Source organism: Eucyclogobius newberryi, unplaced genomic scaffold, assembly GCF_026437365.1.
Source record: "Eucyclogobius newberryi isolate DKJ021-1_F unplaced genomic scaffold, fEucNew1.0.hap1 SCAF_12, whole genome shotgun sequence".
In the NCBI taxonomy this organism is placed as follows: domain Eukaryota; kingdom Metazoa; phylum Chordata; class Actinopteri; order Gobiiformes; family Gobiidae; genus Eucyclogobius; species Eucyclogobius newberryi.
In genome coordinates this window covers 3,993,604-4,054,308 of record NW_027315746.1, presented here as the reverse complement: position 1 = coordinate 4,054,308, position 60,705 = coordinate 3,993,604, and the positions used below count along the sequence as shown (strand labels likewise).

Genomic DNA, 60,705 nt, shown 5'->3' with positions numbered 1-60,705 from the left:
AAGTCACAAATGATTTGTTATTAGCCGCTGACGATGGACTGGTCTCAGTCCTGGTTCTGTTGGACCTCAGCGCAGCGTTTGACACCATCGACCACAACATTCTACTGCAGAGGTTAGAATGTGATGTAGGTGTTGGAGGAACAGCCCTCAGCTGGTTTAAATCCTATCTATCTGATAGGTTCCAATTTGTTAATGTAAACCAGAGCTCCTCACCAAGCTCTAAAGTAATTTACGGTGTGCCACAGGGTTCGGTACTCGGTCCAATTCTGTTTACTCTTTATATGCTACCATTAGGCAACATTATCAGGTCACATGGCATTAACTTCCACTGCTATGCAGATGACACTCAGCTGTATTTATCAATGAAACCTGATCAGAGCGATCAAGTAGACAGACTTAGTACTTGTGTGAAGGAGATAAAAACCTGGATGACACTAAACTACCTGCTTCTTAACCCTGAAAAAACCGAGGTCATTGTGCTTGGCCCTAAGCATCTACGAGACGCTCTATCTGAGCAGATAGTCACACTGGACAATGTCAGTGTAGCCTCCAGTTCTACTGTAAGAAACCTTGGAGTCTTATTTGACCAGGAGCTCTCATTTAAAGCTCATATAAATCAAGCTTGTAAAACAGCCTATTTCCATTTGCGCAACATCGCCAAAATCAGAAGAATCCTGCCTAAAAGTGATGCCGAAAAACTTATCCATGCATTTGTAACGACTAGATTAGACTACTGTAACTCCCTGCTTGCAGCGTGTCCTAAAAGCTCCATAAAAAGCTTTCTGGTTCAAAATGCAGCAGCAAGATTACTAACAGGAACTAAAAGAAGAGAGCACATTACGCCGGTGCTGAAGTCTCTTCACTGGCTCCCCGTCGAGTCTAGAATCAAATTCAAAATTCTACTCTTGACCTACAAAGCCATAAATGACATGGCCCCATCCTACCTCAAAGATGCTATAGAACCATATCATCCAAACAGAGCTCTTCGCTCTCAGAATGCTGGCCTTCTGGTGGTGCCAAGAGTCTCTAAAAGTACTGTAGGAGGTAGAGCGTTTAGCTACCAAGCTCCTGTGTTATGGAATCAGCTCCCGACCCATGTTAAATCTGCTGACACAGTCTCTTCATTTAAGTCCAGGCTTAAAACGTTCCTCTTCGAAATCGCTTATGGTCAGACTAGTTAGGAACATAAAGATAAACCCACAGCTTCAGCTACGCTGCCCTAGGAGTAACTATGCTGGGGGAAGTATGACAGCTTGAGCACTATCCTCCTCTTCTTCTGACTACTTATGCTATCAAACAATATTTATTTTTTGATTCCACTTGCAAACTGTTCACCGCCTTCTTTTCTTTCTCTCACTTCTGAGGACCTGTGGACCCAGATGCCCCTCCCCTGGTGAAGTGGTCCCTGCCCTGTGTGGACGGTCCCTCATCTGCCTGAAGAGTGGCTCCAGTTCGCCTCAGTCGGTCCCTCATCTGCCTGAAGAGTGGGTCCAGCTCGCCTCCGACGGTCCCTCGTCTGCCTGAAGAGTGGGTCCAGCTCGCCTCCGACGGTCCCTCTTCTGCCTGAAGAGTGGGTCCAGCTCGACTCAGACGGTCCCTCTTCTGCCTGAAGAGTGGGTCCAGCTCGACTCAGACGGTCCCTCTTCTGCCTGAAGAGTGGGTCCAGCTCGACTCAGACAGTCCCTCATCTGCCTGAAGAGTGGGTCCAGCTCGACTCAGTCGGTCCCTCTTCTGCCTGAAGAGTGGGTCCAGCTCCAGTCTCCTCGTGTCCGTCTGTCCGTCTGTGAGAGTCGGATCTCTCCTTCACTGGAACTCCTCCAGGTTTCTACGCTTTTTTCCCAAAGAGGTTTTTTCTGTAGTTTTTCCTGGCCGAGAAGGAGAGTCTAAGGACAGAGGACCCTGGGACATCGTCCCTCGCCACCACAGACATTGTCTGACTTCATCGCCACCACAGACATTGTTGATTCACTTCTCCCTGTGGCCCTCAGAGGCAACTGTTGTTGTGATTTTGGGCCTTACAAAAATAAATTGATTTGATTTGATTTGATTTGATCTGAGGCCCAGTTTTGCTCCTTGAGTTTAAGGTTTTGATAATTGGGCAAAACTTTAGATTTTAGAGTTTATTCAATCGTAAAAAACTGTATCATCACCAAAAGTGGAAATAAAGTGAGTTTATTGAATTAATTCAGTTGTAAATGTGGATTTAAAATATGTATTTAAAGAAGTCAATGTTAAATATTCATTTTTGGACATTTAAGAAAACCAAAACACGCTCATGTCAAATAGCGCCCCCTATATTTAGCAGCACCAGCCGCCACTGCTGAAGTCTCATCAATGTGAGTAACAGACGTTCTGTTTCAGCCGCCATTTTGTAACTGTCAAATTCGACTGAAGAATTCAGACAAACTCAAACTTTTAACACAATTTTATCTGAAATACTTTGATAATTGGACGAGCGTGGGAGAACCTGGCGCTCCAGGTTGTATATGTGGCATTTAACGACATTTAATGAAACATCATCAAAACCATAACGCCACCAAAGAAATCAGATCCTCTGATGGAAGTTGTCCAAGACTTGGAGGAAATCAAGGCAGCGCTAAACGGCTTGTCTAAAGATATCGCCACCGTGAGGCAGCAGCAAGTGAAGCTAGTGGCACTGGTGGATGAAGTTAAAGAGCTACGGCAACGTCTAGAGGAAAAAGATCGGGTCATAAATGGATTGGAAAGACGTATCGATGACCTTGAACAATACACACGAATGGAGGACGTGATTATTAATGGGCTAGAAACAAAACATGGCAATTACGCAGGAGCAGCTGCTGGCGCCGGTGCCATGGTGGGACCGGACGCACCGGTGGAGGAGTTGCTAACACTGGAGCAACAAGTAGTTACATTTCTCTCAACTAAAGACATCAAAGTGCCACCTGCTTCCCCGGAAGTGTAGCCATGCCAAACCTGCGATAGTGGTTCACTTTGTGAACAGAAAACACAAAGTGGATCTGCTGCTCCAGGCACACAAGCTAAAGGGGAGCATGGTGTACATTCATGAACACCTCAGCAGCAAGAACGCAGATATCACAAGACATGCACGAATTCTGTGGAAACAAAAGAAAATACAAGCGACATGGACCAGGAATGCTGGTGTTTTTATTGGTCTAAATGGAACTGAACAAGCACGAGTGATCACAGGGACATCAAAGACTTGGACCAGTACAAATGAGGCAAATACTATTCAAATATGACTTTTCTTTGACTGAAATGACTTATGAACTTCATGAAGATGATGGTTTGTTTTGGATTATAGGGATGAGACTTTCTTATTTAATGGACTATGAACTCTATGAAGATGAACCTTTCGTTTGGATTATGGAACAACTTGTGTTTGGACCAGTGGACTTTTCCAGACATTTTGCCATTATTTTTGTTATTGATACTATTATTATTTATATATATATATATATATTTTCTTACAACATGCCAGAACTTGGATCCACGGTAGAACAAAATACACACTTAAATGATGAGACCATCAATGATATCGATGATCCAACTGATTTCTACAATAACTTAAATGATTTAAATGTTAAACATGGTAAATATGATGTTGAAAAGGAAATAAATCCTGATACTTATTGTAGTCAGACAAATTGTCAATATTACACAGAAGAACAGTTTAAGAGTGAACATGGAACATGCTTTCTCTGTGATACATTTTAATAGTAGAAGTCCCATTTATTAAAGATTATTTAAGCTTATTCCCAAAGTTTAGTGTAGTTGCTATTTCTGAAACATGGTTCGATGAGGATAAAGTCTCAGCTGTTGAACTGGAAGGACATGAACTGTTTGTAATGAATAGAAAAGACAAGAGGAGGTGGAGTTCTCTCTCTGTAGATTCTAACCTGCATTGTAATGCTATAGAAAGCATGTCTACTACAGTTGATCATATGTTAGAGTGTGTCACGCTTGAGATTCACATGGAGAAACAAACACAAATAACTGTTGCATTTATAGAACACCTGGTTCTTCTCTGGATCATTTGAATGACTTTATATCTAATATGTTTCACTCAATTGGAAATAAGTCTTACATTGTCTGTGGTGATTTGAATGTTGAGCTGCTTAACCAGGTGGACACAAGAAAACCACAGACTTTATCAATACTTTTTATAACAGGACATTATTTCCAGTCATAGTAAAACCAACTAGAATAACAACAGAATCAGCAACATTCATTGATAACATATTTACAAATGAAACTGGTCAAATTGATGGAGGTCTTTTAATGACTGATATTAGTGACCATCTTCCTGTTTTTGCAATTCTTCAAAATGTATTTAAAACACGGTGTAATGAGACGAGCGACATAAGAACAGTGAGACATAGAACACCTGAAGACATTCAGACTTTGAAAATGGAATGAAATAAACAAAATTGGGATGAAATTTATAGGTATGAAAATCCTAATGAAGCATATGAAGTCTTTTTAGCAAAATTACTTGATATTTATAATAATTGTTGTCCACTTAAGACAATAATTTGTAAAAAACAGATGCTGAAACCCTGGTTCACTAAAGGAATAATTAAGGCAGAAAGAAAAATCAACTATAGGAAATTCCTAAAATCCAGAACGCAGGTTTGTGAAAATAAATATAAAGCATACAAGAATAAATGAGTTAATATAATCAGAAATTGTAAGAAAGAATATTATACACAATTATTAATGCAACATAGACAGAAAATCCAGGGAACATGGAAAATAATGAATGATTTAATACACAAGAGACATAATAATAATAATAATAACAAATGAAAATGAAATATTGAAAATTGTGAAGAGCTGTAAAAACAAACAATCAACAGATAATAATGGGTTCGATATGTTTTTAGTCCAAAAAATCATGGAACATATTGTCAATCCATTTACTCACATCTGTAACTGATCTTTTCAAACAGGAATTGTTCCTAATCAAATGAAAATAGCAGGTTATTCCCTTGTACAAAGGCCGTGACTAACATTTGACTTGTAATTATCGACCCATTTCTTTACTTTCACAATTTTCAAAAAGATGAGAAATAGTTTGTTAAAGATGAGATAACTATGTTGAAGTGAAGCATATATTAAATGAGCATCAGTTTGGTTTTAGAGCGCACAGGTCCACAACGATGGCAGTTGTTCATCTGGTTGAACATATTTCCCAATCATTAGATCAAAAACTCCATACAATAGGTTTATTTTTGGATTTACAGAAAGCATTTGATACAATTGACCACACAATTTTATTACAAACATTGGAAAAATGTGGCTTTAGGGGAAAAGCAAATTCTTGGTTAAATAATGACTTATCGGATCGATTCTGATAAGTTCATCTGAAGGGAGCAGAGTCTAGTTGTCAGAGAATTAGTTGTGGGTGTGCCACAAGGCTCTGTTTTAGGCCCAAAATTATTTGTATTATATATTAATGATATCCAAAAAGTGTCTGATGTTCTTAATTTGATGTTGTTTGCAGACGATGCCACAGTTTACTGCTCGGGTCATAATCTTAGTGAGTTGGTGAAGGTGATGGAGAGAGAAGTGCATCAACTAAACAACTGGTTTGCATTCAATCAATTATCATTGAACTGAAATAAAACAAAATTGATGGTATTCAGTAACACACATATAGATAATGATATCAAAATTAAAATAAATAGTTATGAAATTGAAAGAGTCAATTATATTAAGTTTCTTGGAGTGATCATAGATAAATTACATGGAAAACACATATTCAAAAACTATTGCAATTTTATACAAATTGCAGTATATTTTGAACAAAAATGCTTTATATTTACTTTACTGTTCTCTCATTACTCCATATTTAATATATGGTATTGAGATCTGGGGAAACACAAACAAAACTAGAACTAAACCAATTTTCATTCTACAAAAAAGGCCATTAGACTGATCAATCCTGCATCTTATAACTCGCCGAGTCCCTTTGTTCATTCAATCTAAGCTTTTAAAATGTTATGATTTGGTAAGACCTGTTTACTGCTATATTTATGTATTTAGTTCAATATAATCAAGTCCCTACATCATTGAGGATAAAGTTTACCCAGAGGGAAAGTAAATATAGTTTAAGGGGAACGTGTATATTTGACAGAGCTTATGTGAGAACCACGCCGAGGGTCATTGTTTGTCAAGTAAAGCAGTTCAATTATGGAACAATTGTTGCGATGAATTAAAAAATGCCACTTCTTTATTTCTGTTTAAAAGGATCTTTAAGAAAACAATCATTGATAAATATTTAGCAGAATGAAACTGCAGCTTTGTTCTAAAACCTTGAATGTTTGTGGAGGAAACTGTGAGCAGACTGTCCAGTTTTATGTGGTGTTGTTTGTGTTGATGAACTGTGGCTTGTGAACTATAAAATGTCCACCAATGTTGAGCGTTTGAGAGAAGGGTCGGCACAATAAGCCTTGGCTTCTGCTACACCTGGTCCAAAAACATGAATGTATCTCGAATTTAGTTTTGTGCTTGAATGTTGAGCACCTTTTGTTTTGTTTTTGACCAAACCACAATAAATAAATAAAAAAAATGCAGTTAAGATGAATATATTTGAAGTTTTGCTCAACATTATAACGTTTTATCCCAGAATTGCAATTTGTCGGTTGAAAGTCAGGTTTTCTGGTGTCAAAAGCCTGGTAAAGACCTAAAAACAGGATCAAGTCTTGGGAGTCAGCGTTGCATCATCAGGTCCATCTAACACAGTCTGGTATTGGAACTAATGTGAGGGTTTTTCATGAAGCCAGTTTGTGCCTCGTTTATGTCCGAAAGGCCAGATTTAAGACGTTTGGCATAAACTGAGGCCAGTATTTTACACTCTGTATTGAAGCGTGTGATTGGACGCCAGTTTTCAATCATCAGCGGATCCTTTTGGGGTTCAGGGATCAGGCAGATCACGCCTTGTTTCACTGAAGCTGACATTTCTCCCAAGGTGACACATTGATTAAGCGCTTTAAACAATGGCTTTTCAATCATGTCCCAGAATGGAGCATTAAAACCCCCTGGAGACCCATCACACCGGGCAATTGGCCTTTTTTTAGGGCTTTTTTCCACTTCCTGTCATTCCACGATCGTTATCGTGAAACATCTGGTTGAGAATCTGACTGATTTGACTTTTTTGACAAAAGGATTCAACATATTTCAGAATATCTAGAGACTTAGATAATAACACTTTGTCAGTTACTTTTAGGTCATTCACACCATTTCTTTTTTGGTTCCTTTTTTCTGTAGAAGAAGCTTGAGTTTTCCCCATATTCTCTCCATTTACACGTCGATGTCACAAAAGCACCTTCAGCCGTCTCGTCTTTTAAGCCTTTCATTTCTACTTCCTCCTCTTCACCGCAACTTTTACACTGGGAATATTCTGGAATAATCTTCAACCATTTGACAAAACACATCATGGTTCAATAGATTCACATTCAACTTCCAGAAGCCTCTAATATCTGGTTCTCTTCTGCACCAGCCTGAGGTCAGCTGACGGTCAGAGAATGGGGCATAATTATGACACACTTTGATCGATTGGAATTATGTCCAGAATATTCCTTGATATCAGATTTAGAAAGTGCCAAATGTCCGTCACATTTAGTCGCTCGTTCGTTCTGTGCTTTTAAATGTGGAGGTCAAAACTCTTCTGGGAGGTATTTGATCCACTAAATCATTTGGTGCATGTTTGAAATCACCTGCTACGATTAGACACGCCCCCTGGGATTCCTTTCTCAATTCTGATCATTTATTCACACGTTATAGATGTTGCAAATAATGAAAGTACATTTCTCCTCCTCAATATTTAGAATGATCCATCTCTTTGGGATGAATATGATTTTGAACAGTTCCTTCTGTTCAGTGCGATAGCGGCGGTTGAGGCGTGCTCCGCCCTATTGAACCTCAGCAAATGAACAATCAGTAACTTCATCTTTTCAAAGATCTAAAGTCCGTCATTTATTCACCAAAACAGTTAAAATGACCAAATGTTTAATAAAGAAACACACATAAAAGAGCTGATTTCCACACGAGCCGTCTCATGGTTTTTATTTGGGGTCTTATCGCTCTTCTGTCCAACTCTGTGTCAAACGTCCTGAAGTGTATTAAAACTAGGTCCATGCAAAGTTAGGCCTCATTCTGAGACTGGCTTTTGGGAATATGTGTGTTTCTACCAAAATGTCTATTCCACGGAATGTAAGGGGCCCACATCTGATTAACTACCGAATGAGAGATGTCTCCATCGGCTGCGAGGCCTTGAGATGCCTCGTATACATCTGTGTTTTCTCATGATCTCATTTCTGTAACTTCTCCCCTGGTGCTACCCAAATAAGGATACTTTTACATCTTGTTCTCTCACTGGCTAATCCGTTGGTACATGGATAGGGTCATACCTGTCAGATATTGTTTATCGGTCTTTGTGCGGTTTCAGTATATAAGGCGAGGTGCGCCCAGAGACGGGGTTCGTCTTCCTGATCACCAGCGGACCCAGGGCGCTGTTTTCTGCTGTCCTGTATTTGACACTGCTTTCTCTGTAAATAAACTAACTTGAAAAGCTGCAGAGCTTTGTCAGCGTGAATCCTTTGTCTACACCCTACGCCCCAAACGAGCATTGATCCAGCCACCACAGTCCCCCAGTAAGTGGAGACACTGCTGGTCTCTGGATCCACAGACTCACACGTGTCCACAATCATCTTCTTCAGGCTTTTTGTGAGCTCAGAACCTCCTTTTGCACCTTTGGAATTCTTTAAGAAGAGACTCTGACGTTTGCTCCACCATCTCATTTATGTTCAGAGAGATTAAGTCTTTAAGTCTTGTGATGGCAAAAGAGGTATAAAAGAGATATAAAAGAGATATAAAAGTGGATTAAAGTCACTCACGTTGTGTCACTTCTCAGTCCGAGGAGGTTTTTCTGCTCCTTAAAACTCCATAAACGTCTCTAAAATGTGAAATCAAAGCTGAGCAGAATCTGTGTCACACCCATAGACCATGAAAACGAGTGGACTGTTGGACTGTGAGGTCAGAGGCCACGCCCCCAAATACTCACACAGGTATATAAATACACACGTGGTACATTCTGTCAGTCAAAGTCTGAAACAGTAACTCTTCTGCTCATGTCCCAACACTGCCACCTTCTGGAAATGTCGTGTCAGGTTCATTCATAAATCTAACGCCCAAACTTGACTTTTCCATTTCGAGACGAGCTCTTTGCTTTTTTACAACAATCTGAACAAACGTTACATTATAAACCTTCTGGTCATTCTGGAAAAATGTCATATTCACAAATCCAGACTCAGAAATAAAGAAAAGAACTAAAAAGAAATGGACCTGGAGCGACTAAAGTCCAGTGTGCTCTCTCTGCTACTATATTCACAGTTTAATATTGAAAAAGTTGTGTGGTCTTGACTTCCTCTTGAGACGTGAGTGGGACATTTTCATCTGCAGGTCCTTCTTGATGAAAAACTCCTCTTCAAACACAAGTTCAAGCGCACAACTCTCCCACGTGGAATAACAGATATGTACTTGTGAACAGGAGATGGACCTTTCTCCACCAGAGCTTTTCTAACGCTGTTCGTGGAGAAAGAAGAACATTGTGTGTGAATTCTGTGCCAAATATCAGATCTGCTGTAGCCAAAGAAGATCTAAACAGAGTGTCCAGTCTCTCCCAGGATCTCTGACCAACACGGTTAAACAGGATCTAATACAGTCTAAGGTGACCCCTGTAATGAGGGCTCTTTGTGTGGACGCTGCTGAGTTATCGGCCACTTTATTAGGTACACCTGTCCAACTGCTCGTTAACGCAAATGTCTCATCAGCCAATCACACGGCAGCAGCTCAATGCATTTAGGCTGTAGACTTGGTCAAGAGGATCTGCTGCAGTTCAAAGCAGCATCAGGACGGGGAAGAAAGGTGATTGAAGTGACTTTGAAGGTGGCGTGGTTGTTGGTGCCAGACGGGCTGGTCTGAGTATTTCACAAACTGTTGATCTACTGGGATTTTCACACATCTCTAGGGTTCACAGAGAATGGTCGGAAAAAGAGACAATATCCAGTGATTATTATGAAACCCTCTTTTATTATAAATCACATCATCAGCAAAATGTCAACCATCATCAGTCAATTCATCCTGAAAATCAAAGAAATATTAAATACATTTATTAAACATGAAGCAAAACATTTCATCACAAATGTTCAGGGAGTAAATACCATTTTGTCCTGGGACTTTTGAAAACATAAAACTATAATAATGATGATAATGATAAAATGTTTGAGAATGAGTGACAGTTTCTGACTCCATGAGAGTTTAGTCAGATTTGACAAATTCCTTTTTGAAGCGTTCCAATGTAAAACAGAAATAATTGTTTGATTCGTCGAACACTAAAATAATCTCGACAAAATAATATGAATAATAAAATGCTCATTGAAGTTAAATGTTTTTTCTAAATGTGTTTGTGTTTGGGGTGAGACCAGACTAACAGGACCTGAAGTGTCAGTCCTCCAGGGGGCGCTGTGTGCTCAGCTCCACCAGAGACACTGAACTGTTTAACCTCAGTCTAAACCCAGGAAACAGAGGCTCAGTGAAGGAGGAGCTGAAGGTGTGGAGGTGGGACAGTTCTCCACCAGAGAGGACCTGATAGAAGGACAGAGCTCCAGCCTCAGAGTCCAGGAACACGCCCACTCTGGAGGTGTTTGGAGAAAACTGAGATGACAGCTTATATCTTCTCAAACTTGACATAAACTCAGGTCTTTCTTTCTCATTGTGCAGAAAATAATATTTTCCTCCCCAGATCCTCAGATTCCAGGACTGATCATTGAATCCAAACTCACTCTCCTCACTCTCTCCTCTCCGTCTGATTCCTCTGTAACTCACTGCTACATCAACGTTCCCCCAGCACTGCACCTCCCAGTAACAGCGCCCCCTCAGGCCGGAGGAGGCCAGGACCTGACACCAGTGTGTGAATCTGTCCTCATGATCTGGAACTTGTTTTGACTCAGAGTCTCTCACAGTCCGTTTGTCCTCAGACAGATGGAGTCTTCTGTGTGCCGTGTTTGGATCCAGAGTGAGCTCACAGTGATCTGAAACACAAAGACACATTTAAAATGTGATGATTTAAACAGGTTAGTGAGAGTAAATATGAAGTGTGAAAGTGCTGTTTCTTCTCAAAGGTAAATCAATGATAATGAGGTGGTTGGAGGCTCAGCTCATGTGTGATCAGCTTCAACATGTTTAGTTTGGCTCAAAACCTCATCAGTGTTTTGAACTGGGACGTTCAGTTTGTGCGGCTCCAGATCCAATACTGATCTTTAATGTTTGTTCTTTACGATACTGATCCGATACCGATCTGATACCGATCTGATCTTCTTATGTTTCATGTTTTTGACCCTTAGTTTAGTCTGATCTTGAGCCTTTATAAAACATGAAGAACACAAAGCTGAATTTGGCTCCAGTTTAATTCCATGACGACAGTTTCAATATGAATATTGCAGAATAGTGTTTTAAAGTGGTCCACAGCTTCAGAGCATCACACTCACTGTGACAGACACATTGATGGATTGATGCAGGTCAAATGAGATGTGCATTTATATATTTGTGAATAAATCATTGGTGGACGACCTAAACTGTGCTTTCTTCACCTGTGAATGTGGATGTTTTTCAGACGTTCCACATTCTGCTTTGGAGCCTCTCAAAATCCACATTTATTCAAAGACAGATTTGTTCTCATCAATTCTCATTTATAAACATGAACGTTGAGATGACATGATTGACAGTTTAAAAGTGGGCGTGGTGTTCAGGGGAGATGTCCGTGGACACAGTGTGGATATTTGCTCCAACTAAAAGACTCTTTAGGCTCTTTTTACTTTAGTTTTTAGACTTGTTTTAGACCGGAGCGCCAAGGCACACGCATTTCCCGAGTCCTCACGGAGCGAGACGAGCCGGTCGTGACACACGGCTGTAAAAACACAAGATTCTATCAAGTCAAAGTACAGCACATTTACTATGTTGTGGAGACACCAGATTGTTGAACTTTAGCCTTCTTCTTTCACCAATAAGTGACTTTTGACTCCTTTGACTCGTCTACTGCCTCTTAAGTCTCTCACACACATGGATTGTAGAAGAACAAGCAACATTTTTAACTGGAACAAGAAAATATGAGCACATTTCTCCTATTTTAGCTTCACTCCACTGGCTGCCCGTCCATTTTAGGATTCATTTTAAAACTCTTTTATTTACTTTTAAAGCCTTAAATGGTCCTGCCCCTCCTGACCTCTCCGAGCTGCTACACCCCTACACTCCCAGCCGTTCCCTCAGGTCAGCTGACCAGCTCCTGGCAGTGCCACGGGCTAAAGGTCAGAGGTGAACGAGCCTTTGCAGTGGCAGCTCCAGTGGAACAAAGTGCCACTCCCCATAAGAAAAGCCTCTTTTGAAATCGCTTCTAAAAACATCTGTTTTCTCTGGCTTTTAACTCCATGTAATGTGTTGATTGTATGTTTTATATGTGTTGGGAGGGCAGCACCTTTATATTTATTTTATTTTGTTTATTTTTATTGCATTGATTTTAGTGTGTTTGTTTGATTTAATTTTCTATTTGATTTAGTTTTTATATCTTATTTTATTACTTTTATCCTATTTATGCCTCTGTAGTCTTTTACCTGCTGTGAAGCACTTTGGAACACTCTGGTTGTGTAAATCGTGCTGTATAAATAAAGTGGATTGGGTTGGATTGGAAAATACACAACTTTATTGATTTAGGATCAGATTTTGCTCCAACTAAAAGACTCTTTAGGCCCTTTTTACTTTAGTTTTTAAGACTTGTTTTAGACTGAAGCGCCAAGGCACACGCATTTCCCGAGTCCTCACGGAGCGCTTTAATTCATATTAAATGATATATTAATATATCTTGAGTAACAGTTAATATGTAAAACGCAGCCTAATTGTGTCTCAGACATAAACATATCAGTGTTTATTTGTGTCTGATACAATATGTCTTTGTGTCTTACATTCAATTAAAAAAGTCAAAGGTCCAAACGTGACTGTGTCATATTAAATAATGATTGAGACACGTCAATATCTCTTTGTGATATGAATCCATTATTATTTGTAGAAAGGATGAACAAAAACAAGTCAAAGACATTTCTTACATTAATACATGACATGTCCTCTGAGTGCGCCATCTAGTGGTGAAATCAGCCTTATTCAAAAGTGACTCCTACTTATTTATTTCTTCTTTATTTTCAGCTTTAATTGGCATAAAAACACAATAAACAGTAATAAACGTGTAGTTTGGAAGAGAAAAAGAGCATAGATCATGTGACGTCTGCAGAGCTGAGCCGATGGTGCCCAGGCACATTGTACTCACAGCTCCTCAGTGTTTCTGCTGCTCTGGACTTCAGCCTTAACATGAGCAGTGACCGCTGCGTGTGGACCACGTGAGGACCATATGCACTTGTATGGAGCCCATCTAGTCACAGGTTCTGATCCCATACTCAAACATACATGTGTCTGTGTGACGGGGGAAAGGGTGGAGTCTGTGGGAGCTGTGGTGGAGGAGGACCAGGGCATCAGGAGTAACTCAACAATGTGGGCTCAGGAGTAACCGCAGCAACAGCCTCCTCTCACTGCCACCAAGAACACGACCTTTTAAGACATCGTTTGTCCCGTCTGCCGTGTCCAGGGCCCAAGCCTTCAGGGGCTTTTTCATCTTATATATGTTGTTTTATCATTGTTCATCGTTTGATGTTGCACCGAATCACCAAAGCAAGTTCCTATTTTGTGAATTATGTTCAGTGACAATAAACCTTTTCTGATTCTAATTCTGATTCTGACTTCTTCTTTTGCATTTACCCCTTGACTACAGATGCCACAAACTGCAGCACAAACAGACGGGCAAAGTGTGAGCGGCGGCCGAGGCGTCGGAGCAGGACAATATGTTTCCAAGTCCAATTCATGACGACAGACGAGTACGAGAGCGAAAGCTCAGGATAAAGAAGACGCTGTCATAAATCTGTCTTATAATAATAAGGTATTATCATATTTACCTGTAAGATTAGGAGAATAAAGATGAATGTAAAGATCACCCTAGTTCAAATGTAAAGTTGGACAGTTCCTCCAGTGAAACAGTTTCAGTCTGATGTTTGTGGAAGTTGCTGCTTGTCAAACCTCTAAATGTGTCGATAAGTTCAAATAAAAACATCAGATCTACAGCTGTGAGTCTTCTACATGTGAAGTTGTACCAAATAAAATACTACTCACATTTTCTAAGACCTGGAACCATCCAGCGCTTTCCAGAAGGATCCAACCTGGAAAACACAAGTCTAGTTTAGACCAGAACCTGGACCAACCCTGAACCAGGACCCACACCTGACAGACTGCAGGGGGCAGTGTGGTCTCACCTGACAGACTGTAGGGGGCAGTGTGGTCTCACCTGACAGACTGTAGGGGGCAGTGTGGTCTCACCTGATAGACTGCAGGGGGCAGTGTGGTCTCACCTGACAGACTGCAGGGGGCAGTGTGGTCTCACCTGACAGACTGTAGGGGGCAGTGTGGTCTCACCTGACAGACTGTAGGGGGCAGTGTGGTCTCACCTGACAGACGGCAGGGGGCAGTGTGGTCTCACCTGACAGACTGCAGGGGGCAGTGTGGATCGTCCCGTAGAGCGGTCAGTCTCTCTGCTGAGGGTCCTGGATGGTTGTAGCTCAGGTCTAACTCTCTTAGATGGCAGTGGGTGGAGCTTAGAGCTGAGGCCAGATAGGCCCCGCCCCTTTCTGAGACCAGACATCCAGACAGCCTAAAGACACACAGCATTACACTCATGTGGAAACAAGGGGCAGAGTGCATGATGGGAGTGTCTCACCTGAGAGTCTCCAGTCTGCAGGGGGCGCTCTTCAGTCCATCACACAGCAGCTCCACTCCTGAGTCCTGGAGGTCATTTTGACTCAGGTCGAAGTGTGTGAGACTGGAGGAGCTGAGGACTGAGGCCAGAGGACCACAGCTGAGAGAGGACAGGCCACAAGTACTCAATCTGGGGACAATACATTGTTATTTATTATGCCCCGAAATAGTAAAAAATAGTATTGCAGTAGTACACAAACTTTGTAACAAAAAATAACTTTAAATGCAAGTTATTCAGACGAATAGAATAGAAATGTAAATGGACTAATAAAAAACAAACACTGAAAGAGCAAAGTGTAGTTGATCTAACCTGAGAGTCTCCAGTCTGCAGGGGGCGCTCTTCAGTCCATCACACAGCAGCTCCACTCCTGAGTCCTGGAGGTCATTTTGACTCAGGTCGAAGTGTGTGAGACTGGAAGAGCTGAGGACTGAGGCCAGAGGACCACAGATGCTGTTTGTCAGGTTACAGCCGGACAGACTGAGGACGGAGAGGGAGATTAGAGCGCACTCACACCTGATCGTAAACAAAGTGTCGACTATGAGGTCCGTTTGGCCGATGTCAGTCTGATTTGTGCTTCAGTGATGCTGCTGGAGGAAGAGGACCTTATGAAAGTCTGTGTGTAGTTGAACTTTAGGATTATATGGCCTCGAGGACATGTTTATGTACCAGTGTTTTCACATTTTAGCTGCTTTTGTTGGTCACATTACCCTGGAATGTTCTGCCATTTGGATTTAGGGTAGACTTCGAGTTGAGAGTGTTAACCACTCTGCCACAGTGTAGTTTGTACTCACATGGCTTTGGTGGAGGCCTTGATAACCGGCAGCAGATTCAGCAGAGCCTTCTCTGAGGGACAGTATTTCCTCAGGTCAAACTCCTCCAGGTCTGAGTCTGTGGATAGTAAGAGAAAGGCCAAGGCTGACCACTGAGCAGGAGAAAGTTCATCTGCCTTCAGGCGTCCTTCTCTCAGGGTGTTTTGGATATCCTGCACCAGACTGTGGTCGTTCAGCTCGTTCAGACAGTGGAACAGGTTCAGGCTTTTCTCTGTAGACAGACACTCATCATTGAGCTTCTGTTTAAGGTATTTTACTGTCTCTTGATTGGTCTGAGAGCCACTTCCTGTGTGAGTCAGCAGACCCTGCAGCAGCCTCTGATTGGTCGGCAGAGACAGGCCCAGGAGGAAGCGCAGGAACAAGTCCAGGTGTCCGTTTGGACTCTTTAAGGCCTGGTCCACAGCAGAGCTGTAGAAGGCTTTTTCAGAGGAGTTTGATGGGGACAGCAGGTTCTCTCCAGAGCTGAAGAAGGTCTGATGGACGTGAAGAGCAGCCAGAAACTCCTGCACACTCAGATGGATGAAGCAGTAGACCTTATCCTGGTACAGCCCTGGCTCCTCTCTAAAGACCTGTGTGAACACTCCGGAGTACACTGAGGCCGCTGCAGCGTCCAGCCCACACTCGCTCAGGTCACACTCGTAGAAGATCAGGTTTCCTTTCTGCAGCTGCTCAAAGGCCACTTTTCCCAGAGACTGCACCATCTCCCTGGTCTCTGGAGTCCAGTGAAGGTCTGTCCCTGATCCCTGGTGATACTTGATGTTCTTTACTTTGGCCTGCACCACCAGGAAGTGGACGTACATCTGTGTGAGAGTCCGGGGCAGCTCTGGTTCCTCTGTTTGTTCCAGAAGCTTCTGTATAACTGTGGAGAGGATCCAGCAGAAGACCGGGATGTGACACATGATGTGGAGGCTGCGGATGCTCTTGATGTGGGAGAGAACAAGTTTGACCTGCCGCTCGTCTCTGAACCTCTTCCTGAAGTACTCCTCCTTCTGCGGGTCGGCGAACCCTCGCACCTCTGTCACCATGGAGATGCACTCAGCAGGGATCTGATTGGACGCTGTGGGGCGCGTGGTTATCCAAAGGCGAGCGGAGGGAAGCAGGCTCCCCCTGATCAGGTTTACCAGCAGCACGTCCACTGAGACGGACTCTGTGGGGTCGCTCAGGACCCGGGTTTGGCTGAAGTCCAGAGGAAGTCTGCACTCGTCCAGACCGTCAAAGATGAAGAGCACCTGGAGCTGTTGGAAGCTGCAGAGAGCGTTGGATGGACTGAAGAAGTGGTGCAGCAGCTCCACCAGGCTGACCTGTGTGTCTCTGAGCACATTGAGCTCTCTGAAAGTGAACGGGAACAGCAGCTGGAGCTCCTGGTTGGTCCTACCTTCAGCCCAGTCCAGACTGAACTTCTGAGTCAGCACTGTTTTCCCCACGCCGGCCACGCCCTTCGTCAGCACGACTCTGATTGGTCCCTTTGTCTGTGCTCTCATTGGTTCTTCTCTGATTGGGAGTTTAAACATATCTTCACACTTGATGGCGGTCTCTGCAGAGGCCGGTTTCCTGGTCTCGATGTGTCTGACCTCATGTTGCTCTGTGGCCTCTCCCTCTGTGATGTACAGCTCTGTGAAGATCTGCTTCAGTTCAGAGGAGTTTCCTTCTTTAGCGATGCCCTCACACACACGGCTGAACTTCTGTACCAGACAAGTCTTCACTTCTCCCTGAACCTTAGAACACAGACCTGTAAAAAGAGAAATCTGCATCAGACGTGTAACTGGACACACTGGATATAGTCAGAGCAGAGAAAGCTCTGGAGATTTTCTGAAATTAAACCCACTGTTACGGCCCCCGTCCTCCCTGTTGTGTGTTTGACTGTAAATGTTCCCTTCCCAACACGGCTGTAACAAGGGACAAGTTGGTTTCCTTTTTCTACTTCCTGATTCCTCTGGTTGATGGGCCAATCCACAGTCTTCACCTGCAGCGACTCCCAGTATTTAAAGACACGTGTTGCAGCTGCACAAGGCCATTTGTCTTCTCGTTCATCAGGGCTGTGGTGGTAGTGCCTGACTTTGTGTTTTGAGACATTTGTAGTTTGTTTGTTTGTTATGTGTCTCCTTTTAAGTTGTCACTTTGATTCTGTTCATGGGCCTTTGTTTTGTTTGTCCTGTGACTCGTACCTTTTAGAGACACTTAACTTGTTTTCTTAGTCATGTCTGTGTTTGTTCATTTACCTTTGTGTTCCTGTTTATTGAACAAACTTTATCTCACCATTGAACATCTTGGTTTTATTACTTCTTTTACACTCGCAGTTGTAACACGCACACTTTGAAACAGCAGAAACATTTGAATCCAGATAAGAGAGCTCTGATCAGTCCTTTTCAGCCAATAACAGCTGTAGCTCATCACCTGACATTTAATGCTGATATGCAAGTATAATTTAGGTAATAAAATAGACTTACAATAGACTAGTTCAGTCAGTAAAAAGCAATGTTCTCGCTGGGCTGAGGTTGAAGGATGTCGGTGGGACAAACCGTACTAGCGCCGTAGGCAGCGCGAGCAAAAAGTACTACGGCGCTTGTGATCTTAATATCCTATTAAGATCACTCTTTTCATACCTGAATATTGCCTATAGGTTCTCGGTCAATTGAAATTTACGTTCGTGAATTGTCACTATCCCGTTTTTGTGTGTCTGTGTGTGAGAAAACAGGTCCATCACTTTCACCCACGACTACCACAGACGCTCTCGCAGAACAGGAGCCAAATAAACATTTGGGACCAGAATGGAAGTCGTCTGTTATCGAGTGTAACTTTCTTAACTATATGATCGCGTTATATAAAAAACTCGCAGTATCTTTTTGGCATGGCGCCCCGCCATGATAAAACCCCTCAGCGAGAACACTGAAAAAGGTGTGTAGATTTGTGCTTTAGCATCAAATCTTCTTCCTTGTGCCTATGTAACATAGTTGATATGAGCGCGTTAAATCCCAGCATATTAAGGCGCACTGCCATCTTCTGGTACCTGTTTGTACCTACACTTGTACCTGTACTGATATCGCGAGAACTCTCTAGAGCTCTCCTCACTGTAATGGAGGACTCAAGACGAGATAACATGTCCATGAATTGGAGTGGATAAAATGTGTAATTCATTCATGTGTAGTCATTGTGCAGCTAAACTAGTAATTGTATGAGTGTTGTATTTATCTTATTTTTACCGTCTTCTGCTGACGTAAACTCGCAGTATATATGATTTGACCGTGTTTTTCTAACGAGCTAGTTAGCGGCTAACAAACCGCTGTCTCCGCAGACGACAGAGAACATGGTGAATGTCCACTGAAAAGCCAATTCACTCTTGTTTTATCTTGTGCAGGTATGTAAATGTGTGGGAAATGTTTTATGTTGAAATGTTGTTTTTGATGTCGATGATGTTGATTTGAGGGTGTTTCACTCACACACAAAAGAAAAGAAAAAAATGACAGACAAATTGCATTAAGATATTTTCAATTGATTAGAAATAAAATTATTGCACTATACGATCACGAAAGCTACATTAACAATGGGTCATATTACATATTGTAATGTAGGACTCACTGTAATGGAGGACTCGAGACAAGATGACAGAGCACATGGTGAATGTCCACTGAAAAGCCAATGCACGACTCTTGTTTTATCTTGTGCAGATAATAAACTGCTGTCAGACCAAACCAGCCGCCTCCGTGAGTCATTGAAATAAATGAGAAGGCAAAATACACTGGTCACACCTGTACCTAAAAACCTGGAGCATCTGAACTGAATGATTTTCACCCAATAACACTTACCTTCATTTGATGTAAGAGTGTGGAGCAAACTGTGAGTAAAAACATCATGTCGTCTATATCCAACTGTTTGGACATCTAACAGTTTGCATATGAAAGTCAGAAGTACAGAAGATGCAGCTATCACTCTATATAACACCTTAGCAAAGCACCTTCAGGCCCCTGACCATTATGCTACAATCCTCTTTGTGGACTTTACATCAGCTTTCAGTTCTCTGCGTGTACATATTTGACTGAACAGGCTCATGGACCTCGGTGTTAATGGAGGCATTATCAAATGGGTCAGAGACGTTATGTCCAATCGTTCCAAAGAGATATTTATCCTACTCTGGGTAGGCCCTGCCCACTGGGCGGGACCTCCCAATGAAAAGGTGTTATTGGTTTCAACAGAAACTAAACCTCTTTGTTTTCTATCAAACTAGCCTCTTTGTTTACAATCAGTCCTTTAATGGACTATCAGTAGTGATGCAGACCTAAACCCACGTTCAGGTTCAAGTCCGGATTCAAATCCAGAGGTTTAGGTTTAGGTCCGGACTCATTAGGTCCGGACCTAAACCATGCCATATTTGCATAATGTTATAACAGCATAACACAAGCTACTTGGCTAAATTATGCTGAAGACACTTGAACAAGGACGACTATCAAACACAAGGCTTAACTGCAGATTGAAATAAACTCAACTTGTCTGGTTTATTCACAGTTTTTAACAGAAGTTACAACTTACAAATCACAAGCTACTAGCTACGAGCTAGCTGCTAAACTATAGCTTAACTAACAGTTAACACACATTCATGTGTTTTACTTGAGGAACAAGAGCATGTTGAGTATTGTTGACAGGGTCAGTCTGGGTCAAGGGTCAAAGCAGCTGTTTCATCTGATACAATGTTTTGCCTTTAGACACATTTCCATCTTTAATGTTACAGATCCATTGGCATCAAAAGTCAGGTAAAAACCTTCAAACAGACAAAACACCAGTGTAAATAATTAAATAACAGTGTAAAATAACAGAGTTATAAAAACTAGCATAAAAGTCAACTTGAATCACTATAAAGCATCAACTTAGCAGTATCAAAAGTAGAATATGAAAATATTTTACACAACACATCAAAATAATACATCATATTAGCAGCATTAAACACCAGACCAGATTTAACAACTGTAGAATACAAATACAAAATATAAACTCCAATTAATGAATGCAGCAATTAAGCAATATTACTTTGACTTTCCTTTGTATTTACTTAATGCCAAATATATCACACCACAACATAACACTTAAGTTATTTCATTCATATTTACACAAAGCCCAAAGCACAACCCAGACAAGACCAAGCTGACCCCGCCCCTTTAACCATCACAACATGGCACGCGGCGGCCACAGCTTAAACAGTTCAGATAAAGCCAGCGATCTCACCGGCTTCACTTCAATGTTCACATGTGGACACACGGTTCTGCAGCTCGACACGTACCAGGCGCTCCCGTCTCTCGCATCTTTAAACTTATTTCACCGGCTTTAACTTCTGCCCGGAAGACGCGTGCGTCACTAATTAGGGTCCGTGTGCGCTATTGACGGCGGCGCATGGCAGTGTTTACGTCCAGCGCAAATTTCGCGATCAATGGAAGGTTTAAGATGGTTTAGATTCTAGAATGAAAAGGATATAGTATGTGAGTGCTATATTTTTTTATGAGTCCAGAACCAAATCACCGGGGTTTTTACAAGTCCAGATCCGGTCCGTCGTAGCGGTACACATCCCTAGATACATTATGAAATGTTGAGTGTGACATGTAGATCATGTTTATTTCTAATTGTTTTGATGAAACCAAAGGTAAATAGTTTTCATATTCGTATTATAACAGAAGAATGGTGCATTTGGAGCTCCGCCCCTCTGGTCACCTGACTGTCCATCACACAGAGGGTCCTGATGCCTCTGGTGGACTGTTCGGCTGCTCCGCCGTGACAAAACCTAATATCTAAAGCTAGTTTGTCTCACGACACGTGCTGCTTTCAGGTGAGTAAAGTCCCCGCTCTGAGGGATTATAGACACTTCAAACACCACAGGGACTAGAACAGTGTTTGATTTAGGTTAGCTCCACTTTAAAGGAGCTTTAACTGTGAGGGGCTGCCACACTCTGTTGTAGCTGGACCCAAGACCCTCACACCTTCACAGAGTTCTTAAGCCACGTTTGGACTGGCCCCGGCCCCTCAGACCGGTTTAGAGTTCTTTGGAACGGTTTGCTCCATGCTCAGGGCGCTGAGCAGCAGACGTTACACAAATATAACAAATACAAAATCTAATATAAAAACTGAATTATACCTTTGACAAGATGTTTAAAGGGCTCGAAATAACAAATGAGCTGAAAACCAAGTGCAAAAGCCACTCTCAGTACTTGGGTACTCAGCCCCCAAAATGTTTGACTTCAGTGCAAAGCCTCTACGCAGAGTGACGTGCTGCGACAAACAGAAAACAGCTGTTGCTAACGTGCTTTGCCTGCTTTGTGTGGCTAACGTGCTTTGCTAGCTTTGTGTTGCTAATGTGCTTTGCTAGCTTTGTGTTGCTAAGGCTCCACATATAAGTTAGCATCAGTGTAAACGTGGCTTTACTGTTCTGCAGACGCTGGCGCAGCTGCTCCTGGTCCATCCTCCTCAGGAAGTCCAGGGTGATGGTCAGAACCGCCTCTCTGCTCGACTCCTCCTCCTCACTCCCAGAGCATTCTGGGTAATCTGAGGCCAGGAGCCTGTGGAGCCTCTGCAGCTGCTGTTTGACATAATCCAGGACCTGCTCCTCCAGACGCTGAAACACAGAGAACACAGAGGAGCAGGTCAGGCCCTGGGATCCACTCTGCAGGTGGAATCTCCTCTAAATGTTTCTGACCATGTGACGCTTTTGGTACAAACCTTGAAAACAGAGTCCAGGTCACAGTCTCCTCTGGGGCCCTCTGCGCTCTCCTCTCTGTGGGACAAACAAACCAATGATACAACATTACACTCTGTCCACTGCAGAACATCAGAGCCAACAAACCCCCGACAGGAGCAACAGGAGCGACAGGTGTTGAGAAAAACGTCTTTAAAGAAACAGGATTTAGAGAAGGTTCTTCTGGGACTTACTCTGAATCTGGTCCTGGTTCTTTAAACGCTGGAGGTTGACGTCTGGAGCGGTCACTCTTTAAGGACAGGTGGCTCTGTCTGGACCTGGAAACATCAGCTCAGTCACAGAATAAACTGCAGAAGGTTCTAACCATCCAGTCCATACACCAGAGCTTCTCAAACTGTTTCTGCTGCGATCCCTTTAGGGGATTGTTAGTGAGAGCCCGGGACTGTGTGTCTGACACTCGGACCTGCAGTGTGGGGGCGCCCCAGGGCACTGTCCTCGCGCCCTTTCTCTTCACCTTCTACACTGCAGACTTCAGACACGAACTTATTTTCATAAAAATATGTTTTGGTTTTTAGAAAACCCATGAAAGAATGTTATAAATGACACGTCTTTAACTTTCCATAAAACAATAATGTCTGTGATTAAATATACAAATGTAAATGTTACACATGTAGTTCAGAGTAACTAATGCCACTTAGAAGCTGTTTTATGAAACACCAACAATTGTTTGTTTTTTATATTCTCGTCCTGTAGTAATTGTTACTCTGCAGTAGAAGTGACAGTATCACTGATGTTTGATTTGATCTTTACAATCTGATATTTTATAAAGTGTAAAATGTCATTTTATGTCAAATGTATTTTCTCACAAATGGAATTTGCCTCTAAGTCATTGTATCATCATACATCATCCAAAAGTGGAAATAAAGTGAGTTTATTTAATTAATTCAGTTGTAAATGTGGATTTAAAATATGTATTTAAACAGTCAATGTTAAATATTAAATTTTAGACATTTAAAAAAACCAAAACACGCTCATGTCAAATAGCTGAACTGTTTAACCCCCACAGTCTAAACCCAGGAAACAGAGGCTCAGTGAAGGAGGAGCTGAAGGTGTGGAGGTGGGACAGTTCTCCACCAGAGAGGACCTTATAGAAGGACAGAGCTCCAGCCTCAGAGTCCAGGAACACGCCCACTCTGGAGGTGTTTGGAGATAACTGAGATGACAGCTTATATCTTCTCAAACTTGACATAAACTCAGGTCTTTCTTTCTCATTGTGCAGAAAATAATATTTTCCTCCCCAGATCCTCAGATTCCAGGACTGATCATTGAGTCCAAACACACACTTCTCACTCTTTCCTCTCCGTCTGATTCCTCTGTAACTCACTGCTACATCAACGTTCCCCCTGCACTTCACCTCCCAGTAACAGCGCCCCCTCAGGCCGGAGGAGGCCAGGACCTGACACCAGTCTGTGAATCTGTCCTCATGATCTGGAACTTGTTCTGACAAAGAGAGTTCCACAGTCCGTTTGTCCTCAGACAGATGGAGTCTTCCGTGTGCCGTGTTTGGATCCAGAGTGAGCTCACAGTGATCTGAAACACAAAGACACATTTAAAATGTGATGATTTAAACAGGTTAGTGAGAGTAAATATGAAGTGTGAAAGTCCTGTTTCTTCTCAAAGGTAAATCAATGATAATGAGGTGGTTGGAGGCTCAGCTCATGTGTGATCAGCTTCAACATGTTTAGTTTGGCTCAAAACCTCATCAGTGTTTTGAACTGGGACGTTCAGTTTGTGCGGCTCCAGATCCAATACTGATCTTTAATGTTTGTTCTTTACGATACTGATCCGATACTGATCTGATACCGATCTGATCTTCCTATATTTCATGTTTTGACCCTTAGTTTAGTCTGATCTTGAGCCTTTATAAAACATGAAGAACACAAAGCTGAATTTGGCTCCAGTTTAATTCCATGACGACAGTTTCAATATGAATATTGCAGAATAGTGTTTTAAAGTGGTCCACAGCTTCAGAGCATCACACTCACTGTGACAGACACATTGATGGATTGATGCAGGTCAAATGAGATGTGCATTTATATATTTGTGAATAAATCATTGGTGGACGACCTAAACTGTGCTTTCTTCACCTGTGAATGTGGATGTTTTTCAGACGTTCCACATTCTGCTTTGGAGCCTCTCAAAATCCACATTTATTCAAAGACAGATTTGTTCTCATCAATTCTCATTTATAAACATGAACGTTGAGATGACATGATTGACAGTTTAAAAGTGGGCGTGGTGTTCAGGGGAGATGTCCGTGGACACAGTGTGGATATTTGCTCCAACTAAAAGACTCTTTAGGCCCTTTTTACTTTAGTTTTTAGACTTGTTTTAGACCGGAGCGCCAAGGCACACGCATTTCCCGAGTCCTCACGGAGCGAGACGAGCCGGTCGTGACACACGGCTGTAAAAACACAAGATTCTATCAAGTCAAAGTACAGCACATTTACTATGTTGTGGAGACACCAGATTGTTGAACTTTAGCCTTCTTCTTTCACCAATAAGTGACTTTTGACTCCTTTGACTCGTCTACTGCCTCTTAAGTCTCTCACACACATGGATTGTAGAAGAACAAGCAACATTTTTAACTGGAACAAGAAAATATGAGCACATTTCTCCTATTTTAGCTTCACTCCACTGGCTGCCCGTCCATTTTAGGATTCATTTTAAAACTTTTTTATTTACTTTTAAAGCCTTAAATGGTCCTGCCCCTCCTGACCTCTCCGAGCTGCTACACCCCTACACTCCCAGCCGTTCCCTCAGGTCAGCTGACCAGCTCCTGGCAGTGCCACGGGCTAAAGGTCAGAGGTGAACGAGCCTTTGCAGTGGCAGCTCCAGTGGAACAAAGTGCCACTCCCCATAAGAAAAGCCTCTTTTGAAATCGCTTCTAAAAACATCTGTTTTCTCTGGCTTTTAACTCCATGTAGTGTGTTGATTGTATGTTTTATATGTGTTGGGAGGGCAGCACCTTTTTATTTATTTTATTTTGTTTATTTTTATTGCATTGATTTTAGTGTGTTTGTTTGATTTAATTTTCTATTTGATTTTGTTTTTATATCTTATTTTATTACTTTTATCCTATTTATGCCTCTGTAGTCTTTTACCTGCTGTGAAGCACTTTGGAACACTCTGGTTGTGTAAATCGTGCTGTATAAATAAAGTGGATTGGGTTGGATTGGAAAATACACAACTTTATTGATTTAGGATCAGATTTTGCTCCAACTAAAAGACTCTTTAGGCCCTTTTTACTTTAGTTTTTAAGACTTGTTTTAGACTGAAGCGCCAAGGCACACGCATTTCCCGAGTCCTCACGGAGCGCTTTAATTCATATTAAATGATATATTAATATATCTTGAGTAACAGTTAATATGTAAAACGCAGCCTAATTGTGTCTCAGACATAAACATATCAGTGTTATTTGTGTCTGATACAATATGTCTTTGTGTCTTACATTCAATTAAAAAAGTCAAAGGTCCAAACGTGACTGTGTCATATTAAATAATGATTGAGACACGTCAATATCTCTTTGTGATATGAATCCATTATTATTTGTAGAAAGGATGAACAAAAACAAGTCAAAGACATTTCTTACATTAATACATGACATGTCCTCTGAGTGCGCCATCTAGTGGTGAAATCAGCCTTATTCAAAAGTGACTCCTACTTATTTATTTCTTCTTTATTTTCAGCTTTAATTGGCATGAAAACACAATAAACAGTAATAAACGTGTAGTTTTGAAGAGAAAAAGAGCATAGATCATGTGACGTCTGCAGAGCTGAGCCGATGGTGCCCAGGCACATTGTACTCACAGCTCCTCAGTGTTTCTGCTGCTCTGGACTTCAGCCTTAACATGAGCAGTGACCGCTGCGTGTGGACCACGTGAGGACCATATGCACTTGTATGGAGCCCATCTAGTCACAGGTTCTGATCCCATACTCAAACATACATGTGTCTGTGTGACGGGGGAAAGGGTGGAGTCTGTGGGAGCTGTGGTGGAGGAGGACCAGGGCATCAGGAGTAACTCAACAATGTGGGCTCAGGAGTAACCGCAGCAACAGCCTCCTCTCACTGCCACCAAGAACACGACCTTTTAAGACATCGTTTGTCCCGTCTGCCGTGTCCAGGGCCCAAGCCTTCAGGGGCTTTTTCATCTTATATATGTTGTTTTATCATTGTTCATCGTTTGATGTTGCACCGAATCACCAAAGCAAGTTCCTATTTTGTGAATTATGTTCATTGACAATAAACCTTTTCTGATTCTAATTCTGATTCTGACTTCTTCTTTTGCATTTACCCCTTGACTACAGATGCCACAAACTGCAGCACAAACAGACGGGCAAAGTGTGAGCGGCGGCCGAGGCGTCGGAGCAGGACAATATGTTTCCAAGTCCAATTCATGACGACAGACGAGTACGAGAGCGAAAGCTCAGGATAAAGAAGACGCTGTCATAAATCTGTCTTATAATAATAAGGTATTATCATATTTACCTGTAAGATTAGGAGAATAAAGATGAATGTAAAGATCGCCCTAGTTCAAATGTAAAGTTGGACAGTTCCTCCAGTGAAACTGTTTCAGTCTGATGTTTGTGGAAGTTGCTGCTTGTCAAACCTCTAAATGTGTCGATAAGTTCAAATAAAAACATCAGATCTACAGCTGTGAGTCTTCTACATGTGAAGTTGTACCAAATAAAATACTACTCACATTTTCTAAGACCTGGAACCATCCAGCGCTTTCCAGAAGGATCCAACCTGGAAAACACAAGTCTAGTTTAGACCAGAACCTGGACCAACCCCTGAACCAGGACCCACACCTGACAGACTGTAGGGGGCAGTGTGGTCTCACCTGACAGACTGTAGGGGGCGGTGTGGTCTCACCTGACAGACTGTAGGGGGCAGTGTGGTCTCACCTGACAGACTGTAGGGGGCAGTGTGGTCTCACCTGACAGACTGTAGGGGGCAGTGTGGTCTCACCTGACAGACTGTAGGGGGCAGTGCGGTCTCACCTGACAGACTGCAGGGGGCAGTGTGGTCTCACCTGACAGACTGTAGGGGGCAGTGTGGTCTCACCTGACAGACTGTAGGGGGCAGTGTGGTCTCACCTGACAGACTGCAGGGGGCAGTGTGTTCTCACCTGACAGACTGCAGGGGGCAGTGTGGTCTCACCTGACAGACTGCAGGGGGCAGTGTGGTCTCACCATGGATCTATTATAATATCTGGATAGGGTGTGGCTCGCCGCAGCATGTCGCAGACTCCCCCAGTGGCCACTCCATTGGTACTGCAGCCAAAGAAATCGTGCGTCCAGAAAGCTTTTTTTCCCTAGAGCGCAATGTAACTAAAAACTGCTCGTGTTCGGCTGAAAGAGCACCTAGAGCTTTCAGAAAAGTCGGATATAGCGGCAATTCTTAACTATTTATGGCTCATAGACTTTTTCTACTTTTAAGATTCTTCAGTTGTCTTTAAAACACATTTTAAGATGTTAATTTCAGCTACGCTCTAGCGCGCCGCTCTAGCCCAGCTCGTGACCGTCTAGACCAATCAGAGCGCGTGTAGGTGAAGAGAACGGGCCGAGATGCCGTGGGGAGCCCAAATGCCACGAATGAGCTACAGGCGTAAAACTATGAATCTATGAGTTTAATAACTGACCTAGTGACCACTCTACGACTCAGAAGCGATGTCTTGAAATGTTTCTGCCTGAAAAACTAAATCACGTAATAAATGCTCTGGAAATGGAATGTTTTGCCAAGTATAAACTAATGGATGTTACGTTTCGTGTCCATCAGTGTCGTTATCTGTATTACACAGACAAGAAACCTAAATACGGACTTAATCATGACTTTAGCATGTTTTGCATGTAGACAAACATGTCATCTGAATACATTTGACATGTTGTAGAATGATATGATTAAAAATCCGTAATTTACTAAATCAATGTTAGATCAAACAGTCCATGTACTTAATAAGGACCAGAATTATTTCCATTGACAGTGAAAATGTTTCTTAAAACCAGTTGTTTAATATTTGGCTTTATCTCACACTGTGCTCTGCGCTGCTCTAGTAACTCTCTCTGATTGGTCAGTACAATCACATGGTACGCAAACCGGACGCAGACCTACGTCACTTCTGGGCTGCAGTGTCTGAAGAGCTAAAGGCTAACTGGCGACATGCGCTACTGAGCAGCTCTCATTGACTTGAATGGGCGGCCATCTTGGCTGCTGGGGCCTTGGGTCTCACCTGACAGACTGTAGGGGGCAGTGTGGTCTCACCTGACAGACTGTAGGGGGCAGTGTGGTCTCACCTGACAGACTGTAGGGGGCAGTGTGGTCTCACCTGACAGACGGCAGGGGGCAGTGGTGTCACCTGACAGACTGCAGGGGGCAGTGTGGTCTCACCTGACAGACGGCAGGGGGCAGTGTGGTCTCACCTGACAGACTGCAGGGGGCAGTGTGGTCTCACCTGACAGACTGCAGGGGGCAATGTTGTCTCACCTGACAGACTGCAGGGGGCAGTGTGGATCGTCCCGTAGAGCGGTCAGTCTCTCTGCTGAGGGTCCTGGATGGTTGTAGCTCAGGTCTAACTCTCTTAGATGGCAGTGGGTGGAGCTTAGAGCTGAGGCCAGATCAGCCCCGCCCCTTTCTGAGACCAGACATCCAGACAGCCTAAAGACACACAGCATTACACTCATGTGGAAACAAGGGGCAGAGTGCATGATGGGAGTGTCTCACCTGAGAGTCTCCAGTCTGCAGGGGGCGCTCTTCAGTCCATCACACAGCAGCTCCACTCCTGAGTCCTGGAGGTCATTTTGACTCAGGTCGAAGTGTGTGAGACTGGAGGAGCTGAGGACTGAGGCCAGAGGACCACAGCTGAGAGAGGACAGGCCACAAGTACTCAATCTGGGGACAATACATTGTTATTTATTATGCCCCGAAATAGTCATTGCAGTAATAGTATTGAAGCAGTACACAAACTTAAAAATAACTATAAATGCAAGTTATTATGATGAATAGAATAGAAATGTCAATAGACTAATAGACAAACAAACACTGGAAGAGCAAAGTGTAGTTGATCTAACCTGAGAGTCTCCAGTCTGCAGGGGGCGCTCTTCAGTCCATCACACAGCAGCTCCACTCCTGAGTCCTGGAGGTCATTTTGACTCAGGTCGAGGTGTGTGAGACTGGAGGAGCTGAGGACTGAGGCCAGAGGACCACAGATGGTGTTTGTCAGGTTACAGCCGGACAGACTGAGGACAGAGGGATATTAGAGCGCACTCACACCTGATCGTGAACAAAGTGTCAACTATGAGGTCCGTTTGGCCGATGTCAGTCTGATTTGTGCTTCAGTGATGCTGCTGGAGGAAGTGGACCTTATGAAAGTCTGTGTGTAGTTGAACTTTAGGATTATATGGCTTCGAGGACATGTTTATGTACCAGTGTTTTCACATTATAGCTGCTCTTGTTGGACACATCACCCTGGAATGTTCTGCTATTTGGATTTAGGGTACACTTTGAGTTGAGAGTGTTAACCACTCTGCCACAGTGTAGTTTGTACTCACATGGCTTTGGTGGCGGCCTTGACGACCGGCAGCAGATTCAGTAGAGTCTTCTCTGAGGGACAGTATTTCCTCAGGTCAAACTCCTCCAGGTCTGAGTCTGTAGACAGTAAAAGAAAGGCCAAAGCTGACCACTGAGCAGGAGACAGTTTATCTGCCTTCAGGCGTCCTTCTCTCAGGGTGTTTTGGATGTCCTGCACCAGACTGTGGTCGTTCAGCTCGTTCAGACAGTGGAACAGGTTCAGGTTTCTCTCTGTAGACAGACCCTCATCATTGAGCTTCTGTTTAAGGTATTTTACTGTCTCTTGATTGGTCTGAGAGCCACTTCCTGTGTGGGTCAGCAAACCCTGCAGCAGGCTCTGATTGGTCGGCAGAGACAGGCCCAGGAGGAAGCGCAGGAACAAATCCAGGTGTCCGTTTGGACTCTTTAAGGCCTGGTCCACAGCAGAGCTAAAGAAGGCTTCTTCAGAAGAGTTTGATGGTGACAGCAGGTTCTCTCCTGAGGTCTGATGGACGTAAAGAGCAGCCAGAAACTCCTGCACACTCAGATGGATGAAGCAGTAGACCTTGTCCTGGTACAGGCCTGGCTCCTGTCTAAAGACCTGTGTGAACACTCCGGAGTACACTGAGGCCGCTGCAGCGTCCAGCCCACACTCGCTCAGGTCACACTCGTAGAAGATCAGGTTTCCTTTCTGCAGCTGCTCAAAGGCCACTTTTCCCAGAGACTTCACCATCTCCCTGGTCTGTGGAGTCCAGTGAAGGTCTGTCCCTGATCCTTGGTGATACTTGATGTTCTTTACTTTGGCCTGCACCACCAGGAAGTGGACATACATCTGTGTGAGAGTCCGTGGCAGCTCTGGTTCCTCTGTTTGTTCCAGAAGCTTCTGTATAACTGTGGAGAGGATCCAGCAGAAGACCGGGATGTGACACATGATGTGGAGGCTGCGGATGCTCTTGATGTGGGAGAGAACAAGTTTGACCTGCCGCTTGTCTCTGAACCTCTTCCTGAAGTATTTCTCCTTCTGCGGGTCGGCAAACCCTCGCACCTCTGTCACCATGGAGATGCACTCAGCAGGGATCTGATTGGACGCTGCGGGGCGCGTGGTTATCCAGAGAAGAGCGGAGGGAAGCAGGCTCCCCCTGATCAGGTTTACCAGCAGCACGTCCACTGAGACGGACTGTGTGGGGTCGCTCAGGACCCGGGTTTGGCTGAAGTCCAGAGGAAGTCTGCACTCGTCCAGACCGTCAAAGATGAAGAGCACCTGGAGGTGTTGGAAGCTGCAGAGAGCTTTGGATGGACTGAAGAAGTGGTGCAGCAGCTCCACCAGGCTGAACTGTGTGTCTCTGAGCACATTGAGCTCTCTGAAAGTGAACGGGAACAAGCAGCTGGAGCTCCTGGTTGGTCCTACCTTCAGCCCAGTCCAGACTGAACTTCTGAGTCAGCACTGTTTTCCCCACGCCGGCCACGCCCTTCGTCAGCACGACTCTGATTGGTCCCTTTGTCTGTGCTCTCATTGGTTCTTCTCTGATTGGGAGTTTAAACATGTCTTCACACTTGATGGCGGTCTCTGCAGAGGCCGGTTTCCTGGTCTCGATGTGTCTGACCTCATGTTGCTCTGTGGCCTCTCCCTCTGTGATGTACAGCTCTGTGAAGATCTGCTTCAGTTCAGAGGAGTTTCCTTCTTTAGCAATGCCCTCACACACACGGCTGAACTTCTGTACCAGACATGTCTTCACTTCTCCCTGAACCTTAGAACACAGACCTGTAATAAGAGAAATCTGCATCAGACGTGTAACTGGACACACTGGATTCAGTTAGAGCAGAGAGAGCTCTGGAGATTTTATGAAATTAAACCCACTATTACGGCCCCCGTCCTCCCTGTTGTGTGTTTGACTGTAAATGTTTCCTTCCCAACACGGCTGTAACAAGGGGCAAGTTGGTTTCCTTTTTCTACTTCCTGTTTCCTCTGGTTGATGGGCCAATCCACAGTCTTCACCTGCAGCGACTCCCAGTATTTAAAGACACGTGTTGCAGCTGCACAAGGCCATTTGTCTTCTCGTTCATCAGGGCTGTGGTGGTAGTGCCTGACTTTGTGTTTTGAGACATTTGTAGTTTGTTTGTTTGTTTGTTATGTGTCTCCTTTTAAGTTGTTACTTTGATTCTGTTCATGGGGCTTTGTTTTGTTTGTCCTGTGACTCGTACCTTTTAGAGACACTTAACTTGTTTTTTAAGTCATGTCTATGTGTTTGTTCATTTACCTTTGTGTTCCTGTTTATTGAACAAACTTTATTTTCACCATTGAACATCTTTGTTTTGTCACTTCTTTTACCCTCGCAGTTATAACACGCACACTTTGAAACAGCAGAAACATTTGAATCCAGATAAGAGAGCTCTGGTCAAGTCCTTTTCAGCCAATAGCCGCTGTAGCTAATCACCTGACATTTAATGCTGATATGCAAGTATAATTTAGGTAATAAAATAGACTTACAATAGACAAGTTCAGTCAGTAAAAAGCAATGTTCTCGCTGGGCTGAGGTTGAAGGATGTCGGTGGGACAAACCGTACTAGCGCCGTAGGCAGCGCGAGCAAAAAGTACTACGGCGCTTGTGATCTTAATATCCTATTAAGATCACTCTTTTCATACCTGAATATTGCCTATAGGTTCTCGGTCAATTGAAATTTACGTTCGTGAATTGTCACTATCCCGTTTTTGTGTGTCTGTGTGTGAGAAAACAGGTCCATCACTTTCACCCACGACTACCACAGACGCTCTCGCAGAACAGGAGCCAAATAAACATTTGGGACCAGAATGGAAGTCGTCTGTTATCGAGTGTAACTTTCTTAACTATATGATCGCGTTATATAAAAAACTCGCAGTATCTTTTTGGCATGGCGCCCCGCCATGATAAAACCCCTCAGCGAGAACACTGAAAAAGGTGTGTAGATTTGTGCTTTAGCATCAAATCTTCTTCCTTGTGCCTATGTAACATAGTTGATATGAGCGCGTTAAATCCCAGCATATTAAGGCGCACTGCCATCTTCTGGTACCTGTTTGTACCTACACTTGTACCTGTACTGATATCGCGAGAACTCTCTCGAGCTCTCCTCACTGTAATGGAGGACTCAAGACGAGATAACATGTCCATGAATTGGAGTGGATAAAATGTGTAATTCATTCATGTGTAGTCATTGTACAGCTAAACTAGTAATTGTATGAGTGTTGTATTTATCTTATTTTTACCGTCTTCTGCTGACGTAAACTCGCAGTATATATGATTTGACTGTGTTTTTCTAACGAGCTAGTTAGCGGCTAACAAACCGCTGTCTCCGCAGACGACAGAGAACATGGTGAATGTCCACTGAAAAGCCAATTCACTCTTGTTTTATCTTGTGCAGGTATGTAAATGTGTGGGAAATGTTTTATGTTGAAATGTTGTTTTTGATGTCGATGATGTTGATTTGAGGGTGTTTCACTCACACACAAAAGAAAAGAAAAAAATGACAGACAAATTGCATTAAGATATTTTCAATTGATTAGAAATAAAATTATTGCATTATACGATCACGAAAGCTACATTAACAATGGGTCATATTACATATTGTAATGTAGGACTCACTGTAATGGAGGACTCGAGACAAGATGACAGAGCACATGGTGAATGTCCACTGAAAAGCCAATGCACGACTCTTGTTTTATCTTGTGCAGATAATAAACTGCTGTCAGACCAAACCAGCCGCCTCCGTGAGTCATTGAAATAAACGAGAAGGCAAAATACACCGGTCACACCTGTACCTAAAAACCTGGAGCATCTGAACTGAATGATTTTCACCCAATAACACTTACCTTCATTTTATGTAAGAGTATGGAGCAAACTGTGAGTAAAAACATCATGTCGTCTATATCCAACTGTTTGGACATCTAACAGTTTGCATATGAAAGTCAGAAGTACAGAAGATGTGGCTATCACTCTATAAAACACCTTAGCAAAGCACCTTCAGGCCCCTGACCATTATGCTAGAATCCTCTTTGTGGACTTTACATCAGCTTTCAGTTCTATGCGTGTACATATTTGACTGAACAGGCTCATGGACCTCGGTGTTAATGGAGGCATTATCAAATGGGTCAGAGACTTTATGTCCAATCGTTCCAAAGAGATATTTATCCTACTCTGGGTAGGCCCTGCCCACTGGGCGGGACCTCCTAATGAAAAGGTGTTATTGGTTTCAACAGAAACTAAACCTCTTTGTTTTCTATCAAACTAGCCTCTTTGTTTACTATGAATCCTTTAATGGACTATCAGTAGTGATGCAGACCTAAACCCATGTTCAGGTTCAAGTCCGGATTTAAATCCAGAGCTTTAGGTTTAGGTCCGGACTCATTAGGTCCGGACCTAAACCATGCCATATTTGCATAATGTTATAACAGCATAACACAAGCTACTTGGCTTAATTATGTTGAAGACACTTGAACAAGGACGACTATCAAACACAAGGCTTAACTGCACTGAAATAAACTCAACTTGTCTGGTTTATTCACAGTTTTTAACAGAAGTTACAACTTACAAATCACAAGCTACTAGCTACGAGCTAGCTGCTAAACTATAGCTTAACTAACAGTTAACACACATTCATGTGTTTTACTTGAGGAACAAGAGCATGTTGAGTATTGTTGACAGGGTCAGTCTGGGTCAAGGGTCAAAGCAGCTGTTTCATCTGATACAATGTTTTGCCTTTAGACACATTTCCATCTTTAATGTTACAGATCCATTGGCATCAAAAGTCAGGTAAAAACCTTCAAACAGACAAAACACCAGTGTAAATAATTAAATAACAGTGTAAAATAACAGAGTTATAAAAACTAGCATAAAAGTCAACTAGAATCACTATAAAGCATCAACTTAGCAGTATCAAAAGTAGAATATGAAAATATTTTACACAACACATCAAAATAATACATCATATTAGCAGCATTAAACACCAGACCAGATTTAACAACTGTAGAATACAAATACAAAATATAAACTCCAATTAATGAATACAGCAATTAAGCAATATTACTTTGACTTTCCTTTGTATTTACTTGATGCCAAATACATCTCACCACAACATAACACTTAAGTTATTTCATTCATATTTACACAAAGCCCAAAGCACAACCCAGACAAGACCAAGCTGACCCCGCCCCTTTAACCATCACAACATGGCACGCGGCGGCCACAGCTTAAACAGTTCAGATAAAGCCAGCGATCTCACCGGCTTCACTTCAATGTTCACATGTGGACACACGGTTCTGCAGCTCGACACGTACCAGGCGCTCCCGTCTCTCGCATCTTTAAACTTATTTCGCCGGCTTTAACTTCTGCCCGGAAGACGCGTGCGTCACTAATTAGGGTCCGTGTGCGCTATTGACGGCGGCGCATGGCAGTGTTTACGTCCAGCGCAAATTTCGCGATCAATGGAAGGTTTAAGATGGTCTAGATTCTAGAATGAAAAGGATATAGTATGTGAGTGCTATATTTTTTTATGAGTCCAGAACCGAATCACCGAGGTTTCGTTTTTTTTGGACCTGAACCGAAACGTTTTTACAAGTCCAGATCCGGTCCGTCGTAGCGGTACACATCCCTAGATACATTATGAAATGTTGAGTGTGACATGTAGATTGTGTATATTTCTAATTGTTTTGGTGAAACCAAAGGTAAATAGTTTTCATATTCGTATTATAACAGAAGAATGGTGCATTTGGAGCTCCGCCCCTCTGGTCACCTGACTGTCCATCACACAGAGGGTCCTGAAGCCTCTGGTGGACTGTTCGGCTGCTCCGCCGTGACAAAACCTAATATCTAAAGCTAGTTTGTCTCACGACACGTGCTGCTTTCAGGTGAGTAAAGTCCCCGCTCTGAGGGATTATAGACACTTCAAACACCACAGGGACTAAAACAGTGTTTGATTTAGGTTAGTTCCACTTTAAAGGAGCTTTAACTGTGAGGGGCTGCCACACTCTGTTGTAGCTGGACCCAAGACCCTCACACCTTCACAGAGTTCTTAAGGCACGTTTGGACTGGCCTCGGCCCCTCAGACCGGTATAGAGTTCTTTGGAACGGTTTGCTCCATGCTCAGGGCGCTGAGCAGCAGACGTTACACAAATATAACAAATACAAAATCTAATATAAAACCTGAATTATACCTTTTAAAAGAGGTTTAAAGGCTCGAAATAACAAATGAGCTGAAAACCAAGTGCAAAAGCCACTCTCAGTACTTGGGTACTCAGCCCCCAAAATGTTTGACTTCAGTGCAAAGCCTCTACGCAGAGTGCCGTGCTGCGACAAACAGAAAACAGCTGTTGCTTTGCCTGCTTTGTGTGGCTAACGTGCTTTGCTAGCTTTGTGTTGCTAACGTGCTTTGCCTGCTTTGTGTTGCTAACGTGCTTTGCCAGCTTTGTGTTGCTAACGTGCTTTGCTAGCTTTGTGTTGCTAACGTGCTTTGCTAGCTTTGTGTTGCTAAGGCTCCACATATAAGTTAGCATCAGTGTAAACGTGGCCTTACTGTTCTGCAGACGCTGGAGCAGCTGCTCCTGGTCCATCCTCCTCAGGAAGTCCAGGGTGATGGTCAGAACCGCCTCTCTGCTCGACTCCTCCTCCTCACTCTCAGAGCATTCTGGGTAATCTGAGGCCAGGAGCCTGTGGAGCCTCTGCAGCTGCTGTTTGACATAATCCAGGACCTGCTCCTCCAGACGCTGAAACACAGAGAACACAGAGGAGCAGGTCAGGCCCTGGGATCCACTCTGCAGGTGGAATCTCCTCTAAATGTTTCTGACCATGTGACGCTTTTGGTACAAACCTTGAAAACAGAGTCCAGGTCACAGTCTCCTCTGGGGCCCTCTGCGCTCTCCTCTCTGTGGGACAAACAAACCAATGATACAACATTACACTCTGTCCACTGCAGAACATCAGAGCCAACAAACCCCCGACGGGAGCGACAGGAGCGACGGGAGCGACGGGTGTTGAGAAAAACGTCTTTAAAGAAACAGGATTTGGAGAAGGTTCTTCTGGGACTTACTCTGAATCTGGTCCTGGTTCTTTAAACACTGGAGGTTGACGTCTGGAGCGGTCACTCTTTAAGGACAGGTGGCTCTGTCTGGACCTGGAAACATCAGCTCAGTCACAGAATAAACTGCAGAAGGTTCTAACCATCCAGTCCATACACCAGAGCTTCTCAAACTGTTTCTGCTGCGATCCCTTTAGGGGATTGTTAGTGAGAGCCCGGGACTGTGTGTCTGACACTCGGACCTGCAGTGTGGGGGCGCCCCAGGGCACTGTCCTCGCGCCCTTTCTCTTCACCTTCTACACTGCAGACTTCAGACATGACACGGACAGCTGTGTCCTGCAGAAGTTCTCTGACCACTCTGCCATCATCGGACTCATCATGGACGATGATGATGCGGAGTACAGAGGACTGGAGCAGGACTTTGTGGACTGGTGTCAGCGGAACCACCTCCTCATCAACGCGGGGAAGACCAAGGAGATGGTGGTGGACTTCCGCAGACGCCACGCCCCCCTCACCAGTGAACATCCAGGGACGGGACATTGAGAGAGTGACTCATACAAGTACCTGGTGTTCATCTGAACCACAAACTGGACTGGACTCATAACACAGACTGTACAGGAAGAGCCAGAGTCGGCTCTACCTCCTGAGGAGACTCAGGTCTTTTGGAGTGACAGGGCCACTCCTGAAGACCTTCTACGACTCTGTGGTGGCATCATCTCCTGTAGGCGTGGCCTGCTGGAGCAGCAGCATCACAGAGAGGGAGAGGAAGAAGCTGGACAAAGTCATCAAGAAGTCCAGCTCCGTCCTGGGCTGTGCTCTGGACTCGGTGCAGGAGGTGGGGGACAGAAGGGTCCTGGCTAGATTCACATCTATGCTGGACCATGAGTGTCGCCCCCTGCAGGACACTCTGTCCACTCTGGAGAGAAGCTTCAGTGCCTGATCCACCCTCGCTGTGTGAAGGAGACGTGCTAGCCCTGAACATGTGCAATACTGACTTAACCATGTGCAATACCCTCATATTCATGTGCAATTACTGTCACACTCACACGTAATTAATGTTATTCATGTGCATATAACTGATGTAAATAAGAGTGTTTACTTTACCATTATTATTATTATTAGTATTGTTTGTCTTATGCCAGCTATTTTTATTTGTATTATTATTATATTTTATCTTTATTTTCTTCTCTCCATTCCCTATTAAGATATGAGAGGAGTTTTGTTAATAAGAGTTTTTGTTTTTGTACATAAGAGTTCTTCTATTAAGAGTGTTTTTTAAACTTCATATAAGTTATCTGTCCTTTCCCCCTGTATCTACTGCGTTGTAACACCAACATTTCCCCATGTGTGGACAATAAAGTTATATCTTATCTTATCTTGTTCACGCCCCCCACAGCCTCCAGAAATATAAACTCATCAAATAAAACACATGCACTTTTACTATAAATGCCTCAATTAAAGGCGTAATGGACGATTTTTTGGCCCAAATCTGAGTCTCATTTCCTCGTGGCGTGGACGGCCGATTAGTCCTGCCACGTATCAATCATAAAACGCACCTACTGCTCACCTGCAGCCTCTTTCTGGCTCGTCTCCAGGACAGCAGCACGTTTCGCTGTGTCTAAGCGCATGGATCTATCATAATATAGTTCCCTCCGTGTACAGGACAACATTAAGACAGAGAAAGACAGTTTGAGCTCAGAAGAGACGGAAATCTACGGAGACGAGAGACGCGATGTGATCCGTCGCGCTAATAAACAAACGCACGTGTTGCAACGAGGCTTTGATGTGCCTCCGCAGGGGATGAGTGCACATGCGAAAAATCCTCCTTTATTCCTTTGACCTTAAATACACAGCAATAATGAGAGTTTGACATAAATTACATTCATTTTTAGTAAAAGTGTCACTCTCTCTTATGGTTATAGGAACTCTGAACTGCACATGAGAAGGTTCTGGGGTCTTACTCTGAATCTGGTCCTGGTTCTTTAAACTCTGGAGGTGGATCTTTAGAGCGGTCACTCTTTAAGGACAGATTCCTGGGTCTGGACCTGTAAAACACAGTCACAGCTGTTGTTAAAGCTGCTGCTGCTTCACTGAACTGTAACTGTCTAAAGTGTGAAGAGTCAGACTCACGGTGGATCAGTGCTGCCCCCTGGAGGCGGCTCCTTCACAGAGTCACTCATCATGGACCTGAGGAAAAGCACAGGAAACAGTGACTGAGACTGAGCTCACTTTACTCACACTAAAGTTTCCTTTATTCATGGGAAACACAGTGGTCACATATAGAAATAAGTCATTTAAATACAACGTAAAGTGCCTTTCATCTGGCTGTTTGTGTCACATTAAATGTACTTTATGAGTCAGAAAGTTTGATGTGATAAAGCTGCTCTCTAGAGTCACAGTGAGTCATTTGTGAATAAATGACTTGTTTGACCACATCAATAATCATCAAATCTAGAATAAATTGACTCTGATGAGGATCATTCCGTCTCAATGGATTTAAACGCTCTAATATATTTGGAGAGGCTTTTAGAAAAATGATCAAACTGAACAAGAGACGTCCATAAGAATAACCCAGACTGTGGCATTAGTCCAGGATAAAGCTCAGTTTGTCTCTGTTGTTGTTGTTGTTGTTGTTGTTTTATGGCGGTTGGCATCCGAGTGTTGCATTACCGCCAGACTTTAGTCCTCAGACTCTGTCGTAGTCCGTAAAAGTACTCCTCCCATTGCTTTGGCGTTACAAAGCCCATGAGGTCATGATATGTTTTTGTGACTAGAACAGTTGTTGTGTCAGAGACCAACCGGCTTTATTCCAGGGAGACTCTTCTTCACCTTCCTCGCCCTCTTTGACGTTTGGTGCTTTGGAAGTACAAAGCCCATGAGATCATGGGACGTCTTTGTTGTTTTACAAAGCCCATGAGGTCATGGGACGTCTTTGTCGTTTTATCCTTTAGAAGTCCTTCTTCCATCACTTTGGCGTTTCTAGGCCCATGAAGTCCAAGCGCGTTAGAACATCCTCTTGCTCCTCATCCTCGGCTCAGTCTCCAACACCCCCCACCTCTATTGCACTTTCCGCACCGGTCCCCATATCATAGCGGGTCCCACCCCCATCATTCAGACAAACCAACTCCCTTTGATTGATAAAACCCTCTACCACCTGCCCATACCTATCGGTACCACTACCGCCCCACAAAGCGCTATGCGCATTAAAATCCCCACACCACACGGCCTTTCCCCGAACATCCTTACCGATACTATGTAAGGACTCTGTTAAACTTCCACGTTACAAAAGCTCTTTAAAACACTTTAAAGAACTTTAAAGAGCTTTAAAGAGCTTTAAAGAGCTTTAAAGAGCTTTAAAGCTCTTTAAAACTCTTTAAAACTCTTTAAAGCTCTTTAAAGCTCTTTAAAGCTCTTTAAAGCTCTTTAAAGCTCTTTAAAACTCTTACATTTGTGTTTTAGAACACGAGATCTGTCGAGTGTCAGTTTGTGACTCACATTTCTCTTACTTTCACTTTCCTCCAAAAACACGCACACGACTAAAACCGGATTAAAAGATATAAAAGAGATATAAAAGAGGCTTTGAATTAAAGTCACTCACGTTGTGTCGCTTCTTGGTCTCACTTCTCAGTCTGAGGAGGTTTTTTTGCTCCTTAAAACTCTATAAATGTCTCTAAAGTGTGAAATAAAAGCGGAGCAGAAACTGCGTCAGGTGTTCAAGTTTATGTCGCAGGTAGGTTAGCGGAAGTGGGCGGGGCTTGGGCTTCCACTCGCTTTAGCTCGGAGCATTTGTACTTTATTATGTGTCCCATACCACACGCAGGGGCCACACACGCAGGGGCCACACGCAGGGGCCACAAAACGCAGGGGCCACACACGCAGGGGCCACACGCAGGGGCCGTACTATAAAACGGCTCCGCTTTCCCTTACCTGACCTCGCCCCTCTCTGACGTCACATCCGCCGTGCAGCGCTCGGCCGCAGTCAGACAAAATGGTTGAAGTTGTGAGAAATAGTGACGCCAAATGAAGCCCCATGAACCATTTGAGGCTTCAGCCAATTGTATCGATACATGAGTCGATGCCTCACAAAGTGTTTCACTTGCTCCACTGCGCCATCTTGTGGTCAAATAAATGTAATGCATGTAAGATAGTACAAGCGTCACTGTTAGAATTGTTTTCTCATACATATTGTTATTTACGTGCACTTTATGTTCATGTATTATTTTGTTGTTATATTTGATCACTTCCGGTTGTGACCACTTCCTGGTGTCTTGGCGGGATATAAATTGATTGCTGTTGAGCTCTGCACCTGATGGAAATAAACTGGAACAAAGAAGCTACGAGTGTGTTTTCTTTTCACAAACCAAATAATAACCGATTTTATTGAGAAAATAACATCAATACACAAAAAAATAAAAGATCTACTCAATGATGCATATTTATTCCATAACAACAGCTTGTGTCACATGGTTCAACGATAAGTCCTGATCAGGTCTCGACCTCATGTTCCCCTGGTCCCAGGGCGGATGCAGCTCTGGTCAGACACACAGACTTCTGGAATCTTCAGGTTCATATTAGTATTTATCTATTTCAACTCTCTGATCTTTCTCAGAGCCAGACACTGACACGGATTATGAGACAGTTCATTTGTGCTTGTTCTCCTCCTCCAGACGCTGCTTCAGATCATCCTGATGGAGCTTTAGTTTAAAGTCTGTATCAGAACTTGACTCATTCATCACTGCTGCAAAATGAGTGTCTTATGTCAAAAAGTCTATAATATGAGGGATCATCACACATTGACATAATTGGAGCGTGAGTGAATCAACGCTTTGGGACTCATTCTTTGTTTGTTTTTTTACTCTAATGTGACTCGAAAGCCCAAGTTTTGAACAGGGCTGAATGAGACTTTGAACTCATGTGGAACTGAAGCCACATCATTTTAAACGACTATTGAAGCTCTAAATAAATGATCGAGTTAATCTATTGCCTCTGTCCATCGATTTTACTTTTCTGTGCGACTTATTTTAGCTTTTGTTTCCTCCAAGTGAAATAATGCGGCCGACAACCCATCGTCCAAACATACAAATAATCTGACTGGTTTATTTCTGGTGAGCACTAGTTTAGACCTGGTTTGTTCAACGTTTAGTCCTTGTTTAATTCTGCTTTAGACCTGTTTTGATTCATGGTCAGAGCTGTTTGTACTTGTCTGGTCTCAGTTTAATTCTGGTTCAGTTCTGGAGGAGCAATTTTAAAAAACAATGTTCCTAAAGCATTTTGTATGTTATTTTTTCACAAAAATCTAATCTATCAGTTTTTATTTTATTGTATTCTCTCAATTTATTAAAAACATGTTGGAAATATTTTGTGTGACCCAAACTTGTGTTACAGCAGTGGCCCAGAGGCCCAGGGGCCCAGGGGCCCGAGCCAGGGGCCCAGAGGCCCAGAGGCCCAGGGGCCCAGAGCCAGAGGCCCAGAGGCCCAGAGCCAGAGGCCCAGAGCTAGAGGCCCAGAGGCCCAGAGGCCCAGAGGCCCAGAGGCCCAGTGGCCCAGGGGCCCAGAGGCCTTGGCCCCTGAAAAAACTGGCCTTTGGTAAAATAAAGTTGAATAGTCCTGGTTTACAGTTTTTTACGATTGAATAAACACAATTTTGATGGTTTTGTTTTATTTAGTAAAATCCTTCACACAATTATCACAAACACAAACACAATTATAAAACACCTGAGCTGCTTTGCAAAATGAAACACTCTTGTAAAAACTCTACACTAATTTATCAAAACCATATTTTTTGACCATATGAAACAAACACGGTGGTGCATGGGGTGCACGGTGGCAAAGGTGGTTAGCGCTCTTGCCTCCCAAGAAGGAGATCGTGGGTTCGATTCCCGGACCAGACCAACATCACATGATCTCTCTGGGTGGAGTCTGCATGTCCGTGTTACCGTGGGTTCTCCCTGGGTTCTCCGGCTCCTCCCACCGTCCAAAGACATGCATGTGTTAGGTAAAAGTTGGTGACTCTAAATTGGCCCTAGTGAATGAATGTGAGCGTGAACTGTCTGTAATGTCTATGTCTCTGTGTTGGCCCTGCGACAAGTTGGCCACTGTCCAGGGTGCACCCCGCCTAAGGCCCGAAGTCACTGGGATAGGCTCCAGTCACCCGCGACCCCGAAAGGGAACAAGCGGTAGAAAATGGATGGATGGATGAAACAAACACGTTGTATTTTACTTAATAATGTTTGCACCAGTTACACACCAGTTACACACCAATTACACACCAGTTACACACAGTTACACACAGTTACAGTTTCTAAGTGCACAGAGTCGTGTGGGTGAAGAACACAGTGAACATGGCTCGGATTTGCACAACTGTAAACACAATGTCTGCTCACACTTTGTGCACAACAACACACACAGTGAACACTACACACACTTGTGTGCATCACTGTAGACACCACACAGGACACAAGACTCATGCTGTTGACAACGTCATTTATTTTGTTCCATAAACTCAAGTCAACATGACGGAATAAAAACATTTACCACTTTTCATGAACATTACATTTTATCCAGTACAAAAAAGAACCTCCCAAACTCCTCCTGGGTGTGGTCATTTGGCACGTGGGTGTGGTCATTTGGCACATGGGTGTGGTCATTTGACACATGGGTGTGGTCATTTGGCACGTGGGTGTGGTCATTTGACACGTGGGTGTGGTCATTTGGCACATGGGTGTGGTCATTTGACACGTGGGTGTGGTCATTTGGCACATGGGTGTGGTCATTTGGCACACCTGGGTGTGGTCATTTGGCACATGGGTGTGGTCATTTGGCACAAGGGTGTGGTCATTTGGCACATGGGTGTGGTCATTTGACACGTGGGTGTGGTCATTTGGCACATGGGTGTGGTCATGTGGCACATGGGTGTGGTCATTTGGCACATGGGTGTGGTCATTTGGCACATGGGTGTGGTCATTTGCCACATGGGTGTGGTCATTTGGCACATGGGTGTGGTCATTTGACACATGGGTGTGGTCATGTGGCACATGGGTGTGGTCATTTGGCACATGGGTGTGGTCATTTGGCACATGGGTGTGGTCATTTGACACATGGGTGTGGTCATGTGGCACATGGGTGTGGTCATTTGGCACATGGGTGTGGTCATTTGGCACAAGGGTGTGGTCATTTGACAGTCAGTGCTTTAGAATTGCAGAAGTGACATCTTGATGTACTTCTGTGTGTAAATGCACAAGTGTGTTGAGTGTTGTAAGTCACTGTGTGTGTTGTTTAGCACAAAGTGTGAACTGACTTATTGTGTTACAGTGGAGCAGATCTGAGGCCCAGTTTTGCTCCTTGAGTTTAAGGTTTTGATAATTGGGCAAAACTTTAGATTTTAGAGTTTATTAAATCGTAAAAAAACTGTATCATCATCAAAAGTGGAAATAAAGTGAGTTTATTGAATTAATTCAGTTATAATGTGGATTTAAAATATGTATTTAAAGAAGTAAATGTTAAATATTCATTTTTAGACATTTAAAAAAACAAAAACACGCTCATGTCAAATAGCGCCCCCTATATTTAGCAGCACCAGCCGCCACTGCTGAAGTCTCATCAATGTGAGTAACAGACGTTCTGTTTCAGCCGCCATTTTGTAACTGTCAAATTCGACTGAAGAATTCAGACAAACTCAAACTTTTAACACAATTTTATCTGAAATTCTTTGATAATTGGACGAGCGTGGGAGAACCTGGCGCTCCAGGTTGTATATGTGGCATTTAACGACATTTAATGAAACATCATCAAAACCATAACGCCACCAAAGAAATCAGATCCTCTGATGGAAGTTGTCCAAGACTTGGAGGAAATCAAGGCAGCGCTAAACGGCTTGTCTAAAGATATCGCCACCGTGAGGCAGCAGCAAGTGAAGCTAGTGGCACTGGTGGATGAAGTTAAAGAGCTACGGCAACGTCTAGAGGAAAAAGATCGGGTCATAAATGGATTGGAAAGACGTATCGATGACCTTGAACAATACACACGAATGGAGGACGTGATTATTAATGGGCTAGAAACAAAACATGGCAATTACGCAGGAGCAGCTGCTGGCGCCGGTGCCATGGTGGGACCGGACGCACCGGTGGAGGAGTTGCGAACACTGGAGCAACAAGTAGTTACATTTCTCTCAACTAAAGACATCAAAGTGCCACCTGCTTCCCCGGAAGTGTAGCCATGCCAAACCTGCGATAGTGGTTCACTTTGTGAACAGAAAACACAAAGTGGATCTGCTGCTCCAGGCACACAAGCTAAAGGGGAGCATGGTGTACATTCATGAACACCTCAGCAGCAAGAACGCAGATATCACAAGACATGCACGAATTCTGTGGAAACAAAAGAAAATACAAGCGACATGGACCAGGAATGCTGGTGTTTTTATTGGTCTAAATGGAACTGAACAAGCACGAGTGATCACAGGGACATCAAAGACTTGGACCAGTACAAATGAGGCAAATACTATTCAAATATGACTTTTCTTTGACTGAAATGACTTATGAACTTCATGAAGATGATGGTTTGTTTTGGATTATAGGGATGAGACTTTCTTATTTAATGGACTATGAACTCTATGAAGATGAACCTTTCGTTTGGATTATGGAACAACTTGTGTTTGGACTAGTGGACTTTTCCAGACATTTTGCCATTATTTTTGTTATTGATACTATTATTATTTATATATATATATATATTTTTTCTTATAACATGCCAGAACTTGGATCCACGGTAGAACAAAATACACACTTAAATGATGAGACCATTAATGATATCGATTATCCAACTGATTTCTACAATAACTTAAATGATTTAAATGTTAAACATGGTAAATATGATGTTGAAAAGGAAATAAATCCTGATACTTATTGTAGTCAGACAAATTGTCAATATTACACAGAAGAACAGTTTAAGAGTGAACATGGAACATGCTTTCTCTGTGATACATTTTAATAGTAGAAGTCCCATTTATTAAAGATTATTTAAGCTTATTCCCAAAGTTTAGTGTAGTTGCTATTTCTGAAACATGGTTCGATGAGGATAAAGTCTCAGCTGTTGAACTGGAAGGACATGAACTGTTTGTAATGAATAGAAAAGACAAGAGGAGGTGGAGTTCTCTCTCTGTAGATTCTAACCTGCATTGTAATGCTATAGAAAGCATGTCTACTACAGTTGATCATATGTTAGAGTGTGTCACGCTTGAGATTCACATGGAGAAACAAACACAAATAACTGTTGCATTTATAGAACACCTGGTTCTTCTCTGGATCATTTGAATGACTTTATATCTAATATGTTTCACTCAATTGGAAATAAGTCTTACATTGTCTGTGGTGATTTGAATGTTGAGCTGCTTAACCAGGTGGACACAAGAAAACCACAGACTTTATCAATACTTTTTATAACAGGACATTATTTCCAGTCATAGTAAAACCAACTAGAATAACAACAGAATCAGCAACATTCATTGATAACATATTTACAAATGAAACTGGTCAAATTGATGGAGGTCTTTTAATGACTGATATTAGTGACCATCTTCCTGTTTTTGCAATTCTTCAAAATGTATTTAAAACACGGTGTAATGAGACGAGCGACATAAGAACAGTGAGACATAGAACACCTGAAGACATTCAGACTTTGAAAATGGAATGAAATAAACAAAATTGGGATGAAATTTATAGGTATGAAAATCCTAATGAAGCATATGAAGTCTTTTTAGCAAAATTACTTGATATTTATAATAATTGTTGTCCACTTAAGACAATAATTTGTAAAAAACAGATGCTGAAACCCTGGTTCACTAAAGGAATAATTAAGGCAGAAAGAAAAATCAACTATAGGAAATTCCTAAAATCCAGAACGCAGGTTTGTGAAAATAAATATAAAGCATACGAGAATAAATGAGTTAATATAATCAGAAATTGTAAGAAAGAATATTATACACAATTATTAATGCAACATAGACAGAAAATCCAGGGAACATGGAAAATAATGAATGATTTAATACACAAGAGACATAATAATAATAATAATAACAAATGAAAATGAAATATTGAAAATTGTGAAGAGCTGTAAAAACAAACAATCAACAGATAATAATGGGTTCGATATGTTTTTAGTCCAAAAAATCATGGAACATATTGTCAATCCATTTACTCACATCTGTAACTGATCTTTTCAAACAGGAATTGTTCCTAATCAAATGAAAATAGCAGGTTATTCCCTTGTACAAAGGCCGTGACTAACATTTGACTTGTAATTATCGACCCATTTCTTTACTTTCACAATTTTCAAAAAGATGAGAGAAATAGTTTGTTAAAAGATGAGATAACTATGTTGAAGTGAAGCATATATTAAATGAGCATCAGTTTGGTTTTAGAGCGCACAGGTCCACAACGATGGCAGTTGTTCATCTGGTTGAACATATTTCCCAATCATTAGATCAAAAACTCCATACAATAGGTTTATTTTTGGATTTACAGAAAGCATTTGATACAATTGACCACACAATTTTATTACAAACATTGGAAAAATGTGGCTTTAGGGGAAAAGCAAATTCTTGGTTAAATAATGACTTATCGGATCGATTCTGATAAGTTCATCTGAAGGGAGCAGAGTCTAGTTGTCAGAGAATTAGTTGTGGGTGTGCCACAAGGCTCTGTTTTGGGCCCAAAATTATTTGTATTATATATTAATGATATCCAAAAAGTGTCTGATGTTCTTAATTTGATGTTGTTTGCAGACGATGCCACAGTTTACTGCTCGGGTCATAATCTTAGTGAGTTGGTGAAGGTGATGGAGAGAGAAGTGCATCAACTAAACAACTGGTTTGCATTCAATCAATTATCATTGAACTGAAATAAAACAAAATTGATGGTATTCAGTAACACACATGTAGATAATGATATCAAAATCAAAATGAATAGTTATGAAATTGAAAGAGTCAATTATATTAAGTTTCTTGGAGTGATCATAGATAAATTACATGGAAAACACATATTCAAAAACTATTGCAATTTTATACAAATTGCAGTATATTTTGAACAAAAATGCTTTATATTTACTTTACTGTTCTCTCATTACTCCATATTTAACATATGGTATGGAGATCTGGGGAAACACAAACAAAACTAGAACTAAACCAATTTTCATTCTACAAAAAAGGCCATTAGACTGATCAATCCTGCATCTTATAACTCGCCGAGTCCCTTTGTTCATTCAATCTAAGCTTTTAAAATGTTATGATTTGGTAAGACCTGTTTACTGCTATATTTATGTATTTAGTTCAATATAATCAAGTCCCTACATCATTGAGGATAAAGTTTACCCAGAGGGAAAGTAAATATAGTTTAAGGGGAACGTGTATATTTGACAGAGCTTATGTGAGAACCACGCCGAGGGTCATTGTTTGTCAAGTAAAGCAGTTCAATTATGGAACAATTGTTGCGATGAATTAAAAAATGCCACTTCTTTATTTCTGTTGAAAAGGATCTTTAAGAAAACAATCATTGATAAATATTTAGCAGAATGAAACTGCAGCTTTGTTCTAAAACCTTGAATGTTTGTGGAGGAAACTGTGAGCAGACTGTCCAGTTTTATGTGGTGTTGTTTGTGTTGATGAACTGTGGCTTGTGAACTATAAAATGTCCACCAATGTTGAGCGTTTGAGAGAAGGGTCGGCACAATAAGCCTTGGCTTCTGCTACACCTGGTCCAAAAACATGAATGTATCTCGAATTTAGTTTTGTGCTTGAATGTTGAGCACCTTTTGTTTTGTTTTTGACCAAACCACAATAAATAAAATAAAATAAATGCAGTTAAGATGAATATATTTGAAGTTTTGCTCAACATTATAACGTTTTATCCCAGAATTGCAATTTGTCGGTTGAAAGTCATGTTTTCTGGTGTCAAAAGCCTGGTAAAGACCTAAAAACAGGATCAAGTCTTGGGAGTCAGCGTTGCATCATCAGGTCCATCTAACACAGTCTGGTATTGGAACTAATGTGAGGGTTTTTCATGAAGCCAGTTTGTGCCTCGTTTATGTCCGAAAGGCCAGATTTAAGACGTTTGGCATAAACTGAGGCCAGTATTTTACACTCTGTATTGAAGCGTGTGATTGGACGCCAGTTTTCAATCATCAGCGGATCCTTTTGGGGTTCAGGGATCAGGCAGATCACGCCTTGTTTCACTGAAGCTGACATTTCTCCCAAGGTGACACATTGATTAAGCGCTTTAAACAATGGCTTTTCAATCATGTCCCAGAATGGAGCATTAAAACCCCCTGGAGACCCATCACACCGGGCAATTGGCCTTTTTTTAGGGCTTTTTTCCACTTCCTGTCATTCCACGATCGTTATCGTGAAACATCTGGTTGAGAATCTGACTGATTTGACTTTTTTGACAAAAGGATTCAACATATTTCAGAATATCTAGAGACTTAGATAATAACACTTTGTCAGTTACTTTTAGGTCATTCACACCGTTTCTTTTTTGGTTCCTTTTTTCTGTAGAAGAAGCTTGAGTTTTCCCCATATTCTCTCCATTTACACGTCGATGTCACAAAAGCACCTTCAGCCGTCTCGTCTTTTAAGCCTTTCATTTCTACTTCCTCCTCTTCACCGCAACTTTTACACTGGGAATATTCTGGAATAATCTTCAACCATTTGACAAAACACATCATGGTTCAATAGATTCACATTCAACTTCCAGAAGCCTCTAATATCTGGTTCTCTTCTGCACCAGCCTGAGGTCAGCTGACGGTCAGAGAATGGGGCATAATTATGACACACTTTGATCGATTGGAATTATGCCCAGAATATTCCTTGATATCAGATTTAGAAAGTGCCAAATGTCCGTCACATTTAGTCGCTCGTTCGTTCTGTGCTTTTAAATGTGGAGGTCAAAACTCTTCTGGGAGGTATTTGATCCACTAAATCATTTGGTGCATGTTTGAAATCACCTTGTTGAGCATACTTGCAGATGGAGCAAAGCCATGTGTTACCTGCGTGATCAGTGAATGTGTTGTTGTGTTGTAATGAGCATGCGCAATAAATGGTCAGTAGTGTTGTTTTTTCCCTCAGACCAAAGAGACGACGGTTGTCTGTATTTTTTCCCCCGAACCACATTGGTGACTACAAAACGATAGACTGCTGCAGAATGTCTAACGTAACAGGTTATGGGCCCAGTCAAGTAGGCCAAAAGTGGTTCAGACTTTTATTCGACGGCGAAGAGAAAAGTTACGAGCTGTGGGAAACGAGGTTCCTCGCGCATATGGAGTTACGCGGCCTCAGAGGAGTTATCTCGGAAGACCCGGAGATAGATGAGGAGGACGAAGATGCTTGGGCGGAAGATGAGACGAAGAACGGCGAGGCATATGCAGAGCTAGTGCAATGTCTTGACAACAAGAGCTTGTCATTGGTAATGAGAGACGCGAAAAGAGACGGAAGAAAAGCGCTGAATATTCTCCACGAACACTACGCTGGAAAGGACAAACCTCGTATTGTGAACTTTCCTCGCTTCATAAGGCCAGCAATGAAACGGTAACTGACTATATTATTCGAGCAGAGACTATATTCACGTCATTGAGAAGAGCAGAAGAGCACACTAGTGATGGGCTTCAGATAGCGATGGTAGTTAAAGGGCTACCTGATTCATACAAGCCATTCGTCGTGCACATCACCCAGACAAATGACACTGTAACGTTCAGCGAGTTTAAAACGAAACTGCAAAGTTATGAGAGTACTGAAAAATATGGGAAGAGTGACGTGAATGCTGATGAAGACAACGTGATGAAGACTAGTTGGGCAACAAGGTCACGAGGAAGAGGAAGAGGAAAGAAAATGGTCCTGGCTGATGCTGAATGTTACACGTGCGGTAAAAAGCGACACATGGCCAGGACATGTCCGGACGGATACCAGTTGGGAAAAGAGGAACAAAAATGGGACACAACACAGCGCGGAAGGGGACAATATCGAGGACGAGGCGGTGATTATGTGAAGAAAGTTGATGGAGAGACGGAGGCAGAGCCTACATCTTTTTGTTTCTTCAAGATGAGTGACTGCCCTACACAAAGAGGAAACAAGAAAGGTCTCATGGTCGACTGCGGCGCCACAACACACATGATCAACAACGCCACAAAGTTCAAAACAGTTGACAAGAGCTTCAGACCTGAGGACCACATGATCGAGCTTGCCGACGGATCCAAGGTGAGCGGGATGGCGAAAATGAGGGGAGATGCTGAAATCTACTTGTTGGACAGCGAGGGACGAAGAGTGAAAACGATTCTCAAACAGGCACTCTACATCCCATCGTTTCCACAGGACATCTTTTCAGTTAAAGCAGCGACGGCCAACGGAGCTGAGGTCCACTTTAAGGACGGTAATGACTGGCTGGTCCACAAGGACGGTACCAAATTCAAAATGGACGTGTATGGTAGGCTGTATTACCTTAGCGCAGTAGAAGATGAAAATGTTGATGAAGTATATGGGTGTCATGACATTCAAACGTGGCATAGGATACTTGGTCATTGCAATTTTGATGATGTTGCCAAATTAGAAAAGGTGGTTGAAGGAATGTCTATAAAAGGGAAACATGACAAATCCAACCAAAAATGTGAAATATGCACACAGGGCAAACTCACACAAAGCAGAAACCGACAGGCAGACTCTAAAGCCACAGCTGTGTTAGAGCTTGTACACACAGACCTATGCGGTCCTATAGAACCAGCAGATAAAGATGGGTACAGATATGCAATAGCATTTACTGATGATTGCAGTGGGATGATATTTCCATACTTTATTAAAACAAAAAGTGACACGACAAAAGCTACAGAAAAATTCATAGCGAATGTAGCCCCATATGGAAAGGTAAAGTGCATAAGGTCAGATAACGGCACAGAGTTTACCGGACAAGAGTTTCAATGTCTACTTAGGAGTAATGGGAAAAGGCACGAGAAGAGTGCACCCTACTCACCTCATCAGAATGGGACTGCCGAAAGAGGGTGGAGAACCTTATTTGAGATGTCACGATGCATGCTATTGGAGAGTAACCTCCCAAAGCAATTATGGACATATGCTGTACAAACAGCAGCCCAAATCCGCAACAGGTGCTACAGTAAGCGGCTAGAGCAGACACCTTACCGTATTTTTACAGGAAAAACACCTAACCTATCTAACATGCAGATATTTGGCTCTGAATGCTATGTTTACAAGCAGGATAAGAAAAAGCTAGACTCTAGATGCAGCAAGGGGATCCTTGTAGGCTATGACAAATATACTCCAGCATATAATGTGTATTATCCTGAGACAGGAAAAGTCCTAAAACATAGGCTGGTAAAATGTATCACCAAAGGTGGCACAGATAGCCAGACCCAGACAGATTGTGACATGGGGGAAGACATTGAGAGTTATGTAAATACACCTCAGAAGAGAGTCAACCAGGGTCAGAGACAGCCTGAAGAGAGTAAAGAGTCCAGTATTGAAGAGGCTGCTGAGACAGGTCCGACACAGACAGATAGTACTCAGAAAGAAGAGGTAGAAAGGAGATACCCTACAAGACAGAGAAAGGCTCCAGAATACTTAAAGGAGTACCAGTGTAAAGTTGAGTGTAACAATGACGAAAGTGAGAATGTAGATTATTTCTACAGAGTAGCTTATGATGTTCCTAAAACACTTAGTATGGGTGGATGATTTAATCATAGCAGCGAGTAACAACACCTTACTCAGTGATGTGAAGGAAATGTTGAAGAGAAGATTTAAGATGAAGGATATGGGTCCACTTAAATACTTCCTGGGTATAGATTTCAGACAGAGTGATGGAGAAATCAAAATGACCCAAAAGAGACACATAGAGAAGATATTAGCGAAATTTGGAATGTCCGAATGCAAACCGAGATCCACCCCATGTGAGCAAAAGTTAAACTTTGATTCAACAGGATACAGAGAGATAGTAGGTAGCTTGATATACATTATGACATGTACAAGACCTGACCTGAGCTGGGCTGTTAGTAAACTATCTCAATACCTAGCAGAACCAAAGCAACAGCATTGGGCTACAGCGAAACACATACTGAGGTACTTAAAGGGTACTATGGATCAAGAACTACACTACCAGAAATGTGAGGAAAGCCCATTACAGCTGGAGGGAATCAGTGATACTGATTGGGCAGCCGATATGGATGACAGGAGGAGCTCGACTGGATACTGTTTCAGCTTAACTGAGAATGGTCCAGTTATATCATGGAAGAGCAGAAAACAGCAAACGGTGGCATTATCCACATGCGAAGCTGAGTATATGGCGCTAGCAGCCACTACTCAAGAAAGTATGTATCTTGTACAACTACTTGGAGGAATAGATAGTTGTAACCAGCATACACCAGTCAAGATATTTGAGGACAACCAGGGGGCGATAGCTTTATCAAAGAACCCAGTTTGCAGACAGAGAAGCAAACATATAGACATAAAGTACCATTTTGTACGGTCTGCACACGCAGAAGGTAAAATATGTATAGAATATTGCCCTACTGCAAACATGGTAGCTGATGTCCTTACCAAGCCTTTGACAAAAGCTAAGTTTGAGAGTTTTAAGGGATATTTGTTTGGGAAGTAATGTTGAACATTGCTAATATACCAAATGTTTTTTTTTAATGTTGTTTTGAAGTGTTTAGAACTTTGCCAGTATGCCAAATGTTTTATTTTGGGGTTATATATTTTTGTTTACTATATGAGAACTATACACATGTCTTTGAGTGGGAGTGTTGAGCATACTTGCAGATGGAGCAAAGCCATGTGTTACCTGCGTGATCAGTGAATGTGTTGTTGTGTTGTAATGAGCATGCGCAACAAATGGTCAGTAGTGTTGTTTTTTCCCTCAGACCAAAGAGACGACGGTTGTCTGTATTTTTTCCCCCGAACCACATTGGTGACTACAAAACGATAGACTGCTGCAGAATGTCTAACGTAACACACCTGCTACGATTAGACACGCCCCCTGGGATTCCTTTCTCAATTCTGATCATTTATTCACACGTTATAGATGTTGCAAATAATGAAAGTACATTTCTCCACCTCAATATTTAGAATGATCCATCTCTTTGGGATGAATATGATTTTGAACAGTTCCTTCTGTTCAGTGCGATAGCGGCGGTTGAGGCGTGCTCCGCCCTATTGAACCTCAGCAAATGAACAATCATTAACTTCATATTTTCAAAGATCTAAAGTCCGTCATTTATTCACAAAAACAGTTAAAATGACCAAATGTTTAATAAAGAAACACACATAAAAGAGCTGATTTCCACACAAGCCTTCTCATGGTTTTTATTTGGGGTCTTATCGCTCTTCTGTCCAACTCTGTGTCAAACGTCCTGAAGTGTATTAAAACTAGGTCCATGCAAAGTTAGGCCTCATTCTGAGACTGGCTTTTAGGAATATGTGTGTTTCTACCAAAATGTCTATTCCACGGAATGTAAGGGGCCCACATCTGATTAACTACCGAATGAGAGATGTCTCCATCGGCTGCGAGGCCTTGAGATGCCTCGTATACATCTGTGTTTTCTCATGATCTCATTTCTGTAACTTCTCCCCTGGTGCTACCCAAATAAGGATACTTTTACATCTTGTTCTCTCATTGGCTAATCCGTTGGTACATGGATAGGGTCATACCTGTCAGATATTGTTTATCGGTCTTTGTGCGGTTTCAGTATATAAGGCGAGGTGCGCCCAGAGACGGGGTTCGTCTTCCTGATCACCAGCAGACCCAGGGCGCTGTTTTCTGCTGTCCTGTATTTGACACTGCTTTCTCTGTAAATAAACTAACTTGAAAAGTTGCAGAGCTTTGTCAGCGTGAATCCTTTGTCTACACCCTACGCCCCAAACGAGCATTGATCCAGCCACCACAAAATGGCGTCACGAACAGGATCGACCGGCAGGCAGGAGTTCCGGTATCTGAACGGCGAGTTGTTATCTTATTGGCTTTGGTCCGGTGCTGTTTGGATGCTGGGGGTTCTTAAATGCCTGTTTCCGTAAAAAACACTGGTGCAGGTGATGCTCGGTGAGGCGCGTGTGTGGGAAAGGGGGACACGTCTAAAAATGTGTTAGTTGAATTTGGAAAGATAAATTGTTTTTGTCTAAATACTGAGGAGACGTAGTGATCAAAGACCCTAGATTTAGCATTATTTACCGTAGGCCTCGGTGAAGAGTCAGACTAGTATCTAAGTGATGATATACGTGTCCAAAAATGTATTTTGAACTAAAACTGAAAATATAGACGGATAACGGAAAGAACCTGTCAGAAATAAAACGGCAGAGAGGTGAGATCTAGCCCTGCCGTCCTGCAGTTCTGTGTGTCTGTGTGCGCCGAGCAGAGGGAGAAGGGGAGAAGAGAGGGGAAGAGAGAGAGGAAGACGTGATGTAAAGTCCTTACGTTAATAGATGTTAACCCTGGCCAGGAGAGAGAAAAAAAAAAGAAAGAAATGCATTATCGTTCCTAAGGTGGTTGTGTTGAAAAGAGAATAAAAAGTACCTGGGAATAGTTTCTTCAAGTTCGAAGAAACGTTGAAGTCTGAAGTTGAGAGTAACGGAAATGCATTATCGGTTCCTAGGACAGTTTTTGAGTGTTTGTCTTGGTGTATGTGGATCCAGTGCGTTTTTGTTGATTACCCTGGAGATTGAAACTCCAAACATGTGTGGCGTTTGTCTTTGTGCGTTTACCTGTGTTTACAAAGTGCGTGAAAAAAGTGTTTTCAGAATGCGGTATGGAAGAGAATCGAGATAGTTTTCAGGTGTGAAGAAACATGGAAGCTCAAAGTCGAGATTAAAAAGCATTTGTTTTCGAGTTTGTTGTTTGTTTGTTGGTTTTTATGTGGGATTTTGCGGTTTTTGGTTATAAGATATAGTTACCTTGTTTGTCTTTGTGTGTGTGAATCCAGAGAGCCTTGTTAGTTATCTGTGAGGCTGGAACTCGAAGGTTATTTTGTCTTTGTGCGTGTTTCGTTGTTTGCAGAGTAAAATTGTGTTTTCAGGGTGCGGTCTGAGAGAGGACACAGATAGTCTTTCTAAGTTTGAAGAAACGTGAAGTTTAACTTTAAGTAAAAAAGAAATTTACTTTAAGTTGAGCAGCAGATGTTGTCTTTGTGTGAGTGCTGATCCGGAGTGTGGAGTCATTTTTGTCGGTCATTTTTATTTCATTTTCTTCGCTCTGTGGAGTCTGTTAAGAGATGTTTCAAGGGGGACAACTGGACCGCGTTTGAGATAGTTTTTAGAAGTTGGGGGCGGAGTTTAGCTCATCCTACAGGGTGTGAAGAAAGACAGAGCGGAGAGAGAGCGTAGGAAGTGCTCAGACAGCGGACCGGAAGAAGACTGAGAAGAGAGAACTCTATTGGGGGGCGGAGCTATTGGCTCCTCCCACATGTGTGTGAGGCAGAACAGGGCAAAACAGGGGAGAGAAAGAAAAGCAGTTTCTCAACCGTTTGTTACCACAGGCTGTACTCGATTTATTATTATAGGAGTAATAATAAAAGGGAGGAAGTTTGGAGATAAAAAGAGGTTAATTAACGAGAAAATAGAAATAAATGAATGAATTAATAAATAAATAAATAGATAAGTGAAGGACGAATGATGGTATTACAAAAATAAGATACTTTATTGGATGATTAAGAAAATTATTCATGATGAAAATTATGTTATGATAATTGTTTGAAATAACCTGAATTGGCAAAGGATTAACGTGAACTAATCCCTGTTTTCTCTTTTCTGTTATTGCGACAACATACGAGATCGGAGTGACAGAAGGAGACAGGAAACGGAGCGGAACAGTTTGACGAAACCAAGCAGTCAACTGGAGGAGAAGACCTTGGAAAAGGCCAGTTTGTTTCTATTCACAAACTCTTGCATTAAAAAACACTGTGTAATTACACAGTTATAATCACATACTTCTGTTATACAAAAACTTGGCAATGACTGATTGTTGGGGTTACACATAATTACATAAGATAAGGCGTATCTTTACAATCGAGAACTGTTGCATTGGTGTGGTCCATTGTGAGTTAAGAGAATTGTTTTTATGCTACTTAATCGGATAAAAATTAAGTTGGTCCTATTATAGCCTAAGTTGAATAACCAGTGGTACAATATCCTAATTTGAGTCGAATAAGGTACATTTTGGAATTGTGTATTGTTAAGTCAGATAGAAAATAACTTTGACCTGATTTACATTGGTCACCAATTTCAGATTGTTGATGTTGTCCATACGATAAGACATATTTCTACAATTAAGAATTTTACATTTTTAGTTGGTCCACTGCGTATCCTGAGATTTTGCTGAAATTTAACTTCAATTGAATAAAATATAGCTTTGATTTTCTCACATCTTAAGGTTAATTGGATAAGATATCATTTTGAATTTGTTTATTGTTACTCTTTAGTTAGATAAAAATAACTTTGATTTTTGATAGACATTGGATTTATTTGTACTCTTTAGTTATAATTTTGAATTTTGGTTGACATTGGACAACAATTTCTTCCCATCCGCTGAGATTGGCAAACGATCTTTGGAGTTTTTACCAAGGAGCTAAATAACTTGGGACGTGTTAGAGAAAACACTACGTTGAGGTAAATTCATTTAATAAAAGAAAACAAAATAAATCTAAATAAAATACTTTAAAATATAGCAAAATGGCGACACCAAGACTGATAACTCCAGTGGGATTGGTGCAGAAAAAAAAACCCTCTTGTTGAAAATGTACCGAAGATTTCCAAAAAATGGAGCCGTCGCTGGCCGGACATTGAACAACCCTGGCCAACTGAAGGAACTCTGAATGTGGATGTAATCAAAACACTACAAGTATTGATTACAACATACAGAGTCGACCAGAAGAAAGGAAGAACTGGACGAAGACGCAAAGAGAAGAGAAGAATCGAATTGGGAGTGATGCAATTGTTTGAAAACGAAGGAGAGAAATGGCTAAAGAACAACAAAGAGAAACGGGAGAAAATAAAGACAGAAATGGAAAACAATAAACCAAAAGTGGACAAGCTGATGGAAGAGGTTAATAGACCATACTCACACATGCAGGCGACACTGAAAAAGACGCCGCCACCTTACGAGAAATTACAGGATATTGCAAAAGAATATCCACAGCTCTCAGTGATGACTCAAGATGGAAGATACAAAATTGAAGATGAAAATGAACAAGTAATACAGACTGGTAAAGCTACAACAACTGTAACAATGTATCCAAAACTCAAAAACAAAAAGAAGAAGAAAAAGACAAGCTCAAAAACCGTGGGACAAAGACTCAGAAAATTGTCCACCAAAAATGACAAAAGTGATGAAGAAGAAGGAGCAGCGAATGGATACGATCCAGCTGTGAAGATAGTTTTGGCTGCCGCGGAGAAGAAAGGAAAGAAGTCATTAAAGGTGACATGCAAAACACAAAAGGAGAACAATGACACTGAAACAGAGGACAGCGATGAAGAGTCAGAAGATGGATCGGATTCAAATGAAGAGACTCAAGATCAGAGTGATGATTCTGATTCAACATCCTGGAGAGATGCAGAGAACAGACCGAAGCATCGACTTTCGTTCTCAGAGCCTTCACATTATGAACTGCGCGACAAGACAGTGACAAAGGGAATAAACCAGAAGATGTGCCCAATAATAATAAAAGGACAACGTTTGGAATACAAGCCATGGCAAAATGTCGATATGTCGGATTTGATGGAAAAGTTGCCCATACTCCAAGATGGTGCACACCCCTGGATAGCTAAACTGGAGGAGATGCTAGTGGGGACACAAGCAGCAATGGGAGATATGAAGAGACTACTAGCAACTATTCTTGGCATGGCAGGGATGCAAGAAGTCTTGACAAAAGCAGGACTGAACCAATATGGGAAGACAGCAGTGTACGACGCAGAGCTGTTCGTTGCTTGTAAGGGAGCCATTTGTAGAGCAATGTGTGAGATGTTTCCAACAAACGTGCATCCAGACAATATCATTCTTCAACCGCTCGGAGAGGAGGAAAACCCGAGAGTATACGTATCAAAAGCTTATCAAGTGTGGAGAAATGTCACTGGCAACAATCCAGAGTTGAATCAAATGGAGAAATCAATTCTGCGAGCTAAAATTCAAAAAGGCTTGCCGATACCAGTAAAAAATAAACTGGCAGAAGTTGTTGGCCTTGGAAGCATGACAAATAAGATTTACACAGACCACATAGCTCACCAAGTGGAGCTATATCGGAAAAAGAAAGAAGATCAAAGAGAGCAAGATCAAGAAGTGCTTCGAAAACTGAATCAAGTAAAAGTTGGAGGAGGAAGAACAACGATTCATGAAGATTACAATTGAGGAAAGACTTCCCATGGGACTAAAACGGAGTCTAAAATTTTTTAAGAAAATTTGGCTGAAATTGAACAAGAATCTGAAAAGGACGATTATTCAAAGACATGGATGACATGATAATTATTCACTGAATAAAGAAATGTGTCATAAAGACTCTATCAAGTGTTACAGAAACTATTGGAAAGAGGGAGACAAAGTCTCAAAAGAAGTTACCATACTGCAAGAAGAATTGGATTATATAATAATAATAAATAAATACATAGCAATAGCTAAATGTACTACATAAATCAAGTGCTAAAAGTCTCACAAAGTAAACAGAACAGCCGAAGAAGCTGCAAACCTTGTGACCGGTGAAAATGCAGTGAGGAGAAGTTCTTTAAGTCACATATTAGGTGAATTTGAAAGAAAATATTACATTAAAGATGATTTTGATTTAAAGATGTTAAAGATTTGATGTTAGACTGTTGGTTCTAATTATTCTTGAAGCACATGGCTTAGCGCATGGTGCAAGGAGGAGGTTAAGAGACAATTAGACACCAACCAGAGACAATATTTACTTTGAACTACTTTCAAAACTTGAACAGAAGAGATGCATAATCTGTTGCCAAGTTTGTGTGTAGTGAAGTTTTGTGTAGACAATCATAAGGAGGTGGAGACTGTCAAACAGAATCTTTCTGGAGAAAGACAGAATTTGTGAATAATAAAAAACTGAAAAAATTTAGAAATATAATACAATTAGATCAAATTGGGGTTCAATAGGATTTAAGGAGATTAAACTAGATTAAAGACTAGATTAATGTAGGAAACAAATTAGAAATGGAGTTTTGGAAAATAATCTAGCAAAATAGAGGTTTGAACTGGAAGAAGAGCTTCCACTGACATTGACAACGTTCAAGTGAGTTACAATTTCAAATGAAACCACATGAGCGGTGACGGGTGCACATATGTCAACGCAGCGTTTGCACTAGTGGTAAGAACCATAGTTTAAAGCTATTAGAGAACAAGATGCAAACAGATGTTAAGATATGATGGTACATTTGATGAGAATTTTCTACAGACATTGCAGACAAATTGGTCTGAAATGGGGAAAACAGTGGTGACATTACAACAGAAATTAATCTCTATACTAAGGGTTTAAGCAATTTCCACTGACGAAGTTGATTTGATAACTGGGTTCAAAACCAAATAGGAAGCTAAAATTTAGTAGTGACTAAAAAGGGGAAATCTTGAATTAAGGGAAAATACGGAAGAGGAAATAATCAGAGAAGATA

At 42.1% G+C, this 60,705-nt stretch overlaps 2 protein-coding genes across 2 annotated transcripts; both read right to left on the bottom strand.

The window, feature by feature from the left end:
* Window positions 1-10,094: 10,094 nt before the first annotated feature.
* LOC140355711 (stonustoxin subunit beta-like) lies at window positions 10,095-13,720 on the bottom strand. Its single transcript, XM_072440368.1, has 2 exons — window positions 13,639-13,720; window positions 10,095-11,096 (listed from the first exon to the last, which is right to left on the bottom strand). Exons 1-2 carry the CDS (start codon window positions 13,718-13,720, stop codon window positions 10,510-10,512), a joined length of 669 nt encoding a protein of 222 aa, XP_072296469.1. The 3' UTR covers window positions 10,095-10,509.
* A 139-nt stretch (window positions 13,721-13,859) lies between these two features.
* On the bottom strand, window positions 13,860-41,180 carry LOC140355709 (uncharacterized). Its single transcript, XM_072440366.1, is given in 17 exon segments — window positions 13,860-13,886; window positions 14,641-14,806; window positions 14,873-15,010; window positions 15,221-15,388; window positions 15,703-17,503; window positions 22,144-22,333; window positions 22,438-22,492; window positions 23,871-24,004; window positions 28,967-29,132; window positions 29,199-29,336; window positions 29,546-29,713; window positions 30,026-31,392; window positions 31,394-31,785; window positions 36,567-36,756; window positions 36,861-36,915; window positions 39,198-39,254; window positions 41,164-41,180. Coding segments are annotated over 17 exon segments (5,229 nt in total).
* Window positions 41,181-60,705: the final 19,525 nt, after the last annotated feature.

Coding starts and splice junctions, on each gene's coding strand:
- LOC140355711 (XM_072440368.1), bottom strand. CDS start 13,720: ATGAAAAAGCCCCTGAAGGCTTGGGCCCTGGACACGGCAGACGGGACA. Junction 11,097..13,638: donor AGGTCGTGTTCTTGGTGGCA/GTGAGAGGAGGC, acceptor TTTGTGTTTCAG/ATCACTGTGAGCTCACTCTG.